The sequence below is a fragment of the Choristoneura fumiferana genome, chromosome 8 (genome assembly GCF_025370935.1).
Source record: "Choristoneura fumiferana chromosome 8, NRCan_CFum_1, whole genome shotgun sequence".
Classification (NCBI taxonomy): Eukaryota; Metazoa; Arthropoda; class Insecta; order Lepidoptera; family Tortricidae; genus Choristoneura; species Choristoneura fumiferana.
In genome coordinates, this window is record NC_133479.1 from 4,371,791 (window position 1) to 4,443,879 (window position 72,089).

General features: G+C 36.9%; 1 protein-coding gene across 2 annotated transcripts; it reads left to right on the forward strand.

Annotated features, from left to right (window-relative positions):
• The first annotated feature begins 28,256 nt into the window (after positions 1–28,256).
• LOC141430170 (uncharacterized) lies at positions 28,257–54,655 on the forward strand. 2 transcript variants are annotated; one of them, XM_074090745.1, is made up of 6 exons: positions 28,313–28,505; positions 29,054–29,172; positions 47,936–51,498; positions 52,690–53,069; positions 53,810–53,862; positions 54,354–54,655. In XM_074090745.1, the coding sequence occupies exons 4-6, from the start codon at positions 52,938–52,940 to the stop codon at positions 54,502–54,504; spliced, it is 336 nt and encodes a 111-aa protein (XP_073946846.1). In that variant the 5' UTR covers positions 28,313–28,505; positions 29,054–29,172; positions 47,936–51,498; positions 52,690–52,937; the 3' UTR covers positions 54,505–54,655. The 2 variants fall into 2 exon arrangements, with proteins under 2 accessions (XP_073946845.1, XP_073946846.1); XM_074090744.1 differs by having other exon boundaries at positions 28,257–28,328; positions 47,936–53,069.
• Positions 54,656–72,089: the final 17,434 nt, after the last annotated feature.

Below are 72,089 nucleotides of genomic sequence, written 5' to 3' on the forward strand. Positions count from 1 at the left end.
TAAATGGTTAGGTACCTTTTAGAACTCTATAGCTTATGTTAGGTTTGTTTTATAACTAACTATTAATTCCGAACAATTAATGGATTCAGAGAAAGAGTTATGAAATCAATACTGACAAACAGCACATTATGAATTGCGACTATTATGAGAGTGATAATCTCGTTTCATTTGGAATCTCTTTTCAAAAAAGTTAGCACCAACGATCCCGTGTCTCACACCCAGTTGCGAGTGTCCACAGGCGGCACAAAATACTTACCATCAGGTCACCCGCGTGCTTGTTTGTCGAGGTAATGCTATAACAAATATAACGTGACTTCCGGTAAATGCTAATGATATATTAGGTTACATTATGTTTCTAATAGATTGTAAACTAGTTTTTATCGGGCCTAGATAATCATCTGTCATTTCCGCCATTTTGTATTCGCCATCTGCGTAATAAATATCAGTAAACATTTCTAACGTTAGCCGGTAAGCAATTAATCTAATTAAAAGAAACCAGTCAAGTGCGAGTTGGACTTGTGCACCGAGGGTTCCGTTTGTAGGTGTAGCTATGAAAGGTTTTTGAATGCGAAATCTGTCATTTGATTGCGATCGCGAGCGGCGGAAGGCAGGGAGCGGAGGACAACTAAAAGAACCATATAGGTTTGGACCATGGCAATTTCTATGGAAACAAGTTTTTTTATTGACTGCGTCTTTTGATTCCGTTGACGTAGAAATATGATCTTTTTTGCAGCTTCAAATGTTTTCTGACTTGAATATTTGATGCTGATTTCAGCTTCATCATCATCTTCATCATCTCAGCCTACGTACCACTGCTAGACCCAGGCCTCTCTATTGTCAAGAAGACATTAATATCAAAGGCGTATTATAAAGTTAATGATTATATCATGGACAGGGATATTTGGAAATAATTCCGATCCGCATTAGCGATCCCTTCAAATAGCGAACCTACTGTGTCAAAGTTGTGTTAAATACTTGTGATGTATAGATATCATTTAATAATATTGTAAATCTGTTAAAAAAATATATATACCTCGTTGAGTTTCTTGCCGGATTCTTCTCAGCAGAGGTTATTCCGAACCGGTGGTAGTTTTTTTTTGATATTCACAAGTGCTTGTTATAGCCTAAATTGAATAAAGATATTTTGACTTTGACTTTGACTTTGCCTCCTCCCAGAATAACGGGCTTGGGCCAAGGTACGTACGCGGGCCTAATGCAATCACCACACCACAGGTCTTATTGTCTAACTCTTGCCATGGTTTTCACCATCTCGTTCTGTCACCATCTTACACCATTAGTAGTTTTTAAGTGAATAATGTACTAACGCTTATATGGACTCTGTCAGCAATAAAAAAAAAATATTAGACAGAAAGAAATAATGAATGAAATAGCAAGCGTCCGCGCATCAGACAATATGGCCTCAGTGCTGTTCTTATTTTTCTGGTTTTTCTGTGCATCTATATTTCAGTTTGTATTTTCAATATGGCCTCAGCTCAATACGTGTTCCTAAGGTACCCTTTTGGGTATTAACAGACTGCCAACAAAGTGTTATTTAAAAGTCCTTTTTTTAAACCCCCGACGCAAAAAGAGGGGTGTTATAAGTTTGACCGCTATGTGTGTCTGTCTGTGGCACCGTAGCTGTTAAACGGGTGGACCAATTTGAAAGCGTTTTTTTTATTTGAAAGCAGGGTTTCTGTTTCTAGTAATGGTCCTTAGACATGTTTCATCAAAATCTGTTTAGCCGTTTTTGAGATATTGAACTTTGAAGTGACAAAGTCGGGGGTTTTCCATCTTTTTGTTGGTTAGGTTATGAGATAATTGTGATACGGAACCCTAAAAAGTATTGCGGTATCGACTGTGTACGAGTATTTAACTATTAGCGGGTGGTTTTTAATCAAGTACAATTTATAATACCCGTATACGAGTAGATACATTTTAACTGAAAGTAGTTTTATGCAAATTCTAACATGTTATCATGAGTGGATGGACTTAATTGGCAAAAATGACCAAGAATTAACATAAACACTAACGTAGAGAGAAAAATGTAGTTTAAAAAACTCAAAACTGCGTTAGTAAAACATCGAATAGAAACGTCTAGAACTCTGTTATAAGTACTTACTTAACTTAAAGTTCAACAGTCGGGACTCTTTCATAATCGTTACCGGGAAACCCAGGACATTCCCGACTGTTGAAGTCTTAGTTACTTAACATAATTCTAGACTACTAGACTTGTTTTTCTTTCGTTTTTAGTTTTAATTTAAAATGATTTTTAAGGTAGTCGGGTTTATTGATTTTTATACGAGTAATTTAGTTTTTTTTTATTTCATACTCTTTTGCCGTTGCTGTGAAAATGGCATCTTAAATATTTAACATATGTATTTCAAATTGGCTAATTATTAGCTTTCATTTGGTACTATAACAATGTACAATACAAAATATGTTTTCACTTCTCATGCTCGTAAAGTTCGTATTTATGCTGGATCTAGGCGACATAAAATGACTTTTTATGCTCTAGTGCATAAAGTAAAAGCTTCATCTAAGACCAAAGAAATCAGGTATTAACAACCACAAACAAAAAAGTTTCTATGTAGTTTTTTAATAATTTTTAATTTGTATAAAATGAAAAATAAATGAAACAAATAAAAATAAATCAATAAAATTAAATAATTATAATTATGTTAGCAATGTATGAAAAATAAAAGGAACGTAATAGGTGAACAATGTTTCCACTGTTGTTATTTCATCTCCTCGCAATCGAAGTGAAAAGCAGTGTAAAACTTGTAAAAACTCAAAACTGCGCATTCAATTGTAAAAACTCAAAATTGAGCATCAAACCGATTTTCCCCTCAACGTGTCTATCCACCCTCGCCGTACCGGCTCGGGTGGCTAATGGCTATATAAACGTCTCGGGAAAAATGGCTCATTTTACGCTCTTGTTGTACAATCTACTATTTAGTTTAGTTTAGTTTATTTATTCATTCAATATATTATTACATTATAACTTACATAAATGTCAGTTAAATGTTTTTGTGCGTTTTCATTCCCTGTCATATTTCCGCGGACGCCATATTGAAATATATGCCATACAACTCATCGACGTTATGACGAAACTAATGATAATGATTAATAATATTGACGCCTCGATACTAACGCCATCTAGCGATATTTTGCTAACCTCACTAATGCAGGATAATGAATATCTACATAAATTCAAGCTACCGGTAATTACGTACCTACCGTCCAGTTTTCAGATACTATCTCTTTCAAAATGCTGGCCCAATTCCGATGCGCCGGGAACAATCCCAGGCATTGTTTGTGAACAATAGCAATTAGCCCGGCGCATACGCATCTAAGTGTTACACTAGATCATTATCTACGTAGAGCTTAGACGATCCAGACCGGTGATTTTAAACCTTTTCAACTGTGTCTTCGATAATTGCAGAAGGTTTTTAATGATTTGAATCTAGTTCAGTGCTACATTTCAATTACAAAAAAGCCATTGCAGTCGTACTTTTATTTCCGTGTCTTTAAACTGACATTTTATAAATTCTACAAAATTGAACCTTTTGAATGAATTACTTATATTTTACTTCATCATCATCATCCCAGCCTATATAAGTCCCACGCGGGCCCAGTGCGGATTGGGAACTTTACACACACCATTGAATTGCTTCGCAGGTTTGTGCAGGTTTCCTCACGATGCTTGCCTTCATAATGTAAGTTCGCACATGAAATCGCTTTTTTCGCACATCGCTACTCCGATTTGGCAAAAAGTTAATTATCACTTTACCAAGTAATTTGTTAAAGTTAACGAAAATCAATAACCTCGGTGAATTTATTAATATCTTACTAACTTTACTGTTGCTGGCAAATTCTTTTGCATCTCGCGGGAAGTTTACACATTTTCAGGATAAAGTTAAGCTTATTTTCCTCGTTGATACCGTAAATGGATAAAAAAAATGTATTCCGTAGTTATGGGTTCATCTATTACAAAATTTACAAACAAACAAATACATAATCAAGTATTTTCTTTTTATTATTGTACATTAGTAGACATGTCACCCTATTTTTTCTCTAGCACTGGACGCAACGACCGGTTGGCCACCCCTGTAGCGTGGCGGCCATCTTGCGTCAAACGCGGTTTTCTAATGGCTTCCACTTAGCGCGTGCATTTGACAGCTGCCGTGTGGGTCAACGACCCGGTCATTGTTCTAGTCTATGGTTTGCGGATTTTTTTTTATTCGAGTGCTGATACTGGTATTTTTGTCTAAAAAGATTTGTGCGTTAAAAAGGCTTATGTGTCAGTCCCTCCTGACGCATAAGGAGTGTCATAGTCATAAGTTTAACCGGTATGTGTCTGTCTGTGGGGTCACAGCTTCATCTAAATGGTTTTTAGCTAAAATAGAAAAATCAATTTAGCTGAGATTTTGAACTTTGAAACGACAATTTCAGGGTTTTGCAAATACATATTTTAAGTTTTACTTGAAGTTTCTTGTTGCATCAAATCTTGTACCTACTTAAATCCAATGAGAGTTTCTTGACAGGTGAAACTTTGCTAGATGTCGTTAATGTCGAGAGGTAAGTTTGACGTTATAGTCTAAAAAAAAAATGTTGTCAAATAGATCTCATTACACTAACGCCAACATATTTTAACGGTTCTGAAATTAAATAAACTGAGTGATCGGATTGAGTTGATATCTAACAGTACATTGTGTCATAAGGGCGGTAAATAAGGAATTACGAACGAGAGTCTATTAGAAGCCCGAAGTCGAACGAATAATAATTCTAGTATGAATGTTTTTTTCATCACATTTGCGAGTAAAATTTTATATTTGTGAAAGAGAAACTAATATTTTTCAAAAATTGCCGATACTGCGCTCTTGAAAAAATCCATTTGAAAAAATCGATATGGCTTCTAGGAAAGGTGTTAAACGTATAATTTACTGTGTAGACACTAGGGTTAATACAACGAGAATTTTTAAATGTATTATCTAGTAGGTACTAAATAACACACAGCTTGTGCCACTGACATTAGAAAATGTGCTGTTATTACTGCATTTTCTAGTACCTACTATTATATGAATACCATTAATTTCAAGCCACGTCCTTTACATCGTCCTTTATATCTAATAAAAGGGTGTCAACTATCGTAAATTATGGTATCACTTACAATTTTATCACAACTAGCAACCCTATTACAAAATTTAAAAAAAACTAACCAGAATTCCAATCTAACTTTTTTTTTCTGAAAAAACATTCTTTTGTTTCGAAGCATTTTTATTATTTTTAATTTAGTTACACGCTTCGAACGGTTTAAATCATTCAGTTGAAAAGAAGTAGTCAAATTTCGTGCTTTGTTTCATTGTAGTGTCGCAATATCAAAGTAAGGGGCAGGTTTTTTGCAACATTCGAATTTAAATTTGGAGTTCCATTGTCACTTTTTTTTAATTACGAGCGTGGAGTCATTTTTCATGCATCGCTTGATATCTGATTTACCAGCCAGTGCGTGTTTTTTTTTGTAAAAAAAAACTTTTAACTTTCATTTCGTTCGTTTTTACTGCCTAATAATAAATATGAGGTCGCAGTAGAATGAAAATAAGCTATTTAGATTTAGATAATATTAATATGTTCATTATTTTATTTTTTTCATTATTTTTTGTATTTTTAGAAAGCGATTAACGAACTCGCCTCACAGATGGAGTCGTGGGCAACATCTAGTATTTCTAAAAAAATTATCGCATTAAACAAACTGTCAGACAAGGCACAACCCACACTACTAAAGCTATAGAGTTGAAATTTGAAAGAGATTCCTAAAAAGAGATTGCGAAGAAAAAGCGAGCATTATTTTTATTTTTTCGTGGTGCAAAGGTTTAAGTGAATTTATATTTTTTTCCCTAAATTAAAATTTTACATATTGCAATGACAACAGCAGATGTTTCCATTAATTCATTCGACGTAAATATGCAACGGCCTTTAAATAAATCGCCCAAGGGTTCACATTTTACTGAAGACCATTGGCCACTTATTAACTACCAAACAGCTCGTATACAGGCAATGTTCTCGAATTTACATAAACTATACTTACATTTAGTTACGTAATTGGTAGGTATAAAACAAAAATAATATATTAAAATGGCTTGCGATGTCACCCTGTCGAAGTACGTTAAGGTCATAAGTTTGTGTATGTTACCAAGATTCGATTTGTAGCATTCGAACATGGCGGATGTAGACAATATCTAATTTTGCTATTTCTGTTTTTTTGGCTAAGTAGTTGAAGTATCATTTTGATAGTGTTTTATGCGGCGATTAACCTTAACAGTGAGCAGTGATCACAAAATTCTATATTGCTCTCGTGTCTGACATTTCTTAATGCGCAAGTGGTCTCCACGTGGTTTCTGGAATTTTACTATCAAGTTGCAAAAACTACAACCACCGTACAACGTGCCTCTCAAAGAGAGTTTACTTTGACACTGGCGAAATTGTCTTATTAATTAGGACAGAAAAGCCATATTTTAAAACAGAAGAAGTATGTTACCAAGATGTCAAAATATATCTACCTATACACCTTTATGCCACTAACCATAAGGTACCGAAAGCGTCTACCGGGTAGCGAAGTTACAATCAGGAACAACGACGGTGGGCCCGCATCAGCAGTCATCCCTTCTTCTCAATCAGACCTGGAGGTCCATTGCCAAGTAGAAACAGACGAGGATGGGAACGAAGTCAGGTGCCTTGGAGGTCTGGACGTTAACATCTACCAGCTTTGCGAATTCCTGCCTCAATAATAAGGTACCTAGGTAGATAGATGTACCTATGACATATCGCAGGGAAATAGCTAAAACACACATTTCAACGAATCTCTAAGAGATATGATCAAATCACGCAGGATGTTACAATGTCAAATCCATTATCATTTTGCTTAGAAAAAACCAGTAATTTGATCAAATCCCTGAATCTGTTTAGTTAAATAAAATGACGAAATCATCCGAAAACGGCAACTCGTTTTTTCATTTCACCAGACAGGTTTAATGACTACCTATATACCATACCATAGAGATTTTAAAAGGAGTTGACTTTTGCGAATTCGTTTCATCAACTCACTGTTCCAAGGAGTTTATCAAATCGCTAAGCAAATATGGCAAACTATTAAGATTGTTTTTTTGGAATCTTTTTGTATTTTTTATTTCAATTCCAAATTTTTACTTTTACGGTCATCCTGTAAAACCTAAATTGAAAATACAAACTGAAATATAGATGCACAGAAAAACCAGAAAAATAAGACCATCACTGGGAATCGGACCCAGGTCCTCGGTATTCCGTACCGCGTGCTATACCGCTACACCACTGATGGTCACTGATGGATGCATGCAGGTGTGCAAATTATTGAGAGTAGTAACAGTTACAATTTTATATTATTAACAATGCCTATATTATTAGGACTGCGGGTGCGTTGCCGGCCTAATGGGGAGGGGGATAGAGGAGGGGGAAGGGGGTAGGGGAGTTGGGTTAGTCTAGTTTGTATTGCAATGATAGATAAGTAAAATATTATAATCCTTGAATGTACTAAATCTGGCACTTATCCAAACCAAGTATTATGTGCCATGTTCGTAAAAATTGCCCTCACTTTAGCTTAATTCTTAGTGCTTATATTCTAAAGTTTTTTATAAAGCTTTCGTCTCAAGCACTACGGTTTATTTATATAGAGATTTCTTCAAAGCTTTTGTGCTTACGGGTAAGTGGCCATTGTAAGCACAATGGAAGCTTCCAAGCGGGTTAATTCATTAGCCTGATCAAAAGAACTTTAAACTTGAGCTTTTATTAGATACCAGACTTAACTTGCGGTTTCGTACGCGCAAACCATAATATACACCAGTTGAATTAAAATTTCGGGATTTTAGTAAATTCCGATGGTAATTTCCAAAAAATACTCATAAAATACTCACGTCAAATTTGTGATTTATAATATTAGCGATTGAAATGTTTGGGTTTTTATTTCTATCTCGTGAGAATATCGGGATAAAATTGGCCTACTTATGGGTCATTTCAGAAGTTCAGCTATCTACATACTAAAATTAATCCAAATCCGTCCAACTGTCCACGGACTTCCAGGCGGGGGAGCGCCTTCACCCTTCATTGTTTGCTTCATCTATCATAATGCGAACTGCTAAGGAATGGAATTTGCTACCCGTCGTCTGTATTTCCGGATAAATACAATCTAGGGCTCTTCAAGGCTAGAGTGAACAGGCTGTTACTGAACCAGTGAGATACACCTTTGGCCTCATCTGCATTAACATCAGGTGAGATAGGGGTCAATCACCGTCAATTTTATGTAAAAAAAATAGCTGTTCTAGCGTCAAAGTAGCACGTACACACAAACTTTCACGTTTAAAATATTATTAGTGTTCGAAGCTTTAAAGAGATCAAATTGGAAGCATAGTGACCTATAGTCATATTTGAGCTATAGTCTCTCAAGCAGAGGGTCGTGGACTGACCTGAACTTGCCCTATACATTTTTCGGAATTTATGTGCGAAATTACACTTTTAATTGATTGTTTTAATTGGCTGTCTGCTGTAGGAAAACAAAGCAAGGAAATTGAATGATGTGTGTAGTTTCCAATCCGCACTGGGCGCGCGGGTATTGCAGTCTAAACCCTCGTAAGTCCTGACTTTTTTATCACATACAGTTCTACAGACCGAGACGAGAATTCTAAGTTTTGTGATTTAGAAAATTATAGATTTGTAAATTATGATTCTTAGCTTTGGAATACTTAAGTTAGTTTTAGTTCTATTTTTCTTTCTTTCTATTTGTTAATTTATTGTACCTAATAAAATTACGTTTTCTTACATGAAAAAAAAAATTTTAAAGTTCATATTTCATTTTACTTCACCAAGTACAGTCGGCAGTTATTCTTACAATTGATTTGTACTTTGTGAAGTACACGGGGACTTACGAGGATACATATGTGCCGGACGGATCCCGATTTTTTTTTATATTATTACATTTCGTTGAACTAACGTGCTGATGATTAAGGGAGACTGGAAGGCAGAGAGAAATCACTATTTCCCAAGAATGTCATGAAGGTTCACGGCTGATACGACGCCCACGACCACTTGTCAGGAGTATAGCGAATGCTGATAAAGGAAATCTTTATTTTAAAGTTTTTTTGATATAAATAAATAAATAAACTATGGTATGGAGTTCAAGACCCTGGAAATGACATACGATTGGCCATTTGCCCATTTCACAGTTCCTGCGGTGTATTAACGTAACGTAAGTGTGTAAACGAATTAGCCACAAATAATGTCGTGGGTGCTCATGACTTAATTTTTTGTAATTTAAAATTTGTCTATAAAAACACGGAAGGTTAAACTCTCGGTAGGTTCATATTTTATCACTCATAACTGCTAACCACGAAGTTCAAAAAATTAGACAAATAACTTTTATTTTATTCGCGAGTATCATGATGTCTGTATAACTGAATATCAGTATTTATCCACATAATTACCCAAACAAGTACTTGAGCGCGGTCATTAAATTTTTAATTCACAACAAACCGTAACGAACCAAAAATAAAACGCTAAAAATTCCCCGCGTCTCTTTGAAACAAAAGGCTCTTTAAAATCTCATGCAAACTTCAAGTACCCATTTTGAATTTCGAGCGGGAGCGACGCTCGAGCACGCACACATAGACAGCGCACCCCTGTGTCAACGTAGGGGTTGACTCAGTTGGTGAAGCAGTGAGAAGTTCCGCTACTCAGCGGTAGATGTCGCTGTAATCAAACATGAAAGATTCAAAGATTACAATTAATATTGCCATGCAAAGATAATTTTAAAGGCTTAAATGACTAAATAATAAATAATAATACCTCCTTCTTGAAATATTTATCGAGTCTCTGCTAAAAAATAAAGTCATCATTGTCATGCTTAAGCAGAGGTTGCAAAAAAAAACTAGATGGCGTTAGCAGTCTCATTTCACCGACTTAAAATCCCATTTCGACTCCGTACGTGACTTTCTAAGTAAAGTGTCTCATTTTCCATCTAAATTGCCTCTTGCGTCTTATTTGGTAGGCTTTTACGCATTCGAACTCATTTCTCTCCTCTTTTATGAGAATATACGTACTTTAGCCGTCCTAATAAGAAATAGATGCGAATAAGATTCAATTATCAACGGATTTGGACATAAGCACGATTGTCTTATTGGAATTTAAATCGAAAGGATGATAACATTAGTAGAATGTTGTTCTATTTCTATAGTTTTCGCTGTATATGGTTTTGCTTTATGTTTTTATTATGCCCTCCTGTGTCCTTACTTTTATAACAAAGTAGCTGTTGCCCGCGACTCCGTCCGCGTAGAAGTATGCAAAATAGTTAACATCCTATTCTCAGACCTACCGAATATACACAAAATATTTCATAAAAATATATTATATAAATATAGTACTTAACACCAGACTAAAAAACTAAAACTATTATTTACTATATCTGTGCCTAGACATGGGTCATCACCTTTGTTGTTTTGGATATTATGTCAACATTTTTAAAATTCTTTATTCAATGAGCAATTTGTGCTTTATAAAGTACATTCGGCCGTTATTCTTAGTGTTAATTTATTCTTTATAAAGTACGTGAGGACTCACGAGGTTGGTGACTAACTTGAATATTATACAATATTAGTAATAGGATATATGTTAGTCGCTTTATTGCTTTTGTAGATTAAAAATAATTCTAAAATTGGTTTAATTTTTAAGTATAAAAATATGAAGTGACTGTTGTAGCTGCTCATTTTGTGTAACTAGTGGTTCCAATTCGAATGTCAGTTAATTTATTATGTTAGCAAGTTAATGATGTTCAAAAAGGAAAACAGGCAATAAAGTACCTAATGACAACTTTTTTATAAAATCAAAATACCGGTCAAGCGTGTGTCGGGCGTGCGTAAGTAGGTATTTAATCAATGTTACTGTGGTGTGGTAATGTTACTTGGTAACTTGATTTGTACAGCAACTTTAATAGTTTTCCTGTTTAAAATTCAACACAAAAACAAGGGTGTTATAAGCTTTACACCTATATCTGTTTGTCTGTCTGTGCCATCGTAGCTCTACATCGTAGGATGGACCGATTTCGATGTGATTTTATTAAGTTAAAGCTAGTTTCCTTGTGGTGATTCTTAGCTCTGTTTCATTAGAATCTCTTATTTGACTTGAAATGACAATGTCGAAGTTTTAAATTTTTCTAAATTTTTTCATCATCATCATCATGTCAGCCGAAAGACGTCCACTGCTGGACATAGGCCTTCCCCAAGGCTCTCCACTCAGACCGGTCTTGTGGTTTCCGCATCCAACGAGATCCCGCGATCTTAACCTAGTCGTCGCTCCATCTTGGAGGCCTACCGACAGCTCGTCTCCCGGTCTAAATTGGTTAGGTTAAGTTGTTTGTAAGTGTGTTATTATTTGTCGTAAAGCCTTGTAAATAGAAACACAGCATGTGGCCCACAAATTTTGCTATTACTACCTCTTTATATAATAACATCGGGAAAATGACTTTAACACCCGAGTCGAAGAGGATAACCCTATTTAGAACGTTAATAAAACGTTTAGTTATAATACTTGTGTCATAAATTATAATTGTTACAAAATATATATTTAACTTTTAATTACGCCAGCGGTCTATAAATACAAGTATTTTAATGAATAATACGAACTATTTAAGTATGTATTTATCTATATAAGTATGTTTATCCGTTGCCTATAGGTCAACAAGTGTCCCATGATATTTATTTATTTATAATGAAACAAGGATGTATAATAACTTTATTTCTTAGTATCTACAACAGGTTGGTTATATTCCGCGTAGGCGGTTTTCGAGACTATGTTGCGTTATGCGTATTATACTTGCCCCCTGTTTTGTCTCTGTTTGTTTTGTTCGAATAGACGGAGACGGCATTACATTAATCCGTCAAATAAATTTAATCAATGGGTGGCGAAACAGTTCTTAATGTAGTAATCAACTCCGCCTTACATACCCGACGCAAAAAGAGGGGTGTTATAAGTTTGACCGCTATGTGTGTCTGTCTGTCTGTGGCGCCTTAGCTCTTAAACGGGCGAACCGATTTGAATGCGGTTTTTTTATTTGAAAGCAAGTTTTCTTGCGATAGGTCTTTAATATGTTTTATCAAAATCAGTTTTATCAAAAGCAGAGGGTCTTGGGTTCAAGCCCCGGCTAGCACCTCTAAGTTTTCGGAACGCATACATTTATTTATCGTTTAACAATGCCGTAGCACTTAATCGATTCATCCGTTTGAGAGCTATGATGCTATGGACAAGACAGACATGTTCATTTTGCTCTCGGCTGGACAAAGTTTTTTTTTATACTGGAACAGTTAAAATTAATCAGCCATCATAAACGTTCTACTTCAATGTACACGCAACTTTACAATCAATATTCAAAAACATCTAAACATACACCTTTCTCCTTCTAACTCACTGATTGTATGGTTGAATTTTTTGCACATGTTCCCGACTCTCTCTAGACCCCACCCCTTTTTTGCCATTTCGTTGAAGGGTGGTTTTTTTATTCAGTACGTTGGCTGCGCAGGAGTGGTTCGAGTGAAACATTAAAGTAAGTGGATAATATTACTGACAAATAATAAGTGACCTTCTTTTTCAAAATAGATTGAATGGTCCATATCGGCCCGCATACTATTGAAAGTCCGAATGTAATGTTTGTCAGAATGATCGTTTGTCATAATTTTTTTTCTCCGAATCCAATAATTGTTCAGAATTATTATAAAACAAACCTAACCTAACCTATAGTTTTCTATAGGTTACCATTTCAAATTTAAGGTTTCAGTGGGAAAAAAATTATGACAAATAATGATTCGGACAAAAATTACGGTATGACTAGCGAAGAGTATGCGAACTTCGGAGCTCCAATTGAGTGAATCTAACCTCTTATCCGATTTTTTACCTCCAGCTCAGAGGGGTGTTATAAGGTTGATGCTAACGTCTGTCAGTAGCATCGTAGCTCTCAAACGCATGGACCGATTACAATACGGTTTTTTATGTGTAAGCGAGTTATCTTAGACGACCGGATGGCCAAGTTAGAGAACCTGACTACGAAGCTGGTTTGATTCCCGGCCGGAGCAGATATTTGTATGAATAATACAAATGTTTGTTTTCGGGTCTTGGATGATTAATATGTCTTAAAGTATGTATTTATATATAAGTATGTTTATCCGTTGCCTGGTACCCACAGTACAAGCTTTGCTTAGTTTGGGACTAGGTCAATTAGTCTCAAGTGTCCCATAATTATTATTTAACTATTTATTTTTTCTATTCAGCTTTTTTGGAGATATTGAACTTTGAAATGACAAATTAGGGAGTTAACCTTTATAAGTTACTTTATTCAATCGATTAGAAATGCATACAGTTAAAATTGTGTAAGTATAATGAGATCGAGGGTATAGCAAGTATCATTGTGGTCTGAAATAAATCTTATTTTTTTATATTTGGTAGTTAAACACGGTTGGTTGTTATAATCAGTGTTATTTTAATATTAAAGATCGTGTTGGGGCTTTTTCTTGGTCGTTACATCCGATATGTCGTTGTAACTGATGTCGCTACAAACGGTTTTGACTGAACATACAAGTTTACGTACAGGCACCTAAGTTATATATAAGTATCTTTCTAATTAAAACCATTTAAAACGCATAGCCGAGGTGGTATAGTGGTTTGGCCTATAGCCTCTCAGGCAAGGATCTTGGGTTCAAACCCGAACTAACACCTCTGAGTTTTCCAAATTCATGTGAGTGTGAAGGAAAACATCGTGAGACATGCACACCTGCGCAGCAATTCAATGGTGTGTGTGAAGTTCCCAATCGGCAGTGAGCCCGCGTGGTAACTACAACGCGAGCTCTCTTATTCTGAGAGGAGGCCTGAGCCCGGCAGTTGGTATATAGGCTGGGATGAAGACTCATCTTTTTTACTAAAAGGACCTACTTTATATCAATGAATACAGCAGTTTGTCGCAGAGAGTTAACGGAAAAAAGAGATGATTATTGAAGTAGGTACAAACCTATTTCTCATTTGAGTGATAACCTTCATTTAGATTAGATGTTTTTTTATCGATTAGAAATACAATACAAGCTTAGGTCTAGGTTCACCCGTTGTAAGTATATTTCTAATTAAAACCATTAAAAACGCACTTTGTGCATAATTACCTACGCTTATAAAGGGCCATGTACCTGCAGTGTTATTTTAGATTATTTGTGTGCGGTTAGTACCGTGTCGAGATCACTATCTGATGCAGCGATAGCAGCAGTGCAGTGTTGTTGCGATAGCCGATAGTCTATCGATAATATCATAACTATCGTGGCCTTGAAAATCATTTATACTAGGTATCGATAGTCCTATCGAAACTACCGACCCTTGACGATACTATCGATTATCGATTGTATCGATTGTGAAAATGAGGCCATACTATTGAACTTGGTCAATACTACTACGGTATCGCGTCAAAAAATTCGATCCTATTGCTAATAACCAACCAGCAACAGTTGGAAAACCCCCGACTTTGTCACTTCAAAGTTCAGTATCTCACAAACGGCTAAACCGATTTTGATGAAACATGTCTAAGAACCATCGCTAGAAAATCTGATTTCAAATAAAAAAAACCGCATTCAAATCGATCCACCCGTTTAAGAGCTACGGTGCCACAGACAGACGCACACACACAGAGACATAGCGGTCAAATTTATAACACCCGTCTTTTTGCGTCGAGGGTTAAAAATCGACATGATATATACGAATATACGATCGGCGCGATAGTTATATCGAAAATATAGACATGCTGCAATACTATCGATAGTAAGATTGGTTTTTTGGAATCTTTTTGTATTTTTTATTTCAATTCCAAATTTTTTGTTACTTTTACGGTCATCCCGTAAAACCTATATCGAAAATACAAACTGAAATATAGATGCACAGAAAAACCAGAAAAATAAGACCAGCGCTGGGAATCGTACCCAGGTCCTCGGTATTCCGTGCCGTGTGCTATACCGCTACACCACCGCTGGACAACGATACAGACACGAATTTCTCCTATGCACCTCATATCTCAGCTTGTGTTGTTTCTTAAGCAGCGACACTAGCGACATCTATGCCGTAGCCCTCATCGAGAAACTTTTCGGCACTCCATCGGAACTAACCGCTCACCCGGACAAGAGATATCGTTATTAAGCAATCAAATTAAGATTGGTGGTGTAGCGGTATAGCACACGGCACGAAATGCGCGAGGGTTCGATTCCCAGCGCTGGTCTTATTTTTCTGGTTTTTCTGTGCATCTATATTTCAGTTTGTATTTTCGATATAGGTTTTACGGGATGACCGTAAAAGTAACAAAAAATTGGAAATGAAATAAAAAATACAAAAAGATTCCAAAAAAACAATCTTACTATAGATAGTATTGCAGCATGTCGATATTTTCGATATAACTATCGCGCTATCGACTGATTTCTCAACGTCAACTATCGATAACGAAACTATCGCTATCGCAACAACACTATAACAGTGTTGGGAATAATTAGCGGGTAGTGTGAAACAGTATTTATGGTTTATGGAAAGTATACTATATTATCGCGGCCTATATACGTCTCATTTTAGAGCACAGCCCTCCTTTCAGTATGAGAGAGCTTATGTGGTAGATCTCGCGCGGGCCCGGTGCGGATTGGGAACTACACACACCATTGATTTGCGTCGCAGGTTTGTGCAGCTTTCCTCACGATGTATTCCTATACCGTAAAGCTCGTGGTAAAGTGAAAGTGTAATCTCGAAATGCCCTAAGAGATGCGTGCCCGAGTTTGAACCCAAGAGAGACCAAAAGTCAAATAAGTAAGCCACCACGATATATAAATAGTAGCCAATTAAATTATGTGGGTTCAAATCCCGACTCTCATACCTTTCGGGTACCTTTTAATTTTTTTTAAACAAAAAATGTTGATTTATAAAATTTCAATATAATGTAGGAACTAAGTATTTCCCAAAGGAATTTCGTTGTTCGGGTTATTTTATGGGTAAGATAAGGGAGGTATCGAATAGTTCTCATATTAATTAAGGTATCTTAACTATTGCGGAAATGCGGGATTGTGTGTTTGTCGGTCTGTGTCATAAGAAAATGCGTTTTTATTTTATATATATTTATTAATTTCCAAAATGAGTACGGAAAGTCTATAATTTATTGAATCAAAAGAAAAAATATTTAATTAGGGGTTACTTTGCGGAGGTCTATATCAATGAACATTACTCACCTGCGATCTTATGATAACTTTGTCTATGCAAATGTCGTATCACCACCACCGCACTGCACTGACGCGTTTCGAACTCAGCCAGAGTTCATCCTCAAGCAGCACAACCGTTCAACATGCTGCCACATGTTAAAAGTCTATAACTTGCTCCTTAGCTAAGACACCCGGCGTTGTCTGCGGTAGCTATCAGTGCCATCTTAAGATAAAGGCGTGCTAAAATTCATACGCCGTAGATTAATTATAATCCAGAGGTTTCATTGAACTAAAACTTTGGATAAATTCTTTTGAGGGATAAGTTCATCTTTATACGTTTATCTTAGTTTGTCAAATGAATTTTTAATGCAGCAGTTTTTTTAAGAAAAAAATATCAATATTCATTTAAATCAAATTAAAAAATTTACATGTCAAATTAGTAGTACTTTTTAAGATGGTTGCATAAAGTTATCATCATCATCAGCCGGAAGAACTCCCCCTTAGAACGCTACAATGAACGACAACTCGCCACTTGCATCCACCGGTTGCCCGCAACTTTCGCGATGTCGTTAGTCCCAATAGGCTTCTAGGAGTCCTGCCAACGCATTGTCCTATTACTATTATTACTATTATTTATTCTGTGGCCTCGTCTACACGAAGTAAAAGACTGAATGTAAATAGTACTTGATTGATTTTATTTGGTCTAAAATACAGTCTATCGAACAAAAAAATTGACATGTCTTTATACGCGGTTTTAAACTGAAAGTATCCTAAGTTCTATTTTTGAAATCAGTTTGAAGCATAATTATATTAGTGAGCAAAAAGTGGAAAGCTCTGCCATTAGGTATCAATGGTTTAGAAAACTGCAAATAACAAAGAATGAATTAAGCTAATATTATTTTAAAATAAACAAATTAAAACTATTTTTTAATTACTTAAATTATTCAAAATTTATATCAACTGACCTTAAAAAAAAATCAAAATCAAAACGTTTATTTTGTTTCGGCTCTCTTACAGGTATTTTTTTTATATTACCAGCGGTTTCCGAAGAATGCGCCACAAAAAAACTTACTAGAAAACTTACTATATAGGTGTAAATTGTCACAGCCAACACAGCTACTCTGCACTGCGATGGCAGATAGCGTAGATTTATAAAGGCGATAACGCCTCTGCGTTTTATTATTCTGTGCTGTCTTGTAATTGGTCGCTGGATAGATGACCTTCGCTGTACTGGCTAACAGGGTATTGGTCAATAGTATTTTAAAAAAAAATGTGATTTTGGTTATATACTAGCGTTTCTTAGCATTTTTTGCAAGTAAACATCAATTAAAACCAAAGTCGTCGTTTCCCACTCGTTTATTGTTGTTTAAGTTCTTTTTGCGTTTCCCATATTTTTCACAAAAAATTATGAAAATGTAAGTTTATATTTTTATCTTAATTTTGTATTTTATTTGATAAGTACCTAGTCTTAGAAGTATTGTGTGCAGCGTTGTATAACTAAGTTAAAAGAAGCTCGTGGCATTTTATTATTCCAAGTTTTATTTAGTTTCACCTGTCCCGTTGTCTGTCTGTGTGTCTGTTTGTCTGTCTGTCTCTCTGTAATCAAATCTTGCAAGTTAAATTCGACCAACTTCTAGTAGTTGGATTGACTTAAAATTTGGCATACTTATGTAAATTATGTGACAATACAATAATTGGTAGTGACATAACAGCCAGGATCGTCTCCACAGGACGGAACTCTTCAACGGTTAATGGCATTGACTTGAAATTTGGTATGCAAATGTAGTTTGGGTGACAATACAAGTAATACAGCTAACAAAAAGTACAGTCAGCACAAAAAACTTGAATTAAAAATTTTTTTTTTACCAAAAACTTATACTAACGGTTCCCCACGCTGCTCGCCTTTTTTGATCCATCATAGGAAATGCAATGGTTTACGCGTTTCAACTTTCAAACCGCGTGCCAAAGCTAGTAAAACTGTGAAACCATAACTTCGTTTGTCTGTGCAGAGAGGTCACGATGCGTAGCGACCTCCCGCCAAACATAATTATATTAATTACGTAGTATTCATGTGTTTATTAACCCCGTGCACGAAACACGTTAGTAATTAAGAGAAGTTTCCCTGCCGGCCGCGCTAGATAGCTGTAGGCTTTTCAAGATTTGAGCGGTTGAATTTTGGGTTTCGTTGTCCTCATATTAAACGAAAAGTAGAGCACAGAAATCAATGATATTTTACAATCAAGATATTCATTATATTTTCTATGCCTGTGATTTTTTTGATTATTGTAAAAATGCTTTACTAGTCTGTAATTCTCGTGCAACGTTGACATCTTTTTTTTTGTCGACTTTTGAGCTCCTGTAATTACACATTTATATGAAAATCTGAAAAAACCACAGGCATAGATAATAACGTCTAGTCCATACTTACGAATTTTCATCTATTTCTGTTGCCTAGTTTTCAAATGAGACCGGGACTACGTTTGTATGGAGAATGGAACGAAGTGACTTCTCATAAAAAGTTAACGCGCGCAATTAAATTAATACAATACTGTACTCGTAGATATACGAATTAGATACTCGTACAGTCACCAGCAAGAAGAGGTATCTGACACAAAAAAGCGTGCATAAATATCTGATACGACTCTATTTCTAGGGCCGGAAGGACGTACTAGATTTTACCCGCGAATTCTTCTGTCAAGAAATCGTCTAATAAATACCTTATCTAATTCATCATCACCTAAACTTACTGATTACCGAACTAAAAGAATTTCTTTGCTCACCCGCGACCTTAAGACAGTTAAGTTTATGCAAAATATGCGTGTTCATGCAGTTCCTCCACCTCCACACTGTAAGAACACACAAACCCATCTATCACCACGGCCACACTACACTGACGCGTTTCGAACTCAACCAAAGCTCATCATCAGAGCAACAAAACCGTACACCATGCTACCGGATGTTAGACACTAACATCATGTTGGTCATGTTGTGGTTTTAGGGACCAGTGTAAAAACCAGCGCTGGGCATGCCTAGCACACCCTGAGACTGGGACCCATTGCCTAACCTAGCAATAAGTATAGCATAGTTAACCTTCTTAGTGTTTTAGTGTGGATTTAGTATTTTTTTACTTATTTTTATCCAATTGTTTTTGGTTCTTCTTAGTTTGTATTAAGCTAGGTAAATTGGCAATAAATTTCATCAAAGGCAATTAGATTGTACAACAAGAGCATAAAACGAGCCATTTTACCCGAGACGTTCATAGCCGCACCCGAGATGGTACGGCGAGGGTGGATAGACACGTCGAGTGAAAATGGGTTAAATGCTCGAGTTTTACACTCTTCTTTTCACTTCGATTGAGAGGAAATGAAATAGCAACAGTGGAAACATTGTACATTTGCGCAGAGGTTCGACTGTCAGTACATGAATCATTGCAGAATGGTTCATGTACTGACTAAGGTGTCGCGTTACTAACACTAGAATTAAGCTTTTTGTATTAAGTACTAAATACTATGATCCTATGTTGGTCGAAATAAAAATATTATTATTATTGTTCACTTACTAGTTACCTTTTATTTTTCATGAATTGCTAATAAAATGTTAAATATTTCGTTTTATTGATTTATTTGATTGATTTTGAGTTACATATAAATTAAAAATTATTAAAAAAATATATAGAAACTTTTTTATTTATGGCTGTTAACACCTGATTACCGTGGTCTTAGACGAAGATTTTACTTTATGCACTAGAGCATAAAAACTCATTTTGTGTCGCCTAGATCCAGCATAAACACGAAGATGAGAAGTGAAAAGATTATTTTACTTATTTTTACTTAATTACGCATTCTAAAATTCTGTTCAAAAGCTTCAAGACTTGGTTCCATAAGTTCAATAACCTGTATTAACACACCTCTCTCAAATCCCAGAATTATCTTTACGGTAGATAACACAAGTTAGATAATCCAGAGGTCAGCTTATTAGCTGGTTCCTTATATATTAAGATTATCTTCTTCTCAGCGGTGGCGTGGGTTCACGGGCTTTGGTATGCGCAGCTAAGCCTGAGCAGCAGTGCTTGAACTGTTGTGTTTCGGTGTGGAGAGTAAGACAGCCGGTGAAAATACTGGCACGTGAGGTATCCCATCTTAGGCCTCTAGGTTGGCAACGCGTCTGCAATACCCCTGGTGTTGCAGATGTTTATGGGCGGTGGTGATCTCTTACCATCAGAAGACCCACTTGCACGTTTGCCATCCAGTCGTATAAAAAAAAATCTAGTAATCCAGTAGTTAGGTATTAAGCTTGATGGTGGTTACGATGATAAGATTAGATGCTAAAGCGGTTTTTGACGACGAAGCTTTCTTGGATAAGTAATATTTATGAGAGCTCAAAAACAAAAAATTAATGAGAAATTGTACTTTGCGATCAGTATGGGGGAGGACTATGTCAACAGTGGTCATTTTTTTTTATTAGACTGGATGGCAAACGAGCAAGATACGATTTATATTATGATGATGATGATTTTGCGATCTTGCCATGTACCTTAAATATATATTTTAATTACAAGCTGGTGCCCGTGACTTTGCTAAGAATTTGTTGATCGTGCGCTCTGTCTAAATTATTCTATGCCAAAGCAAAGTAGGGCTAGGACTAACTATGTGACTTATTTTAAAAACTGTTTTTCAATGAAGTCGTGGTTAAGGGTTAATAAAAAGACACGTCAAGATCGCTTACCTTCTTTCTAATGCCAAAATAAAAAGAAAAAAAAAACACCAGAAAATATTACTGGCCAAAAACAAAATGAAACTCGAACCGTTCCCTTTCATATTTCGAATGACTGTCAACTAAAATTATTTCGTGTTTGGAACGCGCTTCGAATACGACATCAACCCCAAGTCATAAGCCGCGGAGCCACCGTGACATCAAAATCATAAGAAATCATTACGCATCCAAAAGCGAGCCCTAATTTCGTAGAAGCCCGGAAAACTCCCATATACCATGTTTACTGAGGCATTTTTGACAATAAACCCTCAATATTAAAACCCAACCCTGATTCCCTAGTTTAGGGTGCAAAATTGTTGGAACGCTTCCGAAGACAATCATTCACATATCGTGTTTTAGCTGCAACGAATCTCGACTCTAGAGTTGGTGGTTTGGAGTCTCAATTGGGCTGGGGGAAAAAAAGAGTCAACAAAAACATGCGAGAGAGAAAAAGCCGGCTTCTTTTTGCCACGCTCCCCCTGTGGGGTAAAGAAAAGGGGCCGGGGGGGACACCCCTAGTAGTTTTTCGTCGGAATCACGCGTTTGCGACACGACGTACCCGTGTATTGATTTTTCAGCACATGCTCGCTTCAGGTGTGTGTGTTGATGGCTTTATGCGCGCGTTTTGCTTATTTATGCTTCGATTGAGACCTTATTTTGTTTTTTGGCTAATGGCATCCTTGCGGATGCTGGCCGATTTTTTTTTATTGGCTTTGGGTTTGATAATGTGTAGGGAGGTAGCGAGTTCTATTTTTGAATTATTACCGTTTCTATTTGCTTAAATACAATGTTTTGGTGTTTTTTTCTTTTCAACTCTAAATTTAATACTGGTTATACACACTTGTACGTATGTACATCATACAATAATATTACATATTGTATTGTATTGGATCATTTTTTTGCTTTTAGATCTCTTGTATGTAAATACAACTGATAGGTACAGAAGTATGACAAGGACAATGTGATAAAAAGAATGCTTAAATTAATATTAAACGGCTAACGATAGTGACTTATGTTAACCAGGGATAGCGTAATTTTCTATTAGCAAATGAACTTTTAAAATTAGTTCCAAAGATTTCTCTCAACTTAGAAACAAACAAAGACTACTTACGCCAGTTGTACAAACGAGCACTGGCCTCTGTACAAACATGAAAAGTACATTTTGATTGGGATATTTCTAATATTATGTAAAAAAAGCTACCATGTAAAGCTACAGTAAAAATACTTTCAAAACTAAACGAATAACTTCAAAAATTCAAGTCAGTTTTTAAATATGAATTGAATAAAAAACATAACCCTCGTTCCCACATTAAGTCGTATGCAAATGTAAAGGTGTCGTCAGATTAGCATCTTATTATGAATCCGCGATTGGTTCCAAGCACTCAATGTTTGTCCGCGATTCGTCGCGGGCCGGTGTGTTCGCACCTTTATGTTTGATTTAAGATTAATGTGTTATTGTTTATGGTATTTGGATTCGAGCGTTTTGAGTAGAGTGATTTTAAAATAAGCATCTGCTTTTCAAGTTTTTTTTTCCATGTTTAAAAAAATAAGGTGAGGTCAGTTCAAGATAGTCAAACTGACAGTATTCATTGAGTCTTATTTTAATTGTAATTATTAAGTTGCTATAATGAACCCATTTATTCTAGTTTGTTTGAACTTTGAAACTTTAACAGTACCTACGTGGGCGACCGAGCTTCACTCACGCTAAAACTCGAGAGCACGCGTTTAACCTGAGATAAGACCAAGGTAGATAGATTGTTTGGCTCCGCAAACCCTTACATAGCAAATTTCATTAAAACCGTTAGAGCCGCTCCCAAAAATCCCGAAAGGTAGATAGTTAAAATAAGTTTGTTGCAAAAAAAAAACTTTTATTTGCTGATGGTCCTAGTGTATATTATTGTCATTGGCACTAATACGTTTACCAAATCCTAAAATAAACACTGATAGTGAATAAAATTTCACTTAAAAGAGTTGAAGCAAATAAAGAAAGAAATACTTAGTAAGTGAACGTGATAAAAAGTATGGATGTAATAGCTTTTCTTGTCTTGTCAGTTGAATAAAAAGAATCTGACTGCCGTAAAAAAGTTAATAGACAGTTAAAACTAAAAGGTTTCTTGAAAATAAAAGTGCAAGTAACTCCGTAAAACACATCAACAATGTGTGAAAATTCAATGACGTGTCTGCGTATTCTTTTCAATGTAATTTGCATGTTGTTATTACTAATTTTACGAGTACTTTCAAACTCTACAACCAACTATAAATACTAAGGTAACCACTTAGAGTACATATTTGAATACACGACAACGCTTCGAACGTTCGAAAAAGGTGCGTTCTTTTGTTTAAGCTCGGCGATTTTGTTCTAAATTTAAATATTTTATGCCAGCGACAATAGACAAACCGGTACTTGTAACTGTAAAAAATTAAATATAAAAAAATTATGACGGTTGCCCCTTTGTCTTTTAATTTATGCAAATGCTTTGCGGATGTCACGCTGTACGGAAGTCGGATGTTTTTTCGATGTTGGTATTATTTTGATTCCGTTTTTGTCATTCGTCGACGGTTGAGATCTCGTTTGTTTATCTGTGTAGCTTTTGATTCGGTCGCTGTAATTAGTTTTGATGAATAGGTAAAGGGATTTTTGATGAGTTTCCTGTTATCGTTTAAATTGTATACACTGGTATATCATTATGATATCTATGTTAATGTAAGTACCTATAGATCTATACGCCCACCGCTCCTCTGTTCTTGGTATACATACATAACCATAATAATTACATAATGTATACATTTCTCCATTAGAATTAAAACTAAAATAACACTTAGATCAGAAAATCCACAAAAACCTTGGTTAGTAAAAACAAACAGTATTTAGCAAAAATATACATATCTAAAAACAAAATTAAAAAGCCTAATTAAAAGGTTAGTCCGTATACAACCCTATTTACACTTATTTGCTTATTTATGTTTATTTTTACTCTTAATTATCACTTAAGCCTTGTTAACGTTATTCAGTTGCACTGTTCAAACGCTTATAGTCATATAATCAGTTATAATAGGTACCTACGCATTGTTCAAGACAATGTCGAGACAATATTTCAACGGTTACTTGCAAGCCATTACACAGCATTACCAAGCTGGCGAGCGATTTATATTCCAAGCTTTATAGATAAAGACTTTGTTGCGCTAAAGACGTATAAAAGCGCTACTGGATGCTATTAGACGACTTACTTTAGAATTACTGCCTGTATAGTAAAAATGCCGTTTGGCGTACATTATCAGCTATTTGCTATAAATTTACTATAACTCCTCAAATCATCACCATCATCAGCCGGCAGACATCCACTGCTGACCAAAGGCCTCTCCCTTAGAACGCCACCAATGAACAACTCGCCACTTTCCATCGGTGCCCTGCAACTCTCACGATGTCAGTCCACCTAGTGGGAAATCATCATCTCAGCCTAAAACGTCTCAATGCGCTGGGCACAGGCCTCCTCTCAGAGTGAGAGGGTTTAGGCTGTCTGTACTTCCATGCGGGCCCAATGCTGGAAACTTTGACTTTAAAACTAGAATCATTGAAAATATTGAGTTGATTCTGATGACGGCAACAAAAGATGTTTTCAATGGCTATCAAAACACAAACAGTGACAATGACAGTAAAATATTAATTTTATTCAATGCCCAATTTTATTATCTGCAAACTGTATGAAATAACAATTATTTATTTCATTTTTGAAACGTCTGTAGAAAAAATACAACCATTGTTATTCTAATGGGAATAATTAATCTTGTGTTTTGTATTATCAGCTAGTTTCAATTGTTAATATTTTGGAATATTAATTTATTATTGTTAGTATATTGAGAGTGTTTAATGCTTGAGATTATTTGATACAAATATAATTGACTCTAATAAATTGATATTGTCTATGATTTGAATTTAAGTATAAGATTTTTCTTCACGCGGGATCTTTCCGTCTTGAAAATTTACATTATGTACTACGGTACGCTTAAATACCATAATGCAACTGTGTTCTTAATTTCATTTGTTTCCCGTTCGCTTAAAATTTGTATAAAAGTTCGAAAGAGTTTGTCTATTTGAAACGGTTTTTAAACGTCCGATCCCTATTGCCAAAACCGTCTTTGCTGCATAAATTACGGGCGTGGGAAACCTCCACAAACATATATCACCTCTAACAAAACCCCAGAATACATTAGGACCCATATAACTCCAAATATGACAACCCAACGAAAACATTTGATCTCATTACGTATACAACAGACTACCAACAAAAATCAATAAGGACACACATAAAAACTCTATTGTCGATGCGCGAAAAGTTAAAATATTCGAAAAACCCTTCAATTCTAGACACTGGCATGCAAAACAGATGCGTCTTCGTATTCAAATTCGATATTCAAATCGTATGCGGAAGAGCAATTTTGACACTCGGAAGAATAACCCCTTCTTATTCAAATTTCGGCCAGTATCAATAAGATTAAAAAAAATCTTAACAGATGGGGTAATGTATTCATGGTCTCGTGAGAACGCGCAGGTTGTGACGTGAGAAATTTGTCTTTGTACTAAATCGATGGGGTTGGCTGTTATGGAAAGCTGTGACAACATTCGCAGTTTTATGCAAATTTATTGACTTATCGAATGCGAATCGCTAGAATTTTATGTGTCCGGTTTTACAGCAGTTTTAGTTACTTTACATGATCTTCATAAAGTGTCTTGCTGAATTGTATTCGCATCGATGTATAAAAGTACTACAAAGAATGTATATTCTACACTATGTTTTTAATTTATTCAATCTGTATAGGTATTTATCGCTGCTGGATTATTAAACGTTCAATCATTCTAATGGATGGTTCCTGAAATTTTTACAGTAAAGTGGTCTCGCAAAGTTTATAATTTTATATGGGTTCCCTTTATCTTGCATAATATCGATTCTCCGAAATACACTTCGCATAACAGGTGTCTCATAATTTTTTTTAGCCGAGTGATACTTTTGCATAATCATAACTTTGCATAATTATCAGTTCGATTTCTCAGAATAGCAGGTGGTAGGACCTTGTGGAAGGTTCGCTCGGATTGCTAACGCCATCTTACTCGCTAATCCTGCCGTGAAGCAGCAGTGCTTGCACTGTTGTGTTTCGGCGTGGAGAGTACGCCGGTGAAACTACTGGCGCGTGAGGTATCCCATCTTAGGCCTCTAGGTTGGCAACGCGTCTGCAATACCCCTGGTGTTGCAGATGTTTATGGGCAGTGGTGATCTCTTACCATCAGGAGACCCACTTGCTCGGTTGCAACATTAGTATCGCCGATTTTTATATGGCATAATGGCATCGCGGCGGTGGGATCGCGGTGGATGCGAAAAGCACAAGACCGGTCTGAGTGGAGAGCCTTGGGGGAGGCCTATGTCCAGCAGTGGACGTCTTTCGGCTGACATGATGATGATGATGATGAATGGCATAGCAAAATACTAGTTTGGACCATTGTATTTTCACGGAATTTTAAATAGCGCTGACTTTAAAATGACGTAATGACATAGTTAAAGGAATTAACAGCTACCATAAAGGGTTAAGGTTTAAGTAAGGCCAGCACAGTAAGCGCGGCAGGCAAAGCGCCAGAACAAAACAGCAGCTACATAGTAGGTTGGGTTAGGTTAGAACTGCGACCACAACAGCGCGCGAGCCGAGCGAGCGAAGCGAGCGTGCCGCGGCAGCGGCCGTCGAAGCGCCAGAATCTTACTGCTGGCAATAAAGGTTAGGTTAACGTAGAACTACAATTAAAACAACGCTGGGGTGTTTTTAACGCTTCAGCATTATACCGAGCCATTTTTATTATCCTTATGCAAAGTAATACTATGAAATATGTCTTTCTGCGTAGCAACTATTCGAACATATGAATATTATTCTCATCGATATTATGTTTATATTCTGCTTTACAAAATTATGAGAAATGATAGTATGAGAAAAAATGTAAGCGAAAAGTAATTCGGTGATACGATGATTCTGCTGAAGGTTGTTACGAGAAACGAAATTATGAGATTCTATATATTTTATGCACCATATTAGTGAACCTTTTTATGTATGTACATTTTCGGCTACATTCTAACATGCTCAATATTTTTTTTATTTACACACGTTCAGTATTAATTAATAATTAATTAATTTTTAATTTATAATCAAAACACTGTTCATCTAATTTTAACCTAATATTGACATGAAATGAATAATTTAGCTATATAGTGTTATACGAAATGCTTAAATAGGCGTTTAGAATTTGTTTAATAATAATATGAAGCCCTAGAATTAGAATATTTATGTTATGTTATGTTATGTTGCCATGCCCTTGCAGGGTGTCACATGTGTACTACTTAATTATATTATATTTCCACCTTTAAATTGTAATATGACTTGCAATAAACGATTCTAATTCTAATTCTAATTCATCTCATCGCCAAACTTTCTCATTAGTTTCTTACTAGTCATATTTTCTTTTGTTTCAAGAATTATTTTTTCAAATAAGCCATCTTTATGTTTATGTCTCGTAAAGTACGCATGATTGCACAATGTGTCGTCGCAAGTCTTGGAACCCTTCTTTGAGCGCATTCAAATTCAAATTATGTCCCCTTGCAAGCAGGTGTACGCTGGATCCTGTCTTTTATCTCGAATATGGATTTCCTCTTGCCAGTCTAAGTTGTTTTAGATTTAAAAAAGTTTCGAACGTAGTCTATGACCTTTAAGAACCGCCGTCGATTGTTTCGAAAACATTAAGTAATATCTGCTATTTATATTAAAGACATTTATTTTTGTTCGACGTAAGGAACAGAGTGAAGAAAGATTAATTACGTACTTTATTTACCTTATTAAAACAAAAGTATTGTGTATGCAAGCGATAGGCGCAAACTGTTCAATAAAATAGCAGAACAAAGACTGCAACTGGCATAAAAATGTCAATTAACTGGCTGACTTTAAAAAAGTTTGATACGAAACGAGTTTCAATTAAAACGAAAAAGAAACTTTAATTAAATCCAGCCATAATTTTTGCAACAGTTATTTTCGTTACGTTCGAAATTTAAAATAATAAAGCACCTGGAGAGAACCGGTCGTGATTTTTTCGCCGACACGTCTCGATTTGCATACGGGGGGTTAATTGTTCGCGATTATTTGAGCTCACGCATATTTTTAATTATTCAAGGGTTAAAAGTAATGTATTCGCCTTTTTGGAATGGGAACGTGTTGCTTTTTTTTGGCGTTAGATCTCAGTCTGTCATTGAATTTTGTGGAGTGCGGAACATGGTGGTAATTAAAATTGAATAATAGTGTTGTGATTTTAAAAACTTAGATTACTTTATGATAAGTTTCCTATTACATAACAAGTTCACGATTACTTTACAATTAAAAAGGCAACTTGAAGAATGTGTCCATCACAATGACATCTTTGCTTTAAAGTTGACTGGAAGATATCACTGAAAGCATGTACGTAGTCCATTATGTTACTTAAATTACTTTGTGTTTCATACATAATAAATAGCGTTTCCTAATAAAATTTATAAAAATTAAAAAACTCCTCGGTATAAATAAGAACTTATTAAACATTTTTACTTATTTCTATCCATTCACAAAGGAATATTCTGAAAGGAAGGTCTGGAAATAGGTATCTTGAATCTCTTCGCCTAAATCTAATAGCAATTTCTTTTCACCACTCGTTCTTTATAATGTAAGAATTTCATGAAGGAAATAGCTTTTTCATTCGATTGTCAAATAAATTTTCTCTTCATTGATATCGGGCACTGAAGGAGTTCTCATTTATCAAATACGTACGCGTTAAATGTTATAAAAGTATAAAATTAAACTTTTACCTTTAGGTAAAAATTACACAAATTATCTTGAGCTGCGTGATGTTAAGTGACGCATCTATTTTTTTTAAATGAAATCATCATTCCAAATTCAAACAACAACTGGCCACCAAGCGTAACAAATTTTAAAAAGCCGCAAAATCTAATCTTCGAAATTCGAATTTGCAGCGAAATCAGGACTAGTGATGTACCAACGGCCATGCATCACGGATAATGATTGGATTTGCCCCGCCTACATCATCAATCACTACAACCAGTGACGCCGAGTGGGTGGCGCATTGACCAGCGTAAGTTGACCTTTGACTTTGTACTACACGACCCCCTTAAAGTATTTCTTTGGTCCTTTCGAGGGGTGGTGAAGGTCATTTTAGATCGGTTCTGTCCAAATCTAGGGAGGAACGTTATTTCGCAAGGCCATTGTGTCTTGTTAGAGCCATGGTAATGTCTTGGATGGCTGAATGTAAGTAAATTATGTTTTTTTCGTGTGTCTAGGGGCTTTCTTACAGAGTGTAACAAAAACTGCCAGTGTTTTTTTATGCGATATTAGATTGTCACCAGAGGCATGGAAGTAACATTTTAAAAGTTGATATTTTTGATAAAAGATGCGAGGTTATGTAATATCGTACTTACGTATTAGGTTCCTACGAAAAAAAAAACTTTCTGGAAAAAAATTAAGATAATTTAAACGAATAGAAATTTTTGAGCTATTTTATTTTATTTTAAGAACAAGTTTAAATGAGTATGTTCAATTTTTTTGCCGAAGGTATGAAAATCGAAATACCTGCACATACTAAATACCAGGGATGTAACGGATGTGGTTTTATCGGAACCGAAAGCGGAACCATATGTTTTCAATTAAGTTTATCGGAACCAGAAACGGAATCGGAACCGAAAACGGAACCGGAACCAGAATCGGAGCCTGAATTATAGGTGGACGAGATGTTAAGGGTAGGTCTACTAAATCTGAGGGTTTATCGCGGCATAACGTTTCTGACACTCGCGAGCGTTATTGCATACAAAAACTGTCATTTGATTGTGATCGCGAGTGTCAGAAACGTTACATGATTAGCCCTCTGTTTGTTTTTGATGTACACCGCCGCCTCATGTCCAATCGCCGCGCTAAGCATTAACATCCGATATAACTTCCGTTTCAAAAGTAACGGAACCGGAACCGAAACGGATGTTTAATATCAAACGGAAGTTCCGACTTAACGGAAACGGAATCGGAGCTTCGTAATATCCTTGGTAAATACTATATACATTTTAATATAAATTATGGTGTGCATTTAAGAATAATCACAGTTAGGTTATAAAATAATGTAGTCAATATCTAAATAACATTTAATTCAGGGTGTAATCGCTTAGCGATATGAAAGATCGTGCAATTTTTTTGTGATTTCCGTTAAAAAAACTTAGTTTTCAGTCCAACACCCAATACTTAAAAAAAAAATTAGAGCGCTTATTTACTCAGATTTTTCATTTTGTACGTGATCATTGAGCTTATAATCTTTTTTTTTTAATTATCAAAGTTCATTAACCTATGAGTCTCCAAGAGGATGGGGTAATTAAAAAAAATGCATTCAGTTTGTGGTTCTGGAACTTTATTTGGATTTGCTTTTATTTAATTCTTATTTCAAATAATGACGTCCCTATGAGATTTTCAGTTATGAATGGCCAGTGTTTTGTCTGCGGCTTTTTTTATATTCATGATAATGATGGGGAACTATAGCCTCAAATATTTCCAAAACACAAGCCCACCAACATAATAACGGAGAAAAATCACCCGTTTGGGGGTGACTATCCCCGGGGAGGGGTGAGGGGGTGAAATTGAGAAGATGTAAGAAGATTACCGGCTGATGTATTACGTGACGAGGCGGGGGAGGCCTGTGCTGTAGTTGAATAAAATCTAGGCTCGAATAAAAAGACAGAAAAAGATGAAATAATCTACAGAATAAAAAAAAGGTTGTGTTGGTGCGTCTTTTTTAGGAAGGCTGATTTTCATGTACTTACTTATCATTTCATTATTGATAAATGCCTTGTTCCTTCTCCGTTTTTAAAGTTAACGATCCGATCTAGTTCATTCAATCAACTGAACTAGTTCAGTCCTTTAGTTCATTCATCACTCGTGAGATTTGAGATCTGGAAATGAATAGGAAACGTTCCGGTGTACAGTCATATGCAAAAATATAAATTCTATACCACATCGATGTTTATATAGAATACCTTTTTAGATATAAATAAACTTCAAACAGCGCCCACAAATCTGTGAACGCAATATGCTCGGAAAAATATATTTCGAGCGCACCTCGAGATATAGTATATCTTTCTATCAAACCCGAGAGAGCTTATGCTACATTAAATTTAACTTTGAAGAGCCGTCTTTAAAGTTCAATTTCGAAAGTTTCGTTTTCGACTTCGGTCATTTTGGTTGGAGAATTAGATGTTTATACATAGGACGTGTTCACTGAAGGATGAAGTCAAAGAAGGTTTGATTTTCTGTAGCTTTGCGGCTTAGATTGGTCTATTTTTTCTCTTTTTCGTGCACGTGTGCTTTAAAGGTAGCGTGTCTGATTCCTTCTCAATCAAATAAAATCCCTCCATGTGGCTAGACTGGCTAGGAAGCTGTGGATAGAAAGGCTAAACAGCTAAACAAGTATCCTTGCGAATGTGGTTGTATTTTTTATTTAAGCGTTGGCTTCTACAGTACCTACAGTCATCATCATCATCATCATCATCATCAGCCGGAAGACGTCCACTGCTGAACAAAGGCCCCCTCCTAAGTATGCCACAATGAACGACAAGTCGCCACTTCCTTCATTGATTGGGGTTTCCCGCAACTCTCAAGATGTCGTCAGCCCACCTGGTGGGAGGCCTTCGTCTTCCGGTTCGTGGTCGCCACTCGAGGACTTTTCTTCCCCAACGCTTATCTGTTCTTCGAGCGATGTCACCCGCGAGCTATGTCGGTGACTCTTCGACGAATTTCCGTATTGCGGATTCTATCGCGTATAGAAACTCTAAGTATAGCTCCCTCCATAGATCTTTGCGTGTCTCTGAGCCTCTCTAAAAGGCCAACAGTCAAGGACCACGTCTCAGCGCCATAAGTCCTCACTGGCAACACACACACCTACCAGTTAATGAAACTGAATCTCGTACCATTGTGGAACTTTTGTGCTACGCCATATTGACATTTTATACATCTGCCGAAAGAATCATAGGGAAATTGACTACGAAAAGGTCCCACACTAGTATACGATACAGTTTACTCAACTGTACACAAATATTGTCATCCTTTTTCTTTTGGAAACTGGCAACATTTTTTAAAAACTTTATAAACAGGCTAAGTGCGAGTCGCGAATAGTCCCGAAGTTCCCGGGTAGTAATGAATTTGTACTTCATTGTATTTGCTGCTTGGCTGTCGTAGTAAACAGCAGCGCTCTCTATTGCCATGATCGTGTTGAGTTTTTTTTTGGTCGTTATATCCGATATGTCGCTTTAACTGGTGTCGCTTTAAACGGTTTCGACGTATATTTTATACGGTTGCAAGAATTACCGCTAATTTTTGTAAGGGTATTTTTTAAACAACGTTAATAAAACCCACAATGTTTCTAAATTTTAATAAAATCCCACAACTTCAATTCAATTGTTAGACCGCTTTCTCAAGCAAAAGGAGCCACGGTAAAAGACTAGTTTAACTCTAGTTACATTCACTTGAATGACCACGCACAGTACAGAGCAAAAACATCATATTTTTTCGCATCGCCGCCATTTTGGAGCTCCCTTCGCGGGATTAGGCCCTATTTCCATACATATGAGAGAAGGGGCCACCCCCTTTGTAGTTGGTTTACTTTTTTACGCGGCTTTGTCTTTTTCCGGAGTCTTCCAGACGTTTCCGAAGCTTAAGACAGGCTTTGGCTTTTATTGTAGATTTAGGGCCTGTTATACTTTTTGATAAGTTACTGATATTTTATCTGGGAGGCTAGCTTTTACCCGCTGCTTTGATAAGATGGACTGTTAGATCTTAAATTATATAAAGACTTAGAGTTAACCCGCGGCTTCGCAAGCGTAAACTATTCGATCTGGTAGTTAAAAGTGAAATTCCGGGATTGTACAAATTCCCCTGAGAATTCCCAAAATATCGTGGTCTTCATTTAGGTTGTGCTAAGAACAACTGCTTAATATTTCAAGACTCTAAACCCAGCGGTTGAAATTTTAAGATTTTATCCCTATCCCGTGGGAATATTGGGATAACAAGTAGCTTGTGTTATTCTAGACGTCCAGCTACTTACATACCAAATTTCATGACTCTAAGCCCTAAAAAGTATCCTAATTTAATTTAATCCAGGTTATAAACTAACTTTTTGCCAAATTTCATCCAAATCCGTCCAGCCGTTTCAGCGTGAAGAAGTAACAAACATACTCACAAACTTTCGCATTTATAATATTAATAGGATTAGTAGGATAGAATATCGGGGTATTCGTGTGCGTTGCATGAAGATTATCTGTGCGTTTATGTCTCTAGAGTCTTTAGAGTAAAGGTACTGCGAACAAATCTTTTTTGTTTTGTTTGTACACCTGAAGAGGCAGAGAATTGGCGTATCTAGTCTTTGATATTGTTTGTACCAACAGTGTAACCCGATCCTCAAAAGTTTAAAAGAATTTGAATTTGGAAGTTCGAAATTTGAATTTTACGCTTGCCTATAGTCAACGGCCGTTATGAAGTAAATGCAGTTACTGAATATCAACAATTATGAATCGTAGACAAAAATGCAATGCTTACTTGTTGCGTGCGACAGAGTAGTAAGTATAGTTTTTTTTTTCAATGGTTGACATTAATTAACAATAATATCTTAAAACCTATACTCAGAAACGTCATAGTTGTGCAATGTGTCAGATTGACTTCTTAGCGGCCAGTCTTGTTATAAACACAACTTTCACATCATCTCAGTTTCGTGAATAGAACCTTGTTTTTTTTTAAATAACACAATTTTCCTATTACGGCCAGCACGTATTAAGCGAACCAATATATCAAGTGACGTCACGCGCAGCGCATGTGCCTGACGCGAAAATATTACGATGCATCAAAACTGCCAAGAAGCGGGGGAAAAACGAACTTGGCTGTGTTTATGAGGGGCAAGCTTCTGGCGGCTAGCGTATAGTGCCACCAGCAGGGCTATTAAGAAACTCGAAACTCGAAGTTCGTATCATACCGTCCCTCTCGCTCTCGTATTAAATAGTAATAAGTGTCAGAGGGACCGCACGACACGAACTTCGAGTTTCGAGTTTCGTAGTAGCCCTGCAGAGCTGAGGTCGCACACTTCAACTCACGTGGCACTACCGATAAAAAGTCCCAAACTATATTAGTTGAAAAACAATAAGGGTGCTTGAGTTTGAGAGAAAGAAAAGAAAGAAAAATAGTTTATTAGTTACGTCAAAAATAAATTTGTGTTTTTATCTGAATACACTTAATTGAATAAAATTAAACCGTTTTTTAGACAGCAAATGCTATACATAATTATATTATTTGTATTTTTTTTGTTTTACTAATGAAACTATTTTCTTTGAATATGAACGAATAAACATACTGGTACGAGTAAATTCACATTTAAATATATTTTATAACAGGATTCTTTCCTTGGACAACGTATTGGCATATAATGAGGAAACGTAGGCAGACTTATGAATATCTTGTCCATTGTGATAACAGCAATCTGAGCGATGTTATTATACTGGCTACATTTCCTTCTAAATTTCATTTTTTTTCTGGAAAACTGGCTTACTCTGCATTTTATTTTTATTTAGTGCTTAATTGATCGAGCAAATGTTAAGCGCGAGCGAAGCGTCTTCGTTTTAGCCTGAGGAAAAAATGTCTGTCTAGATATCCCGATATCTGTCTATTCTCCTTTACCGACCACTTCTCAATTGATTCTCGTGAAATATTTTGGGCCGATTCTGTAATTACTTATATGGATTTTTAACGATTTTTGTTCAAAATAATGTAGTCATGGAATCATAAAAGTAAAAGACAAACTCGCGGGTAAACAGCTCACAGTTCGTAGGTAATTTTATTACAAAATAATAAAATAATAATCTCATGAAATGTGACAATTACAAATAAAATAAATGCTGAATCGCATTCTCTTTTAAATTGAGCCACACAACCTTCCTATAAGACGTGCGAGGGTGGTTTTGAAAAATGCGAAGTTCTGCAGATGATGAAAAAACATAATTGTATACGTAATCATAACATATTACTAGCTGTTCCGCTGTGACAGTTAAAGTATGTAATGTCCCGCGGTAAAGAGAATTTTCAAAATTATATCAATCTAAAAAATTGTCCTGTTTATCTCAAACAAGTAGCAGAAAAAAGTTATGAAAAAGGTGATGATGGTGAACAAATTAACTTGAAATTTCCTAGGGATAAAGTAAATGTCCCAGTGTTCGACATGCTAATGCCCAATAGATGACACGTAAAATAAACACGCCAACTGCTGGGGCAGTGACCGGAACTCAGACGTTTACCTAACGTATTTTGAATGCCAATAAAAATACTGTCAACAAAAATCGCTCAAGTGCAATTTATACGCGCGCACCGAGTGTCAGTATACCGGGTGTGGCCTATAATATGAGCAAATAACTAAACTGAACAACATTAGTTCAACGACTTTTAAAAATAATTTTGATTTTGATTTTTATTAGGTACACTTTAAAAGTTTATTCGAAGAAGTAATGTAAAGCAAAATGCTTGATGTTTGTAGCGTGACAGGCGACGTCAGTTGGGTTCAAGGATGGCGTACATTGATAACAGTATTTAATTTGTATGAAAAAGGGAAAATCTAAAGACTCCATTGTTTTTAAAAGTCGCAGAACTAATGTTGTTCATTTTGACGAGTACGATCTATGTTTTAATTATTTGCTCATGTTACAGGCCACACCCGATAATTGATACCAAATGACTTAATCCCAAACTAAACAGCATACTACGTAAATACATTTATTTAAGTCTAAGACTGGATTGTATTTTTACCCGACTGCCCGGAGGATGGTTGTTCATGCAAACATTTATTCCGACTAGGGATCGAACCCGGGACCACAGGCTTCGTTTTTTTTTTCATTCACCTGGATGGCAAACAAGCAAGTGGGTCTCGTGATGATAAGAGATCACCACCACCCATAGACATCTGCAACACCAGGGGGATTGCAGATGCGTTGCCAACCTAGAGGCCTAAGATGGGTTACCTCAAGTGCCAGTAATTTCACCGGCTGTCTTACTCTCCACGCCGAAACACAACAGTGCAAGCACTGCTGTTTCACGGCAGGATTAGCGAGCAAGATGGTGGTAGCAATCCGGGCGGATCTTGCACAAGGTCCTACCACTATTCAGGTTCTCTAACCAATAGGCTATCCCGTGTCGATATTAATGTTTCATATTAATTTTAGCTTGATTTGATACTCGTTCCTGAAAAAAAAATAGTTTTGACAGGTGTAAGATATGACCGCCGTGATGGCCTAGTGGTTTGACCTATCGCCTCTCAAACAGAGGGTCGTGGGTTCAAACCCCGGCTCGCACCTCTGAGTTTTTCGAAATTCATGTGCGGAATTACATTTGAAATTTACCACGAGCTTTGCGGTGAAGGAAAACATCGTGAGGAAACCTGCACAAACCTGCGAAGCAATTCAATGGTGCGTGTGAAGTTCCCAATCCGCACTGGGCCCGCGTGGGAACTATGGCCCAAGCCCTCATGTTCTGAGAGGAGGCCTGTGCCCAGCAGTGGGACGTATATAGGCTGGGATGATGATGATGATGAAGATATGACTGATGAGAATGATGATGTTTTTTTTACCTTTTGAGGCAAGGAACTCTAAAAATAAAATAATGGCGATTTACGAGTTGCAAACATATTTACCTATTTCCATAAAGGTATGACACGACATATGAAGCTATCAATAGTCGCGATACGCTTTATACACATAAGACTAAGCACCCATAAAACACCCCCACAAAGAAAAAGTAATGCCAAGGAATCAGTACCAACTACTATCACGAAATTACAACCCTGCTGTGTCACTTAAACCTTACCCAACACATTATAAGGAGCAGAATAGACTGCGCATAAAAATCCGAAATTGGATTTTTCTTACGAACAAAATTTCAACCCTGGCGGGGAACGGTAGGGTTGTTTTTCAGTTGAACGCCGTACCCTCGCGTAAGTTAAGGCCCTAGTAATACGAATGACGATGCGAAGTTAGTGGAAAGAAAGGGGGGTGTGGGATAACGAGGGGGTGGTGAGGGGTTGCCCCCCTGTTTCGGGTTTTCAATAGATGTTTGAGAGTTACGATAGAAAGCAGACAGGTGTAAATGTTGGATATTACGGGCGTGTAGAGTTTTAGCGATTTTTTTTTGAACCCCTAAAGGGGTGTTTTAAGTTTGGAGAGTGTTTGTTTTTTAGGCGGCGCTGAGTCCTAACGGATCCACTGATTTAGAAGTTTTTAACTTGCTACGTACTTTTACTTTTGAGTAGCAGGATATTTTTTGGCAGATATTGTCGAGATCAATCGAAGATATGTTTACACTTTACATCGTATTTGAACTTTCGTATACCTATGTAGTAAAATTGTCAGACGGCAGACAGAGACAAAGTACTAAAGTGGTAATGGTAAAGTGTAAAGATATCTCTGACCTCGACTGTACTATTATTGTACGTAATAGAGTATTTATACTTAAATGAAACCTATACACATTTTTTTTAAAGATATCGAAAAAATAAGCTCTATCAACAATCCCTTTTTCAGCCCTAATAGGGAACCTAATTAGCCCCAAAATTATCTTTTATGTTATAACAGGCAATTAATTGTCAAAATATAGCTTTTTTAAATTTTGAACTCTGTATGTAGTCTCGAAAGTCGATTTTAAGTTGTGCCATTGGGTGCATTTCAAGTGGATTTGATTAATGCAGGCATTATTTTTTTGTATGAAAGCTGTCGTTGTATTGAAGGTTGAAAGATGTTCAATGGAAGGTTGATATTAGATACTAATTAGGTAAAAATAATGGCTAAGTGAATTTTTTACATGACAGGTCGACGAGGGATATGTTTTCCGAGCGTATGTATGTAATATGTATAATATGTATGTCAGTTTTTTGGGTCCTGTCTGTAGCCTAAGCGGCTGGCCGGTTTTCAACAAATGAGGTATCATTCGATTCATCGAAGCTGTCAAAGTGACATAGGGTATTATATAATATATTTCAAAATTGTGTTCAACCAAAAAAAAAGTGATGATTTTTTATTATTAACTATGATAGTGTGTAGATTGCTGTATAGTCTTTATTGTATACGTTTTGTTATTATAATTTTGTTTCCATGACGGAAAAACATTTCCTTTTTATTTAATCCTTAATAGGCCTATGTCCAGCAGTGGACGTCTTTCGGCTGACATGATGATCATAATGATGATGATATTGACTCTGGATCGTATTAAAAAATATTTTTACCGAAAACTTACTGTTTGCCTAGCTTTTGTCAGCATCGGTCTGTGAAAAATTGGTTTATGGCTATCCCTTGGGAACTTTGCAATTTTCCTATTTCGATGCAGTTTATTTTAAATGAAAGCGAGTTTTTTTTTTCGGTGGTCCTTAGCTGTGTTTCATCAAAATCGCTCCAGCTGTTTTTGTGATATTAAACTTTAAAATGACAATGTCGAGGATTTTTCAACTTTTATAAGTTAGGTCAAGATTCGGAAACGGAAATATAATTCCGTTCACTTTCCAAGGTATGCAGATTTCCTTACACCGTCAAAAAACTAGGCTACCACGGCTTATCCGACTGCCCGAAAGAGGGTTACTTCTGACTAGGTTACCATGAATGGAGACAGCAATCACAACTTACAACTTTTAATTTTTTAAAGCAACAACTTTACCAGCTCAGAGGGTGACATCCTGTATAAATTAAGGGGAAAAGCGCCCCCGCTAAATACCGGTGTGCCCCTAATTAGGCGTATTGCCCCAGTTTTAGTCCGGGGCAATGGGGCAACGTGCCTAATTGAGAAGATAGAGTTTTTTTTACTATAAACACTTAATTCGCTCAGCCGCGATGCGGGACACTCTCGCGCGTGTGTTCATGTAGTGCCTTCACCTTCACACTGTAAAAACACACGCAAATCACGCAAACCCAACTATCATTACCACACTACGGTGGCGCGTTTCGAACTCAACCAGAGCTCATCTTCAGAGCAACACCATGCTACCAGATGTTACCACCTCAACATGCATATTTTTCGAGCTATGTCGCTAACTAGTTCTTCGGCGAATTTCCCTATCCCAGATTCTATCTCTCTACACCGTGTTTTTTTTTGATATCCGTTAACTTCAGCAGACGACTCAGTTCATTGATATGAACTATATGATAATTAAGTTTTACGCGAAATTTAAAAAAATATAAATCTAAAAATAAAAATCTTTTTTTCTTACATATAATAGCTTCACATTCATTGTTAATTGTTAAATTGTAAAATAAACAAACTTGACAATGAGGGCTATCGTTTTTTGTCTCACTAGATGGCGCACTGTTGCGTGAGGTTTTTAAGTGTGGCTTTCAAAGTCTGTTATTACGGGCGGGAAAACAAAGTTTAGATTAAAATCATATTTAATACACCTTAAAACCGTACCTTAAAAATATCGAGCAACCACAGTGTGGCACAGTCCCGTTTTGTTCGGAAAAAAAGGGAGGACAAAAGTTTCAAAAAGACAAAACTGTCCCAAAACACATACATTCATTGCCCCTAACGCATAATTGCCATAATTAATTTCAGATAATGCAAAATATTCACAAAATTATTCTAATTATAAATAAACCCGCGTAGCTCACCCAAAAACTATGAGATTTGACATTTCGGAGACCTCACGCTACATTAGCGCCTCTAGCGGCGAATTCATACGCGATAGCCCTCATTGACATTGACGTGACACATCATAAGAGAGGCTTTAAAAAAATCCACACATATTGAACTTTCTTTTGCTAAATATGTGTGAATTAAACACATACCTTAAGTTATGGACTTTGAAAAAAATTCATAAATTAAGGACCTTTACGCTGTTTTACTTAACTCTTGATTATCTTGTAAACAGTAAGAGTTAGGCCACTAGAGTCTTAGAGAAATTAACTTAATATGACCTGTAGATTGTACCCTTAAAGTTAACGGATATCAAAAATAACACGGTGTATAACTCATTGCGTGACTCTGAGCCTCAACTCAGCAGCAGTCAAGGACCGCGTTTCCATGACAACTGTTAAAACTGTTAACCCTTTCATTATATTTCTACCGGTATCTGTGGAAAATCGGTTTCGGGCAAAAACATTTTTCGGTCAGCATTACTGGTTACTAACTGTCGACCTCCCTTTTACTCGCATTATTTTGCGCATGTGTGATCTTTGTCTTAAAACGGAAAGAAAGGTATCATCTGACAGTTTAATTGTCCATTACATTGTTACTGTAATCGTAAACGTAATCAACTAACTCAGTTAATTAACTTTAATTTGTTTTTTCAATACCTAATTAAGTTAATGGTCAAATTTGCGAGCGCTTATAGGTTGTACGAAAGCATTGTTGAATATTGTCTTCACTTACAAGTGTTTGTTTTTATATATTGTAGCTTTGTTTATGTATATGTATGCCAAGCCATAGAAAAAAAGTTTCGTAGTGTTCAAAAAACATAAATAGGTGCGCGATACCTATAATAATATATAAGTATGTTTATATTTTCGTTATCAAGAAGGTATAAATTAATGAACTTAAATTTATGAATAACATAATATATGAATTTCAGATGAAAATTATTTGTTACTTTTTACACTAAGACGGCTGGACTGAATTTCGTATACGAAATTCCGATATCTCAACCTCCTTGTCTAGAAATAAAATTCCTCTCGGGTGTTGTTTATGTAACTCAGGACGTTTTTAAACCTAGATTAAAAAGCCTGCAAGTGGACGTAAGAGACCAGGATTTGTTTTTTGGAAATTTCGTGGATTATTTATAAAGGTAAATCCTGCTAACTCAACTTCAAGATGCAGATACCTAATCGTTCACATGAACAAAGCCGTAGGTAAAAGCTAGCTTAAAATGAGTATCGCGTTCCAAATTCAAACTCGCCAACCGTCATAAAATGGCTTCTACACACACTTCCGAAAAATCAATTTAACTCGAAAAAAACGTATCATATTTTCCACCCCACGCCGCGGTGCGATAGAGGGAAAGGGATGCAGATATATTTTTACCCCGGTTAGAAAGAAATGGGAGACAAACAAAAAATTTAGCAGGAAAAAACATGGTTGCGAAAAAAACGTAGGGGTTCTGAAGTGGCACATTAGTGGGGTAGCGAAGATGAATAATAGCGGCCCTACGAAAAGTTTTAACATATTTTGGAAATATAAGACCGCTGTCAAGCACTGGCTGCCTACATTATGTTTCTATTTCGTATAATAAAAAAAAACAAGGATCGAAAACAGATTTTCGACTAATTTATGGAATCAGGCGTTACTTTGCGGATGTCCATTCAATGAACTGAAACAATAAATTACTTTGCTTACCCGCGATCTTTATGATAAGAAGCGAGAAATGTATGTTCATGCAGTTCCCATCTATCACCACCACCACACTACACTGACGCGTTTCGAACTCAACCGGAGCTCATCTTCAGATCAACACTACCGATCACCATGTTTCCAGATGTTAGACTCAACATCTGGTAGTCCAGCATAGGAAAAAGAAAGTGAAAGTGAATAGGGCTCTTTCAGATATAAGGGATCCTGAGTCCTTATAGTAGGTACGCTTTGTAACCTCCGAAGCAAAAATAGGGTGTTATACTGTCTGACTGTCTGTAAATAGAATAGACTAGAAATGACTTTATTCATCCACAACACAGAATAGCATAACAAGATTAAATTAAATCTGCCTGTTTGTATGTTTATATTATGTGGCATCGTAGTTCTCAAACGCATGGACCGATTTCAATGCGGTTTTTCACGTGAAAGCGAGTTTCTTTGCGGTTGATCAATGTTGTCGTTTTTAAGATATTTAAGTTCGAAATGATAATATCGGAGGTTTTAAAAAATCTAAGTGGTGATTCAAGTATATTTACTTACAATAAATTGTTTTAAATTTTCGGATGTTCATTCATTGTTATTATGTAAGAACAATAAGAAATGTAATAAACTTATGAATTCAGTTCAGATTGAATAATAAATCGTCTCTGTTCTTAATTAACTCAAAAAGTACATAGGTAAGTAGTCGTTTTTCTTGCGTCGTTGTTTTGTTACAATAAAAGTAATGAGTAGTACTAGTATTAAATACATTCATTTTATGACTACAAAACATAACGTTACATCTTAAAACAACTAAGTATCCAAAAAAACCGTACCAAAACACCTGGCCAAAGCCGACATTAAAACACATAAACAAGTCAAATATATGGTTTACTATAAAAATCATTTTAATCCACATTTTACGATATTTTTATGACATTTCAGAATTAATGGCTATGACACCTAGATAATGGTCATTATTTTTTTATGACAGCCATGTCATAATTTCAACTTTTATAAGAACTTAATTAGCATCAGTATATCTTTATAAGTAATTAAATACGCCATTATAAAATTATGGGACGGCTTAATTACTCAGATAGAGCAGGTAAGCGACCCCCAAACTTCATCATCATTTTAATTTATTAAATCAGGCGTTACTTTAGGGAGGTCCATATCAATGGACTAAAATCATTTTTTTGCTCACCCGCGACCTTATGATAGCTAAGTGAATGCAAGATATGCGTGTTCATGCAGTTCCTAGGTACACACTGTAAGAACACACACAAATCACACAAACTGTGTTGATGTGTTGTATGTTGTGTTTAACATCTGGTAGCATGGTGTAAGGTTGTGTTGCTCTGAGGATGAGCTCTGGTTGAGTTCGAAACGCGTCAGTATAGTGTGGTGGTGGTGATAGATGGGTTTGTGTGTGTTCTTACAGTGTAGAGGTAGGTGGAGGAACTGCATGAACACGCATATTTTTGCATAAACTGAGCTTTCATAAGGTCGCGGGTGAGCAAAGAAATTATTTTAGTTCATTTATCATCATTATCTCGACAATTATACGTACGACTGCAAGCCACACGCCTCCACGCAGAATTAAAGGTCTTGGGACATTGTTCCCACGCGGGTCCAGTGCTTAGGAACTTAACACAAACCAATGATCTTCGCCAATGAGTGCAGTTTGCCTCACGATTTTTTCCTTCACCGTATAAGTCACGATAAATATCGTACAGTCGAGTTAATTTTGTGAGCAAAAATTCTGAACACGCTTTTACGCCGTTAACAATAGAGTCGTGTTCATATATTTGTAATCAAATTTTTGCTCACAAGTTTATGAACTCGACTGTACATGAATTCTGACAAACTCAGAGTGTCAAGCAGCGCGGGTACACAACATGTACTATATAGGCATATTTTATTCAACGGGTGCTTATTATGTACCATACAATTACATACACACTGTCAGCGTAAATATAGTTTTATTCAAAACCTATGTGAAACAGATAATAACCTTCTATAGCGTCAACAGCGTTTTAAAAATTAAATGAATAGAGCTATAAGTACTGCTGTGGTTAGGGCCGCAGTACACTGGTCAGTTTACGTAGCAACTGTTCTACTGTCAATAGCAAAATCAATTAGATATGTTTTCTCGGTTATGTCTTTGTCATTTTTTGTTTGATTGTTGATAATCTAACTACCTAACAGACTAAGGGGCTGTTTCACCATCCATTGATTAGTGTTAACTGGCGGTTAGGTGTGATGCCGTCTCTATTTGTTTTGTTCGAATAGACGGAGACGGCATCACATTTAACCGCCGGTTAACGCTAATCAATGGATGGTGAAACAGCCCCTAAATAGTATTTTATTACTTTACGAGACAGCGGAATTGATCCAATTACATTATCGTTGAATGTACACTATATGATGTGAAATCATGTAGGTAGATAATTTTGGAAGCCGTGGGGGCCGAGTGGTTTGACCTATGGCCTCTGAAGCAGAGGATCGTGGGTTCAAACCCCGGCTCGCACCTCTGAGTTTATCGAAATTCATGTGCGGAATTACATTTGAAATTTACCACGAGCTTTACGGTGAAGGAAAACATCGTGAGGAAACCTGCACAAACCTGCGAAGCAATTCAATGGTGTGTGTGAAGTTCCCAATCCGCACTGGGCCAGCGTGGGAACTACTGCCCAAGCCCTCTCATTCTGAGGGGAGGCCTGTGCCCTGCAGTGGGACGTATATAGGCTGGGATGATGAGATAATTTCAGCGATTACAACTACTGATAACTTAACCAACGAAAAGTTGGAAAACCCCCAACTTTGTCACTGAGCTTTGAGTTCAATTTCTCAAAAACGGCTGAACCGATTTTGATGAAAGATGTTTAAGAACCATTGCTAGATAACCTGATTTCAAATAAATAAAACTGCTTTTAAATCGGTCCACCCGTTTAAGAGCTACGGTGCCACAGACAGACACACGCACACACAGACACACAGCGGCAAACTTATAGCACCCCTCTTTTTGCGTTGGGGGTTAAAATAGGTGTAATTCATAAATATAGTGTCCAAGTCGAACAAAAACTTACAAAAGATAACAAAAAATACCTATTCATAATGTACGTTTGAGGAAAAGATAGTTTGAAAAGTTGCCAGTTTCAGAACTTTTATTTCCAATAATATAAACTTAAGTTCGCGAGGATATGAGAAAAGTTTGTTGAACTCTTTCTTTATCACACGGAGTCTTCCATACGTAAAACTATGAGCGTTTTTGTCGTTTTTATAAACTTGACACGGAAATGTATATTAATGCACAGACTTATTTTAGTCTGTTTAACTATTTAATTAATTATTAATAATAATAAATATCAAGGGACAATTCACACCAATTGACATAGTCCCAAAGTAAGTTTAGCAAAGTTTGTGTTATGGGTACTAAGCAACGGATAAATATAATTATATAGATAGATACATACTTAAAAACATATTATTATTAAACACCCAAGACCCAAATATCTGTCCAGACAAGGGAATCGAACCCGGGACCTCAAGCTTCGTAGTCAGGTTCTCTAACCACTAGGCCATCTGGTCGTCTAAAACCATACTAACTATTGTCTGCGAATTCGTCTACAAAAAAATTGTTTATCACTATACCTACCGCGGGAGCTGTGTATTTTGCTGAAATAACTGGAAAAAGTTAATAACCCCCGACATTGAAAGAAAGAAAGAAAGAAATATTTATTTGGTTCCATCAGTATTATTATTATTATTTTCTTTGTAATTATTTTGTTGAAAAAATGACTTTCTGCACTGCCAATTCTTGCGACGCATTCTTCTTGGCAATGATGGTCTTTCCGAAAGCGCTGGTAGTTTGAATAAAAAACCGGCCAAGAGCGTGTCGGACACGCCCAGGATAGGGTTCCGTAGCTATTACAAAAAAAATCGAATAATATTTTTCTAAGGATTTCGTATCGTGTACGGAATCTTCCAAGTTTAAGTATATTTTATACCTTAGGCTGCTATTTACTCTTAAACTACTAATAATTCTCAAGCAATCTTAGCCGCTATAATTTTCCTTGTAAATTTGATATAATTACTACCATTCTGATTTTTTTTTCAAAATTTTCCTCCCAACAGTTTAGATTTTAGAAGGGGGGAGGACTTTAATGAAAATTTGCGCTTTAAAGTTGAATATTTCGCAAACAGATCACTAAATAGAAAAATTGTCTTAGCAACCCCTCAATAGTTTTAAAAGACCTATCCAACGAGACCCCACAAGATCACCCCCACTTTACGTATACGGGAGGTACCCTAAAAAAAAATTTTTTACTTTTTTTTTATTGTAACACTGTCGGCGTGACTGATATGTATATTCATGCCAAGTTACAGCTTTCTAGTACTAACGGTCTCTGAGCTTACCCGCGGCAGACAGACATACAGAGAGACAGACGGACAGAAATGGCGAGCCTATTAAGGTTTCCTAGTTCATCAGTCAGTCAACATACAGAAAGATCGACAGATATTGGAGTAAACTTATAACACACCTCTTTTTGCGACGGGGGTTAAAAATATATCTCAACCATTTAGTGCACAGTACACACTGACCCTAACAACTCGCGTGTCCACAGTTATCAGTTAAGTTCCAACGGTTAACCATCAGACTCACAATTAACTCGAATTAACTATTCAGATGGGAGATAGGCGAATGCAAATTAACTGACAAAAACCCGGTTAATGGTTAACGCAGTATAGGTGTTGGTCGAGTTTTATGGCGAGTTACGCGCCGTGACGTTTATGGGGTTAAGATACAGTGTATATGAATAAATAAATAAAATAAAAATAAATAAAAAAAACCTTTATCGCCACAACTTAAAATTACATAAAATTACACATTGTTCAAAAAATAAAAAAATGTGGGAGAAAAATAAAAATTTGGGACAATGGGTCCCCAGTCTCAGCATATGAATGCTATGTACAGTCGAACAAATTGAATCATGACCCAGGTTGGAACCTTTTAATAATCAATTTCACTATAAATAAATAAATATCATGTACGGGACAATTCACACCAATTGACCTAGTCGCAAAGTAAGCTTAGCAAAGCTTGTGTTATGGGTACTAAGCAACGGATAAATGTAATTATATAGATATAGATACATACTTAAATACATATTAAACTATCATAATTCTCAGCAATCATAATTTGATTGCTTAGTAGCGACATCTCTTGTCTGGGTGAGCGGTTGGTTCCGAAAGAGTGTGACGTCTCTCGATGAGAGCGGAACATAGATGTCGCTAGTGCTGCTGCATAAGTAGCGTAGTAGAAATAAGCAACCTGAGATATGTATGCATAGGAAAAATTCGTGTCTAGATTCCTGTCCAGCGGTGGTGTAGGGGTTATAGCACGCAGCACGGATTGCTGAGGACCTGGGTTCGATTCCCAGCGCTGGTCTCTTTTTCTGGTTTTTCTGTGCATCCATGTCTCAGTTTTTATTTTCGATACATATTAAACACCCAAGACCCGAGAACAAACATTCGTATTTTTCATACAAATATCTGCCCCGACACGGGAATCAAATCAAACCCGGCACCTCAAGCTTCGATGATTTCCTAGACAAAAGTATGAGATGTCAACATAACATTAGTAGCACAAAGGTTCCATCCTGGCTTATGATTAAATAAATAAATAAATAAATTAGATACATCAGTTGAATTGGAATTCCGGGATTTTTCAAAATTCCCGTGGGAATTACATCGTGGTCATTATTGACGTCGCATTATAAAGAACAGTGCCAAATAACAAAACACACACACACATTCGTTTCAGTTCGTTTTTCGCACGCCAGTGGAATCTATATGTACAGTTGAGTCAGTCAGCGAGAAATTTTTGATCAAAAATATGTGAACGACTCTATTATTAACGGCGCAGAAGCGTGTTAACATATTTTTGATCAAATTTTTGGCTCAGAAAATACCTAAAATTGCTAAAAGTGGCTCCGAAGCGGTAACGTTTCGTGTGCTCTGCCTAAGCCATTTGGGAATACAGGCGTGATGTTTGTGTGTGTGTGTGTGTGTGTTTTTGCTCAGAAATTTAAGAACTCGGCTGTACAAGTACAGTTGGTTGCACACTATGCGTATCAACGCCCAAGACATGTAGATACTAATCTCGTCCGGAGTAACCTTACTTAGATATTTAGAAACTCTGTCGATCCCTAACTGGTTGCTCCTCTCATCCACTCAAAGGTTGATTGGTAGAGATCCCTCAAAGGGATAAGTCCGCCTTTGTACAAGTACTTATCTCAAAGTTTTACTTTTGTGTTTTGTTTCTTTTCTTTTGTACAATAAAGATTTTGCATACATATTATGTACTGCAGTCTTCACACCAAATTTTCATATTTGAAAAATCTATCATTTTTTTAAGCAAACATTCATCTAAAAATAAGTAGTCATAGCTTTTTGTTTTCTCTTTTCAGATGTCATCTCCGTTTATGAAAATTATCTCAATGTCGATCTATGAGATGGATCAACCAAATAAAATCAGCCGTGGACTCTCTCTTGTACTTGTACGCATGCGCAAGAAAGCAAAATGAGGCTAGTGGCAGCGCACTAGTGAAGCGGATTACAAACAGAATGACGAAGAAGAAATACTCTGTCAAGAGTTAAAGGAAGAACACGGCTACGATTTAATGAACGCTCAGAAATCGATCCTTCATCATCCCAGCCTATATACGTCCCACTGCAGGGCACGGGCCTCCTCTTGAGAGGGCTTGGGCAGTTGTTTCCCACGCGGGCCCAGTGCGGATTGGGAACTTCACACACACCGTTGAATTGCTTCGCAGGTTTGTTGTGCAAGGTTTCCTCACGATGTTTTCCTTCACCGTAAAGCTCGTGGTAAATTTCAAATGTAATTCCGCACATGAATTTTGAAAAACTCAGGGGTGCGAGCCGGGGTTTGAACCCACGATCCTCTGCTTGAGAGGCCATGTCATAGGTACCACTCGGAATCGATCCTTAGTACCCAACAATCCCGTTATTTTGTAGGCATTATCAGGCTGATGTATCCTGGGCAGATACGTAGGTATTTAAATAAGTTTTGAAGTAAAATGTTTAGTTTAGTTTATTTATTCACTCAACATAACAATTACATTATATACATACATTAAGTCAGATTATATAAGAATTTATGCTGAGATCGTCAAAACTTATAAAATTAAGCAAAGATAAAAAATAGTAAAACACGTCAATGTCAAAATGAATTAAATTCATACCCAAGGGGGAATTGTCAAAAAATCAAATTATTAATTATGTCAATGAAAAGTACAAAAATAACTATAAATAAATGTTATCTCAAATAGGGGTCGTCATATTTACAAAGTAAATTTAATTTCAACATATTTACCAATATTCAAATAATGTCAAGAAAATATTATGTTCGAAAATTCACTTACAGAATACAGAGGGTCATATCATACATGGCTTTACACGCGGCGACCGAATGCCTCTTCGCTCAATGTAAGCTCAGTTTACAATACCAGCACTATATACCGGCACGTTAATGACGTATCGAAATTACCGATCTTATACAGAAACTGACTTATTTTAGTACTTAGTAGATGCACTACACATTATTAGGCTAATTTCCACCAGAGATGTCCGTGGTTGTGTTGAGAGAAATGTGTTTTTCATGAACCAATAGAAACAGTTAATTTACCTCGGCTCCGCTCACCTGTTTCCACCAGAGATGTGCTGAGCGAGGCTAGGTAAATGAAGCGTTTCTATTGGTTCATGATAAACACATTCCTCGCGCCACATCCTCGCAAATCACTGGTTGAACCATGGCCTTAGGCTCGTGCAGTATCTACCATGCTCACAATACTGAAAGAAAAATTGGCAAATAATCGAAAGTGTGGTGTAGATATACCTTAGTAACTTCTGTCAGTACACTCTGACGTCTGTCAGGTTTATTTTTAATTTATGTTTCTTTGGAAATGTCACATTGATTGTAATCGCTCTCCGTGCGCTGAATACAAGGTTTTTATTGCCTTCATTTGGTATAATTTTTGGATAATGCCCTAATCTTGTCAAATAACAAGTTATATTTACGATCAAAGCTTAATCAGTCTTTTTGTAGAAAAATAGAATTTAGTATTTTTATTATCTCGAAACAATCTCCGGAATTACGGTCTCACTTATACATATTGTAAGTAGGTTCTGGAAGTTTGTGAGAGCTCGTGTCGTGTCCATCTTGTTTTTCTTGATTTTTGTTAACTTCTACAGACGGCTCAATTCATTGATAGAACTAATTACCTAATTACCAGGTAGGACATTGAAAAAATAAGTTTTTTTTTTCAAATTTCAAGTCGATGCCATTAACCGTTGAAGAGTTCCGTCCTGCGGAGAAGATCCTGGCCGGACTACCAGGATGTCGCTACCAGATTATTGTATTGTCACGCTATTTACAATAGTATGCCATAAGTCAATCTGACTACTGGAAGTCGGTCGAATTTAACTTGCAAGATTTGACTACAGACAGGCAGACAACGGGATAGGTGAAACTAAAAAAAAACTTGTAAAACGTGTACTAGATGAAAAGTAAAACACGGCGAACACATGTATGGAGAAAACAATTTATATGATTACTAAAAGAGTTGACCCCAAAAAAATAATTGCAAATAGGTTTAAAAACTTCATTAGCTCATAATGATTCTAATTATGTAAGGCACTACTGAAAAACTTTTGAAATAATGCATAAACTTGAGGATTTTTCGTAACATGGACATAAGGGAAAAATGAAATGAGTGAATTTCCCAAACAACTAAAAATCGCTGAACATACACAGGGGTTAAATCGATAGCTTTTGAGCTGCTCTATCAGCTCTCAACAGTTTGTCGTTGGTTTCTGGGACACCCAGTATAGGCCGTGATGATGGTGATGATAATAATGGGGGTAGATTAGGAATTTCCAACAGTGAAATTTTGTCGCATGGTAAACATCGCACGCGCTGCGCTGTTGTTAACGTTTGTGACATTTTGATTCGAGAATAACGCCAAAACTGGGTGATAATGATTAACATTATCATATCAGCCGAAGGCCGTCCATTGTTGAACATAGGCCTCCTCCATAGACCTCCAGTTGCTTCGGTTGGCAGCGGCCTGCATCCACCGTGAACCCGCGGGCTTAACCAAGTCATCTGTCTGTCTTGTTGGATGTCTTACGCTTAGCTCGCCGATCCGCAATCTTCAATTGATCACTTTTCGGCCATAACGGCCAACTGCTCCATGCTATATGGCCTACCTATTGCCACTTAAACGACCTTATTCGCTTGGCAATGCCGGTGACGCTATCGTTCATCTATGTACTAGTATCTCCTCATTTCTGATTCGATCCCGTAGAGAAACTCGAGCATTATGGCCCTCTCGATACTACGCTGAGCAACTCTGTCTGTACCTACCTATTTAGAAGGCCTATAGTGAAAACCTACGTCTCGGATCCATATTTCATCACTAGCAACTAGCAACCCACACTGGTTGGAGACTTTCGTCTTGAGGCACTGAGGAATTTTGGACGAAACACTGGGTACCTTCGTCTGTAATTTCTACCAAATGTGTTATTCTCAAAGAAAAATGTCGCGTACGCCAACTACGTAATGCGTGCGATGTTTATCGCGCGACAAACTAATTGCACCATTGTGGAATAGTCGTAAAGCAACGGCACAGTTTTTATTATAGTTTTTTATACGTCCTTTTGTGCGTGCTTGTTAATAGTGGACGCGTGAAATCCAGTTCTTTTGTTTAATTATCGATTGATTCAAGCGATACTTTAAGGATGTATTCATCAAAAGTCGGCAAAAACCCTTATAGGATTACTTTGTAGTTAGTCCATCCATCAGTCTGTCATGGCCTTTTTTCACATGTATGCGTGAAGGCCTCAAGCTGAAATTAATATCAAATACCTACTCAAGTCTGGTACTCTTTGTAGCAGTAAAAAAAACAACCTTCTATGTCAAGGGAATCGAGAGATACAGTCATTAAAAAAGGTATGGTTTTAACATATAATCTTCTGCTTGAGAGACCTAAGATTAAACCACTGCATGGCTAACACAGCTTATTTTTTAGGAATTCGTCTAGCAACAATGCAACAATGCTTTCGCCTATCAACGAAACAGAAATATAAGCTAAAAAAGTCTAATTAAAAAGGTCTTCTAATTTTGTAACTGGCTCTTACACTATTCCTAGCTCCGTGCTTCTAACGGTGGTCGATTCTAAAACTCGACTTTTACGAGCCATAAATTAAAAAATATAATCCAATCGTGATATTTCGAGCGTTAGATAGAGTGCACGATATATTCATACGATACCATCTCGATTTGAGCTAAGTTTGTGTATTGTTTCTATTCATACACACAATTTATAACCACGATTATTATCGAGGTGTTATAGCTGGCAGTTACCGTTGTGCATGACACATTACTCAGCTTTTTGGTAGTGAATTTATTCATTTTTTACTTAACCACTTTTACGGAATTTAAGGCAAAAGTCCGAGTCTTCGACTCTAATGTACAATAGATGACACCATCCTCCACTGTCTATGGTTAATGACATATTATAAAATTAATGACAACTATTCACAGACAGGAACAGTGACAAGCACTCGTACGTTAAACGCACGAATGCTAAATATTGATAAATTCTTTCATTGATGTCACTAACATTAGCACACCAAATGATTCGGATCAAATCTCATGTCCACCAGCGATTGAGATTTAGAGATTTTATTCTTAATTTAATTATTTTATTCTTGCAGGTTGCTACCACCATCTCGCTCGCTAATCCTGCCGTGAAATAGCAGTGCTAGCACTGTTGTGTTTCGGCGTGGAGAGTAAGACAGCCGTTGAAATTACTGGCACTTGAGGTATCCCATCTCAGACCTCTAGGTTGGCAACGCATCTGCAATCCCCCTGGTGTTGCAGGTGTCTATGGACGGTGGTAATCTCTTACCATCAGGAGACCCACTTGCTCGTTTGCCATCCAGTCAAATAAAATAAAAACCCGTGGACGCAGTAAATAAAAAGTAGCTATACTTATTCATAGGTACTAAATTTCATCTAAATCCGTTCAACCGTTTTTACGTAAAAAAGAAACAAACATCCATCCATCCTTACAAGGTTTCACGTATACGATACTAGTAGGATAGATAGGGTTTAATTCTAATTCTAATTATTATTTAGAAGCCTGTAGAGGTGTCCCACTGCTGGGCAAAGGCCTCCCCTCATGTCTTCCACTCTACCCGTTCTTGGGCGATTTATGACCAGCTGCGAAGAAAGGAGTCCAGATTATCCCGCCATCGACGCCTGGGTCTGCCACGTCGCCGAAGTCCGTTTTGTGGTATCCAGTCTGTGGCTATTTTAGCCCACCTATTGGGTTCCATACGGCTGACGTGGCCTGCCCAGTCCCATTTCAGCCTGGCAGTCTTGGCATGGCACCCACATCAGCAGTGCGTGTTTTGGAGCGCAATATAGTGTTCCGGATCCGGTCAACCCGTTTCACTCCCAACATACTGCGCTCCATTGCTCTCTGGCAAACCTTCAATTTGGTCTTCTGTAACTCAGTAAGTGACCATGTTAATTCTAATATAACAATAAAATACGACGGAAGCGTTTGTAACCCAACTCACTCAACTCACGAATGCACATGCTCCGTTTTTTACGTAAAAGTACTCAATTACTCGTTTCAATTTACGACAAAAAAAATCTTGGGCCATTAAAGATTATCTCGGAATCATCGTTTAACAAACTGTTAACGTGAGGCAGTTAAATTTAACCCCAAATTACGTCATATTCATTAACTTTGGGCAGGGGACCGTTTTTGAAAATAAATACGTTGATTTTAAACTCTAAGTTTGAACAGGAAGGCTCAAGTTTGAGAGCGTTTTCCAGTAATTCGTTTTACCCTAATAGAAATACCTTTAAAACAGGCAAGGAATAAGATTATTATTATGTCAGTTTGGACAAGCCTGGCCTTTTTGGGACTCGAAACAGTCAGGTGCAAGTTTTTTATTGGATCAGCTAAGATTCCGTATACTTATTTTTATTGCAATTATAGCAACTAATTGAGGTTTTGATTTATAATCATGGTTGCTATTTCAAACTAACACTTATTTTATGTGAACATTCGAATGTTCTTTGGTTTTGCAATACAATTAATTTATAATTTCTAATTTGTATTGATTTAATATAGTGCCCCACCTTACTTGTGTACTGATTTCACATAATACATTTCTGTTTAAACCATCCATAGTAAAGCTTCAATTAATACAGTTTTTGATTAACCATTTTTTTATGATTTCAGACGTGTGCTACGCCGCAGGCATTGTACCTTCTCGTTAATCGGAACTTCACAATGTGAGCCCCATTCCAAGCTAAACACATAAATCTATCTAAGGTTTTCATTATGGTCAGCCAGAAGACGTCCACTATTAAACAAAAATCTCCCCCTTAGAACGCCACAGTGAACGCCAAATAGCTATAGCTTAGCGTTTAGAATTTACTGCCATTAAAATCTTGCTTGCCAGTTTCTGGTTAAATGTGTGAAACATGAACAACTTTATTTCCATTTTTATGTATCACATTTTATGCAAAATAAACATTTGTATTTGTATTTTTGTATTTGCTACCACCAGTGCCCACAACTCTGGCGATGTCTTCGTTCCATCTATTAAGAGGTCTGCCAACGGTATGCTATGACCTTCAGATCGTTGCCACCACCTGTGGGAATAGACTCCAATACAGAGATTTCTCTCCAGGCAGATTTTATTCCGTGGGGACCCAAGTCTGAAGGGAGAGAGATGGAAGTTCAATGCAGGATGAATTAGTTTTACATTTTTTTTTTCAAGATTTCAAGATTTGGCGCTAACGGTCGCCATCAACGGCAATCTGTGCTACGAGAGATGTGTGGTGGTTTTCCCATCGTCCCCACGGAACCTTAATCTCTTACAAGGCAAGGGCGTGAACACGAAATTATCGCATTCACTGCGCATAACTTAGCATGCTAAGCCCTTATAAATATTTAACGAAAAAACTATGTAATTAATGGGTTTTCGAGTAATCGTGTTTTTACCCAAAAACGTTGGGAATTGCCCAAGATCCCTATCGTGATATCAGAGATCTTTTTTTCCGATGTGATGTTTTGAAAGCATGCTGGGTTCTTTAACGGAATTAGTTCTCGTTTGATTTTTCTTGTTATTAATTTAAATGTTTGTTTTTATTGAGGGATTATTAAATTAACTTGTAAGTAATAAAATTATCAGCTGTAATAGAGTTATAGAATGACATGATTATTTCTTCGCAATTTAAAAATTATATTTTTAAACAGCGTATGCGCTAGTTGGTAGGTCGATACAGAGTTAAACGGACTTCTCGATAGTAACGCCGTCTACCGATATTTTGCCTGTCAAATAACCCTTATTAAACTATAATTAACCAACACATAAACATACCTTCACATCAAACCTATTTAAAGTACCTACGTATTCGACAATTACCTGTGACAAAGTGACGGATTAATGTGACAATTGTGACAACTGGACAAGTTAAATAGCATCTCAAATGTCAATTGAGACGTGAAATGTTTCGCTCGAAAATATCTTGATAATAGGCGCCTAGTAGTTTGAAAAAGGAACGCACTTTTTTTTCTAATCTACTAAAAGTGAGAAATATTGTAAGTTTGTTGGTTTAAATAAACGTATTTTTTTAAAATCCAAAGCAAGATTGTAAATTCTAAAGTAATTCCGCCGTTCCGGGGTAGCCTATGGAAGTATGGACTCTCAAGCAGAGGATCATGGGAGTAGGTACTATTATAATATTCTGTGATGGGTTCAAATCTGAGGTCGGACCTCTGAGTTTTTCGATATTCATGGGCCACATTGCACGTAAAATTTACCATAAGCTTTAAGGTGAAGGAAAAAATCGTGAGGAAACCTATACAAACTACGGAAAAATTCAGTGATGTGGGTGAAGTTTCCTATCGACTGGCCCACGTGGGAACTACGACCCAAGCCTTCTCATTCTGAGAGGAGGCCTGTACCCAACAGTAGGACATATATAGGCTGGGTTGAAAGTTACCATTGAATGCAATCTTGTCATAGATAGCACTTAGGAAAAAAATGCATAGTTCCAACGGGATAGCGATCGATGATCGAATCCTACGCGGACAAAGTCACGGGAAACCACTAAAGTAGCATAATAAAAGCTGCACCGGAATAATCTATACAAAAAACAACTTGTTTCACCAAAACGTTATCGACCGATCACGTAACGTAACTCAGGTCCAATAATTATTAAAAAACAAAAAAAAAATACAATGGCGTTGTCAGCCAGTCTAGTAATAATGACGGTCATTAATATCGTCTTCTAAGGAACTCAGTCGCATTAACATCGCTAATCCCTAATTGTAGTCTTTATGAACTACCCAAGGGATCCCTTCATTATGACAAGATCCTATAGGCTCAATAGTATTATTCGATATAGCTCTTTAGTTGACTGCAGTTCGGTGCATCCTTATCTAACTACTTACGTGAAACAGAGAGACTCTTATCGATTATAGAATCTACTTAGCACACGGGCGGTAAATTAATCAATAGCTCACGTAATTCGACTTTCGAACGCAGGTGCAATGTTTTTAAATTTTCGAAAATGTAATTCGAAAATTGGGCAAAGGAAGTAATGACTGGCCGTGTGGAATGGAATTGTGCCAACTTTTTTTCTACAGGTGTATTTTCGTGTTCACAGCCAGATACTTTGTTACTGGCCAGTATTCAAAGGTGTTTTTAAGTTTAAAATTTTAATGATTTAAATTAATACAACTTAAGTGAAACTGTCAGAGTGGCTATTAGCTCTTCAGGGCCAGTAAAAAAAAACATTTAGGTATTTTTTAAATACCCACTACACTTGATCCCACTAATATCATATGCGAAAGTTTTTATGTCTGTTTGTTTGTTACCTCATCACGTCTAAACCGCTGAACCGATTTAGATGAAATTCGGTATATAGATAGTTTGAGCCTCAGGAAAGGATATAGGATAGTTTTTATTCCGGAAAATTAGTTCCCGCGGGATAGCAGACAGAGTCGCAGCCAATAGACTAGTTTGACATAATATGTCGGTATTCATTCACATTGATGAGGTTTCATACGTACCGGTAAACATTTTAATCCTTACCTAAATTGTCAAAATTGAAAAAAGTTCGCATAATTCCAAAAAAAATCTACATTAAAAAAATACAATAAGATAATCTTGAATCATGTCCGCTGTGACGGACACTATCAATTTAAGGCCATAGGTCCAAATTGTTCATCTCATTTCTCTGGCGGAAAAAAAACGAATAACCAAAACTTTCCAAGCGTTTGCTTGTATTCTTTTTTTGCCACCAGCGTTATATTTCACAATAATAAATTCCCATTGATATCTAAACCATATACCCCAAACCTCTAAATCATATTTTGTTGTTTTGAACGTATGTTTAAATATTTATCAGTGTTAAATCACGACTAAACTGTGTTTAATTAATAAACGTAACACCCTATTCATCTAAATCAATACAATCGGTTAATCTGAATCTCTGTCTGTGGTTCTCAACCTGCAATGAACAAAAACTTAAAAAATATCACAGTGGAAGCTGGATAATTCGAATGTCAAGGGAAATGCTAAACAAATCGAGTTCATGAGTTTTGACTTAACAAGGTACTTAAGTCCATAAGAAAAAAAATGTGCATTTCTATAGCTGCAAAATATTTATCGTCTGATTAACGTATAGGCTTTAAATAAAAGCTTAGACCACCATAGTACTTCGCCATTTTTCAACCGACTTCAAAAAAGGAGGATGTTCTCAATTCGGGTGTATGTTTTTCTGTTGTATGTTTGTTACTCGATAACTCCGCCAATTTTTAACACTAAGTCCAGTATTTACTTTCAGAAAGTATCATTTGGTGAACTGGACCTGATGATGAAGACCGTAGCTACCGGTACTCTGTTATAAAATAATATAACTATGCCGTGTTTGAGCTTAATGTTATCGTTGTGAGATGCACTTTGGCTACATATCACTAATAACTAAGAACAATTTTTTTTTTTAACAAAAAATGGAGCCGACTTCAAAAACCTTGAAAATATAATTTTCTACTAGTTTGAAGTCGGTGCCTCAGCACCAGCCACAGGAGTGATTAAAGCCAAATACATATGTAGGTGAGGTAGACGACTATAGTTCCACTCCTGCTGGCTCGTGCTGAGGCACCGACTTCAAACTAGTAGAAAATTATTTTCAAAGTTTTTGAAGTCGGTTCCATTTTTTGTTAATTTTTTTCGACGTGTAGTAACTTTGTATATCTCGGTGAAACAAAATAGATAAATCAAGTACCTACAAGTATTATGTGCTGAGCCGGGACCTGGTTATAATGACAACACTAGTACTTTTTTTTACCTGTGTAACACTGCTGTTATAAATAAATTATTTTCTTTCTTTCTTTCTTATTAGTAAATTACTGTTACTAACTGTGTTTCAAAAAGAAGAAAAAAATATGTTATATTAACTACCGATGTTCACAAAATGACTATGAAATGTTTTTGGATTGGATATAGTGGACTACACACCTAGAAATTTATTTATTTTGCTAGAAAAAGAACGGCTGTTCTGTCACATTTTTTGTATTTAAATGGATGATATTGCCTAACAGTTTAGGAAACACCGTTTTCAACATTCAATATCTGTACCCAAAAGGCATCTTTATTTCATCCTAAAATAAATTCTTATCAATATATCTAAAACGCCTTCTGATTTAAATACTACCGACGTCAGGGTTGCTACTACGAAATTCTAAAACCGAAGTTAGTATAGTACCGTCGCTCTCACTCTCGCATTAAATAATATAAACGTCTGCGGGACGGCAAGTACGAAGTTCGAATTTTGCACACTTTGTAGTATAGGGCCAGTTGTGAGGCCGCAAACCTGGGCCCCATTTCACGAAGCAACAAGTTACAATTTACAAGCGGTAATCTCTTTTCAACGCATACTGTTAAACAAAGACTACCGCTTGTAAATTGTAACTTGTAGCTTCGTGAAATAGGGCAGTGGACGACAGCGGGCAGCAGTTTCGCGAGTTTTTTTAGGGTTCCGTATCCGAAGGATGATGAACAGAACCCTAGCACTGTCCGTCTGTCCAATTGTCCAAGGGCTGCATTTTGAGAACCGTATAGATAGAAAGCTGTACAAATTTAATGTGTCTATTGCCGCTCTAACGACGAAGTTATAATAGACATAAACTGGAAATTAGTAAATAATAAAAACGTCAAGCGTGAGTCTTAGTGAAAAAATTTAAACCTTGTAGTTTGTCTGACAGCGGCTGTCGAGTCATTTGCATTATCTGCCACAGCGGGGTGTGCAAAAATATCTGACACGTCCTAGAAGTCGAGTCGTATCAGATATTTATGCACACTTTGTTGTGTCAGATATTGGTGGTGGTGACTGTACTCTATGAACTCGATGAACTATCAAACAGGCCAGTCAGTTTTTTTTGTGGTTTATAAGCCGGGCCTTAGCTGGTTTTTTCTGTTCATTGCGTGTGTTGCCAGGTAACCCTGAGCGGCGACCGTCTCGACCGCGCAATGAATAGAGAACCCTCGGTGCCGCCGGTCGTCATAGCCAAGCTGTGCGCGTCTGAAAGCCTGCCAAGCCTCAGACAAAAGTAGAAATTAAAGAAACCCGAAGCAAAATCAAATTAATTAGGCGCCAACAGGTGGTAACTCGGTTGCCTTCAATCCCATTTGCGTCGGGGAGTTTTAACAATTTTACTTTCGCTAACGAGTCGGGAAGTTTGGAAGAGGCATTTTTGAATATATTTTTAGGGTTCCATGATGGTGGACTTGAGGCCGTATTGTCTGACGCCCAGGCGCTAGCGATCGCATTCACCGTCTCTTTCTTCCCTTATCTTACACTGTGACAGAAAGAAATGATGAAAAAGATTGTGATTCCTGTAAGACAATTAAGGCCTCGGTTATAGTTGCGTGTTCACGATGGATACCAGCGGCTATCATTCGCATTTTTATTTGATTTAAGTGCCTGAACCGTGCCCGGTTCTAGAAAAGGACGGATCCATATCTACTGAGTAGCGTAAAGGCGACTTAGGGGCCTGATAATAAGAGAGTGGCCAGCAGCATTTTATATTGCCAATTACGAACTTCGTACCCACTTTGATTGGAGATTAAGTGTCGATACTTATTCCGTCCGGCCATGCCGTGCCCGGTTTTAGAATAGGACGGACCCATCTCTTTCCTTGGGTCTTAAAGGCGACTAAAGAACCTAATGTTAGCAGCAGTGCCAAATACGCACTCCGGACTCCAGCACTGTAATGTGGAAGATAAGGGGAAATCACCATAATATTTTCTCAAGAACGTTGTCATGATGGTGCACTAATGATTCTCAACGGGCAAACACGACTACTCTGTAAAAAGTGTAGCAATTTACAAGAAGATTTGATCTAAATACCATATTCTGCTTCCCAAGGCGGCATTACCCATTGCGAGGCTCCGGGCGGCAGGTCTTTGCGGGGCCCTTTGTCCTTCGTGAAAAGTATGTGGTGCGAAAATATAGTTAAAAAATCTATATTTTTTAAAATTTGCTTGGGTTGTTGCGCGAGGCCCCTGCAAGAGCGAGGCCCCGGGTGGTTGTCCTGTTCGACACCCCCTAAGGCCGCCGCTGCTGCTTCCTTTTCCTTTGCTTTAAGTGAAATATTTACTAACCCCTTCGCAGGTGTGTACAGTCACCAGCATTAATATCTGACACAACAAAGCGTGCATAAATATCTGGTACTATTCTATTTCTAGGGACAGTAGGATGCGTCAATAGTTGATTGTACAACAAGAGCATAAAACGGGCCATTTTAGCCGAGGCCGAGCCGGTACGGCGAGGGTGGATAGACACGTCGAGGGGAAAACGGGTTTAATGCTCGAGTTTTACACTCTGCTTTTCACAGTGAAATGAAATAGCAACAGTGGAAACAATGATTCACTTTCTATGTACCTTTTATTTTTATGCATTATTAAAATAATTCCATTATTTTAATTTTACTGATTTATTATGATTGATTTTTAGTTTTATATAAATTAAAAAATATTTAAAAAATATATAGAAATTTTTTTGTTTGTGGCTGTGGAGACCTGATTACCTTGGTCTTGAGTTGGTATTAGAGGAAGATTTAATTTTATGCACTAGAGCATAAAAAGTCATTTTATGTCGCCTAGATACAGCTTAAACACGAACTTTACGAGCATGAGAAGTGAAAATATTTTTACATACTCGCTGTGGCTGTGTGTAATACAGGTGTCTATAATTTACTTTTCTCACAGGTTTTATGATCAGAAAAAGAAACGAATGCCTCGTCCAAACCTTACGCCATCGGCGCCTCAGATGACTCCAAAACATTCCTTTTTTGTCTCAATTTACTTAAAGATTGCAGTTGCAATTAGTGATTAGTCTGCCACTGACTTCCTCTAATGACGGACAAATTGACGGCATTTACCACCTCGTTTGTCGCTCCGGCAATTTGCTTTGCCGTTTTTGTTATCTGGAATTTAAAATTTAATGGGAAGTCTGAAAGACGTTGGAGGTGCATTTCGTGGATGTCCGATGAGGGGATGAGTACGGGGCCTTTAGTTATTAAATGGTGATTTAAGTTAAATGTACAGTCACCAGCACCAATATCTGACACAACAAGCGTGCATAAACATCTAACACGACTCTATTTCTATGGCCGGAAGGACGTGTCAGATATTTTTGCACGCTCCGCTGTGGCAGATATCAATGCTGGTGACTGTACCAATAGATGACATTCTGCTATTAACTATTGGGACAGTGAGCAGCATTCGGACGTCTACCTTACTCCATTCAGGAATTTTGATTGAACGGTTTTTGAAAACAGAGAGCCTCGAAAATTGTTCACGTTTTGAAATTATTTGTACATATTATCAACAACCGTAGCCGGTGAAATAAGCCTGGAGCTATACATCCATACTAATATTATAAATGCGAAAGTGTGTGTGTCCGCCTTTCACGTCGAAACGGAGCGACGGATCAACGTGATTTTTGGTATAGAGATAGTTTATGGGCAAGAGAGTGACATATGCTACTTTTAATTCCGGAAAAATGCAGTTCCCGAGGGAACAGCGCGCGATACCCGAATTCCACGCGGGCGAAGCCGCGGTCAAAGGCTAGTACATTATACATACGTTGTCATAGATAATTACTTTATCAATAATACCAGTGCTCGTCACTTCATACAAATTGCAATACCTACAGTAGGTATTTTCCCATATCGCTGTCACGAATATCTATCTATATATCTAATATATATCTTTGCACGAATTCGGCAGTTGGCTCTTGGAAATGTGACTCCTCTGGAAACGAAATGAAATATAATTATAATATAAGAGGGACAAAACGAGCATGTGGGTTAAGATTTGTTTGGAACCACTTGCTCGTTTGCCATCCAGTCGTATTAAAAAAATAAAATCTTGTTGTATTTTTTATTTCAATTCCAAATTTTTTGTTACTTTTACCGTCATCCCGTGAAACACATATCTAAAATACAAACTGAAATATAGATGCATAGAAAAACCAGAAAAATAAGACCAGCAACAGAATCGAACCCAGGTCCTCGGCATTCCGTGCCGCGTGCTATACCGCTGCACCACCGCTAGACAGTGATATAGATACGAATTTTGAAGATCTGATGGTAATCAATCACCGCTGCCCAAGGCACCCGCAACACAGGGGGTATCACAAGTACGTCACGCCGGCCCTATGACATTTTGCTCGGTAGGCGTTTTAGCAAGTAGTTTGCCGAGCAGCAATCAACTACTTAAATAGACCTTTTTTATGATGTTAAATACCTAGTCTAATTTTACGGTAAAAAAATAATGTTTCTTCCCAATATTGTAAATAACAACAGTATTTAGATGAAAATTTACTACAGATAAAACAAATAAATTATCTATGCAGCCTTTCCGGTGATTTATGTGACATGTATGTTGTAGCGGGGCGGGGCTTCCGGGAAACGGCCGCCGTTTCCGGTCCCGTGCTTCCGGCTCCCTACGGCGACTAAAGAAAGGTCTGTTTATTTTGTCCTGTACTATGTTGAGTTTTGGGGGGGGTACATCAACATACAAAAATATGTGGGTACAACACCATCCTGTGGAAAGTATCTACTGAATTAATGACACATTATATTAGCTGTAGGACATCTATTGTTGGACATAGGCCTCCCCCATTTCTTGGAGGTCTACGGGGGAGGCCTATGGCAGATTAAGTGTGTGTATGTATGTGAACTCTTCATGGCACATTAAATAAATAAATAAATATCATGGGACACTAGACACCAATTGACCTAGTCCCAAACTAAGCAAAGCTTGTACTATGGATACTAGGCAACGGATAAACATACTTATATAGATAAATACGTACTTAAATACATATTAAACATCCAAGACCCGAGAACAAACATTCGTGTTATTCACACAAATATCTGCCCCTGCCGGGATTCGAACCCAGGACCTCAAGCTTCGTAGTCAGGTGCTCTAACCACTTAGCCATCCGGTCGTCAAAATTAAATATAGGTATTTCTCATAAAGTTGTACCGTCATGAAATTGACAAGATATCTTTTTGTCAAGAAATTATTAACACTAAGGACGAGATCATAAAACATAATCTGCACAAAACTTCAGGAAAACGTCACGAAATATTGTGAGGAAAAAAATCTTAATTTTGTAACTAAATCGAATGGTTGGGCCGTATTTCCCACGCGTATCCTATGACATATGATATATACACCTCTGAATTATTTGCATTGGGAATTTTATTATTAACTAAGGGACTTTATACATCCCCTTGCTATATTTAAGGCTGTATATGCTTATGGATTTTAAGCTTGTATATTTTTAGTTTAGTCATAGGTCCGCGACGTCGAAGCTCCCAAGATTATAGGCCTCATATAGGTTCCCATAGGGCTTATGGGAACGGAAGCAATACCCTCGGTACCGCTCTGCTTTCGGAGCATGACATGAGTGCGTGTGCGCAACTTTGGGGGCGGCAAAAGCTAAATGGTTACTTGACCCGAAATTTATGTTTCAGAATAAATTATTCATACATCCCTGTATTATTATTATTCTTTTTTGTAATGTTCTCCTTAATTTCATACTGTAGTTTTAAGTAGGTATTTTATTTGTAATTAATTTATTTTGAAAAAATGACTTACTGCCAAGTTTCTTGCGGCGCATTCTTCTTGGCAATGATGGTCTTTCCGAAAGCGCTGGTAGTTTAAAAAATGACGTGTAAAAGTGCCCATTGCAGCCTATTTCCTGAATAAATGATTTGAATTTGAATTTATGCTGATTGGGTACAAATTGCAGGTGGTAGGACCTTGTGCAAGGTCCGCCCGGATTGCTACCACCATCTTGCTCGCTAATCCTGCCGTGAAGCAGCAGTGCTTGCACTGTTGTGTTTCGGCGTGGAGAGTAAGACAGCCGGTGAAATTACTGGCACGTGAGGTATCCCATCTTAGGCCTCTAGGTTGGCAACGCGTCTGCAATACCCCTGGTGTTGCAGATGTTTATGGGCGGTGGTGATCTCTTACCATCAGGAGACCCATTTGCTCGTTTGCCATCCAGTCAAATAAAAAAAAAAATAAAAAATTCTGCTTTATTTCTCAGTTCAACGTGAACAAAAATATGAACATACGCGATTCAATTCTAGCACATTTAAGCGTTCATACACACAAACTTATTAAAGGGGGATCTTGAGGAAGCGAAGGGCGCGCCCCCTAGCGCCGTTTCTCAGCAGCCATAAATTCAACAAATGCGAATCATAAATTTCTTCGGAAAGTACCACTAATGTAGCGTAATGGAAATCGGTTTTTGGGACAGAGATGTCATTTGATGGTTTGAAGATTGTACTCGTATAAGACTTTTAAATAGAGCACTGCTACGTAAAACCTCTACTAAAAGATTTTTATAAAAAAAAATAGAATGCCATATGAGTATTTCTCAAAAAGTTGTCTCGTCGTGAAATTGACAAGAAATCAGTTTGTCAAGAAATTATTAACAAGAAATTAGTTTGGCAAGAAATTATTAACACTAAGGACGAGATCATAATCATATAAACTGCGTAAAACATCCAAAATTTCTTGACGTCAGGAAAACGTCACGTCAGGAAATCTTGTGAGTAAATGCAGGCACGCAATCGTAATCTTGCAACTACATCGAAACTTTCTATTGGATCCAACAACAAAGATTATCTGACTTTTTATCACCTTTACCACAAGGCTTTGTATATGTTTAAACACAAATATTAAGTACTTATTTATGGTGTTAAAAAAGCGTCAGGATTTTTTTTATATAAGTGCACAACTGAAAATGGACAGGTTTTTGAGAAATAGTTATAAACACGTTCAATATGTTTTATTTTTATTTAAAACAAGCCGTTACCCGCGACTCCGTCCGCGCAGAATTAGTTTGCCGCTATCCCGCGGGAACTATGCATTATACCGGGATAGAAACTATCCTATGTCCTTCTCCGGGACTCAAGCTATGTGTATACCGCATTTCATCTAAATCGGTTCAATGGTTTAGACGTGAAGAAGTAACAAACAAACAAACAAACAAACTTTCGCATTTATAGGTAATATTAGTAGGATTAGACTTTACCCGCGGCCACGACGCGCAAATTCATTTGAATTAATTCCAGGATTTTACTTAATTCTCAATCACAAGGGAATTTCCAAAAATTACATCCTGCTTCTCATTAGTGTGGCTCTAGAACAGTCCCACATTTTATAAACTAAGCGCAGCGGTTGTAAATTCGAGATTTTATCCCTATCCTGCGGGAATATCGGGATAAAAAGTAATCAAACAATGTGCTATTTCTAGACTTGCCGTTATCTACATACCACATTCAAATCTGTCGAGCGGTTATAGCGTGACACACACAAACACAAACTAATAAAGAATTGGGATTTGAGCCCACACCCTTTCATACCGGCACCCAAAACCATTAAAGCACTATTTTGGTAATTACAAGCTTTTATTTAGTTTCACCTGTTCCGTTGTCTGTCTGTCTGTCTGTAATCAAATCTTGCAAGTTAAATTTAATCAACTTCCAGTAGTCAGATTGACTTGAAATTTGGAATACTTATGTAAATTGCGTGACAATACAATAATCTGGTAGTGACATTCTGGTAGTTTGGCCACGATCGTCTCCACAGGACGGAACTCTTCAATGGTTAATGGCATCGACTTGAAATTTGGTATTCACATGTAGTTTGGGTGACAACATAAGTGCAGTCAACAAAAAGTACAGTCAGCAAAAAAAAGCTTGTATTAAAAATGAAATTTTTACCAAAAACTTATTTTAGGTTAACATTATATATTTACCTTGTTATCAAAATAATAAAGTACCTACTTAAGTACACAAAATAAACAAAAATATCTGAACCAAAAACGTTTCTGTAACAAGCCGTCGGCGCGGCGACATCAAAGAGCCTTTGAGATTTGCCGACGGATTTCGTTCGTGGTCTAGAAAACATTTTTCTACATATGTGATGGAATACATTTATTCACTGGCTATTTATAATAAAAATAATACAAAATACACTGGGCTAGAGTATCCTAAAAAATCGAATTGTACCTATTTACGTTAGTTTATAGACAAGCATTTTTTTCTTATGTCAATGAAAAAAAAGCTAGTTAAAATGCGCCGCGCGTTTTGTCCCAAACAGCCAGTCTATTGCCATAAAGTACGACTACCATCAGCCAAATCAGTACCTTTTGGGGTCGAAAACATTGACCCTAACTCTTAATGACCCTTTTAAAAGTACCAGGGTTGAAGAAAGTATTACCTTCTGGGTTCGAGGACATTGAGTTCAACTGTTCAGCGAGTGACCGACTAATAAGTACCAGGACAGCAGAAACAATCAGTAGGTACCTTCAGGTATCGAGGACAATTAACATCAACTCTTAATGACCCACTTAAAAAGCACAAGGGCAACAGAAACAATCAGCTGTATCTCCAAGGATCGAGGACATTGACCTCAACTCTTCAGCGACCCACTTAAAAAGTACCAGGGCAGCAGAATTGGGTGAGAGTTGCGCGTGGTCAAGGCGAAGGCGACGCCATTAACGCTTAGAGCACCGTCTTAAGAAAACTAGACCTAACCTTCTTGGTCGTTGGCTTAATTAAATATTAATACCAATTATTTTTACAAATATTTTTTCTGAGAGGAGGCCAATGCCTTGCAGTGCCTTGCAGCGTTGTAGGCATGATTTTTACGCACATATTAAAAACAGATTTTACTTTACAAGTAAAAACATTGGAATAGCCGAGTAGCATGGTTGTAACGTCAAGGTAATTTTAGCAATAAATAGTACTTAGTCCTACTCACTGAAACTAAAAATAGCGTCTATTTTATACCTAATTAAGGCTACCTATATCACAAAAAAATATTAACTATAGGACGAAACGTGCTTATTACTATTATATACTAATACTTATGAAGCCGTGGTGGCCTAGTGGTTTGACCTATCGCCTCTCAAGCAGAGGGTCGTGGGTTCAAACCCCGGCTCGCACCTCTGAGTTTTTCGAAATTCATGTGCGGAATTACATTTGAAATTTACCACGAGCTTTGCGGTGAAGGAAAACATCGTGAGGAAACCTGCACAAACCTGCGAAGCAATTCAATCGTGCGTGTGAAGTTCCCAATCCGCACTGGGCCCGCGTGGGAACTACGGCCCAAGCCCTCTTGTTCTGAGAGGAGGCCTGTGCCCAGCAGTGGGACGCATATAGGCTGGGATGATGATGATGACTAATACTTATCATTTGTAAATAACGTAACCGCACGCACATGCCTATACGCCATGCGGCACATGCATATACCATCCCTGCGTAACTACCGCTCCAAACTAATCACTAGGTATACACTCTTTCACATAAAGACAGCCAAATAGATGAAATTTGGTACCAAAATTAACATTAGGTCTAGATACAATAAAAATAAACGGTCATTTTTCATGCCAACTTTAATGGAGACCACAATTAATTTTGAGAAATTGTAATAAAATCTTTAAATTTTAATTCCATTGCCAAATTTAATGGTTTATGCGAGTGAAGCCACGGGTAAAGACTACTCTGTTAATAAAAATATGGTTCAAATATCAAAACTTAGCAATCGCAGTGTATAAAGTTGGCCAAGTAATAAGATAATGAAGAAGGGTCGGGACTCGGGATTCGAATTAAAACGAGCGTTATGACAGCGGGCTCCTTGGTAAAAAACGTTTCGTATAAAATATTCTGTATAAATACAGTGGAAGTAATAGAACCTTTTGGCAAGTCTGAATACAGCCAACTAACTAAAGGTCACTGCCCCAAATAAAAATAAATAAGTACATGGATTTTCAGTCCTATAGGTGCCTTATGTTTGTAGTTTGCATGAAATTTTAATTTCTCTCGTTATTTCTTCACCATCTCTTTTGTCAATACACGGTAGTTATGCGGTGTTTAGGTCCACTCACAGTGCAAGCTCGTACGATGTGCAAGAAACTCAAAAATCCTCTTCAAAATTATTATGAAAAATCTGTGCGATTCTATTTGCAATGAAGCATAGAATAAACAACATTGGTTGCCGTATACAGCTGCTATTGCATTGCAAGCCAGTTTATCTTTCTGTAAGATAAGAACGAATAACTTTTAATTATTGATTTGCAGGTGGTAGAACCTTGTGCAAGATCCGCCCGGATTGCTACCACCATCTTGCTCGCTAATCCTGCCATGAAGCAGCAGTGCTTGCACTGTTGTGTTTCGGCGTGGAGAGTAAAACAGCCGGTGAAATTACTGACACTTGAGGTTGTTTATGGGCGGTGGTGATCTCTTACCACCAGGAGACCCACTTGCTCGTTTCCCAACCAGTCGAAAAAAAATTGAAATAACGCGTACAAACGAAGATTTTTCATAAATATAAGGAAAGTAAAATGTTTATAGAAATAAGTGTTTGTATTAGAGATACAAATACTAACAAATACTTAAATAAAAATAAAATAGTATTTTCAAGGGTCCGCTGAACAAACGCACTCCAGTGTTTATTTAATGAGAGGAGACGACCTTGTTATGACGTCATTTTATTGCGCGAGCGAGATGAAAACCACCCCTATTTGGTTGCTGCGGGTGCGAGCGAGACAAAAGAACAGCTGAGGCTGTAAGTGATATTCTTAATCGAAGACGACTTGAGTTCATTGTCTTGTAGACTTGAGATTTGAATGGAAAAGTTTAGGTACCTATCAAGGTTTGTAGGGCAGTTACTTTTCCCGTTTTTTTATGGTAGGCCATTTGGTATGTTTTCACTGGTTTTCCACCGTTTAAGGTAATATACAGAAAAAAATAAATTTAAGTTTTTCATATAAAAATGTTGTTATATTTTACACTTTAAGCCTAACCTACTAACTAAGTTAACCCTCCCCCCTTGAAAACCCCCAACCACTGTAATTTAAAACTTTCAATATCTTAAAATGGCCTAGCTGATTCTAATGAAACAAAGCTAAGAACTACAGTAATAAAACTCGCTTTTACGTAAAAAACCGTATCGAAATCAATTCATCCGTTTGAGAGCCGCGATACCACAGAAAAACAGACATTGACGTCAAACTTAAATATAGCGCTTAGATAGTGGCGCCCTCATTTTTGATTAGTTTAAAATGTCTTCGCCGAAAGTTGGCAACTACTATAGACCGACAATTGAAATAGCGACTGTCGCTTAACTATCGCAATTGTACGACGGGCGTCGTGTGCCACCTAGCGAACTGAGTTTCATGGTACCAGGCGTACAGATCTTGTCAAACGTCCGACCCGGGCGGGTCGGAATCTGTCTTAATTTGTTCTGCAATTTATCGTCAGGACTTTAATTTAAAAAAAAAAAAATTTATTTTACTTATTTTATTCAAACTAGCAGAGTAACACATCCAGTCTTACAGTTAAGAGTATTCTAACTAAAAAATAAATTAATTACTACTATTAATTAATATTATGCAGTTCAGCATGACGTATTCGGCAGTGCTGAGATGCCGTTAGTTTGCTGACAAAAGAGATATTAGGGCTGTCAACACCTTTAACTCCTCCCTCCTCAAGAGAAAATTACCTGAAGGAGGCTTAGTCGGCCTTCAGATAATTTCGTTTGAAAAGTATGAATATAATTTAAAAGACAAATAACTTAATGCTATAAACAAATGCTATTACATATAGTATTATGGTCCACACACTGACTCGATAATTAATTAAGGAAATCACTTTTGTATTTTCACTATTGAATTTAACACTATTGAGGATGTCTCTATATGTCGCCGAAGTCCACTCCTCGAAGATCCACTTCGCTGTGTCAACTTCTCTGGGTCTCGATCTGGAGCTCTGGTAACATGACTGGTGGTAGGTTATAGTCGTAAAGTTGATGTGCTGACTGCTTTATAGTTATGTTATTTAATTTTTGTTTCACAGTGTTTATTTGGAGTGTAGTATAAGTTCCTTCTCAAATTAGCAGTTTCAATTTCCTGAATAATATTATAAATGGTCCGAAAGTTGTTAAGGATTTGATACATACTGTTCATCATAGACATAATATTAAATGTTTAATTTCTTCCTTTTGAATGTTTTCCAATTGCTTGGTTTTATAACCCAAGTTGCTTAACATTAAAATTGATATCATCTGAAACGTTAACTAACTTATCAAATGCCCTTTGCATTAATGTAATCTTATTTTCTACAGAAACTTTCCTTATGCTTTAAACTATCAATTACAGAGTTATACCTAATGGCGTCATCATTATCTAAATTTCCCGTTATTTTTTACTACTGATCCTAATGGGTTAAGAATGCCTCTTTTCACCTTGCTGATGGTAATATCTGGCGTAATCTATCTCTGGATAAATCTGTAAAGGAATCAACCTGGATTTCCAAACCCATTATCTTTTCGGGATTCACTATTACTATCGATAGGTGCTTTAACTTATTATACTGCTCTAGATTACTTTCAAAAAGTGCACTTACATATTCTAAATCTATTACTTTAATTATGCTCCAGGAACTAGTCCTCATCAGAGCTGTACCTATCCTGACTGGAGCTATCCCTGGATTCCGCTCCAGGTTTGGATGTTGAGGCTGCTCCCTGATGTGCCAGGGCCGTCAGTAATATCACACGCCACCTGTGGAGGTCGTTTGATATTTTTTAACTGCTACGCGAGTGTTGCGTTTTTTTAACTTGTACGGGATAATATTTCTAGATGGGTTGCCGGTCACTTTGACCTTGTCATATCTAGGAAGTTCTTTAGCTTTACGGATTCGGGTGTCCTTCATAAATATGACATCACCTTCTTTGTATTTCGGGTGGGGTTTCGCCGCCCTTCTTCTCCCTAACTTTAACTTTATCATTAACTAATTTTTCACTAACATATTCATATAGGACTTTAAGTCTCTTTCTATGATCCTGAAGTAGTTTTTGCAGGAGGTTTCTTTCTCTATCTATATTGAATGGATTACCGGAGTCTGTATGACCAAAAACAATTTCAAAAGGTGTAAACGTTGTTGCGCTATGAATGGTGCTATTATATGCCATGATGGCGTATGTCATAACTGATGCGGCATCTAATTCGCTTTTATCGTATTTAGCTAGACGATAAATTTCGATTATTGTGGAATGAAAACGTTCAACTATCGACATAGAACTAGGGTTGTTTGGCGTACCTATGTGTAGGTCTATTTTGTACAAAGCTAACACTCCTTCATGAGTTCATTGTTAAATTCTGCTCCTGAGTCGCAACTGAGTTTTTGAGGTATGCCGTAGATACTAAAGTACTTAATCAAAGCTCTAACTACTTCCGGAGTACTACGGTTTGGTATGCCTATCGCTTGGCCTAGCTTACATGAAAGCGTCTACTGCGGTCAGGTAATATTTGCCTTCAATAAATAGAAGGTCCATGAAAATTTCCTGAAATGGGGTTTCTTGGGTTTGGTAAGTTGAATAGGTGGCTTGATGGGTTTTCTTTCATATTCATCATACGACACTGTTCACATCCATTAATTATTGCCGAAATTGTTTCTTTCATATTGTCCACCAATAATGCCTTTTAATTTTCGCTAGTGTTTCATTAATACCCCTATGGCAAGTTTTACCTTCGTGGTACTGAATTGTGATTGTTTTTTGGGTCCTCCTCTGATTCTGTTAGGTTAACACCCGTTCTGTGCATTCGACTAGATTCTGCTTTACCCTTTTTGTAAAGTTTCGTCACGACACAACTGAAAGTTTTTCTGAAAGCGGGGTCTTCAAAGTAAACGTAATATTTATTCTCATATCTGCATATTCCTTCAAAAATTTCTTTACCAAATCCTCATTATTTAGTGGCATGTGTACTTCTAAAATTCTTTGTGTTTTTTATTCGATATGTCTTTAACGCTAATACTATCTTTTAGCCACGTGTAAACTATAATCTGCCTAGGCTTCGTATCTATGGCCTCATTCAAGATTGGGATGCCTTCATGTTCTCTGTTGGAAATAGAA

Coding starts and splice junctions, on each gene's coding strand:
- LOC141430170 (XM_074090744.1), top strand. CDS start 52,938: ATGGCACCCACATCAGCAGTGCGTGTTTTGGAGCGCAATATAGTGTTC. Junction 53,070..53,809: donor ATTTGGTCTTCTGTAACTCA/GTAAGTGACCAT, acceptor TTATGATTTCAG/ACGTGTGCTACGCCGCAGGC. Junction 53,863..54,353: donor GTTAATCGGAACTTCACAAT/GTGAGCCCCATT, acceptor TTTTTTTTCAAG/ATTTCAAGATTTGGCGCTAA.